Genomic DNA, 72,089 nt, shown 5'->3' with positions numbered 1-72,089 from the left:
AATAAACCTGAATATTTATCGTTTAGTCGGCTCTGATTATAGTTTTGAGTTGTAAATATTTCTAAATGGTATTTTGGGATCCCAAATGTTAAACACTTTATAATTTTCAGTAAATGGTTTATTTTCAAAGTTTATGACTCTGATTATGGTTTAATTACACTTTTGTTTTAAAATCTCAATTAGTGAGTTAATTGCACGTTTTAAACTCACTGAGTAACGACTCTAAGGCAGTAGGGCGTTACAATTTTTGTCATAAACAGATAATCTTTACTAAAATAATTATTTAGTACATGGGATCCCAAAAACAGGGTTTAAAAAAAACGTGTTTACAAAAATTCCAGAAGTTATAAACAATCATGGCCACTCTAATGGCAAAATATACAATTTTAGGTCCGTCCCTGTGCAAACCCTCGACTGTGGCGGTCGAGCAGCACACAATGTACATCTCGCCCCCAGAGCTCTCCAACTCATGGCCAAACCACCAAATCCTTGCCTTTACCTGCACCACGAAGCACCCGTGAGCTAAGGCCCAGCAAGAATACATAATATCATAGCATGGTCAATATCAATAACCAAATATTCCACAAAGAATAACCAAGTATTCAGCAATTCATAACATTCACCTATCCAGTGACAACAATCAACAAGTTAACAATTTGTCATCCAGATAATCAACATATCATATTCATCAGATTAACAACGATAATCACATTCATAATCAATAGTTATTGCAACCATTACACAATATTCAGGGTTGGCACCCTCTGTTTAACCCACTGTCTTCGGCTCACTTAGGCCGCCCCCAGTGTTATACCCACTGACTCCGGCCAGCTTAACCGAGCTCAGTGATAAATAAGATGTCCTCAGCTACCAGTGGCTAAGCCGCGCCCTGTGCGTAAATATTGATTTCGGCACTCTTAGGCCGTTTATCACCTATCCCCATGGCATAATACCATCTCATGACATTATACAAATATAGGGAGCTCTTAGTCCCAACATATTCACATGGTTTATCACAATCATATGACAGTGCATACAAATATAAGGAACACTTAGTCCCAACCTATCCACATAAACGGGTGCAATTTTCTTACCTTTGATCCCAATAGCTTGATTAGTGAAATCGAACCTCAAGCACGATCCCGTCCTAGCCCTTGTGTACACCTTCAATGGTGAATTTCGACCTTAGGTTATCTCTAGTATCCTTCCAGCCTCAAGTCCTTCAACTCCTCAAGCTTATTTCCCTCAGTTAAGCTTAATTTCAGTGGAACCTCCTAGCTTCACCAAGGATCCAAGTGCTAAGCTTTGGCCTAATCCTCCTCTGAGCCACAGCTCCAGAAGCCCCCAAGAAATGGTGCAAAGAGAAGGAACCGAGTCAGAGAAAAAGAAGTTAACTTAGGAGTTCTGTTTTTTTTTTCTTTCTTTCCTTTTGTCTCTTTCCTTTTTTCTTCCAGATTCTACTACTCTCTAAACAATCCACTAAGTGTATAAAGTCAGATTAATACTTATCTCTGTTTTAAATCAAATGACCATATTGCCCTCCCATTAAAATCTAAACCTTAAAACATTCTAAGGGCATTTTGGTCATTGCTCCCAATTCCTGCTAATTCCTCGAGTGTTTCTAATAATTACCGCTTACTTCCCGACACCTAAATAATCACTAATTATTTTCCTCAATATCAAATAGTCTCCAATATATATCCTAAATTGCCAGAAATACCCCCAGGCTCACCCCGAGCCGGGTATAAATCCCTACTGTGACTTTTTCGCTAAATTGCTCACTAGGATCGCCTCGAGCCACAAGATGCAAATATATCCCCATAATAATGTGGTCTCAACAATTTATCACAATTAATTACATTTATGCCCTCAACGGGCCAAAATTACAAACATGCCCTTAAGAACAAAACAAGACCCACATGCATATTTAATACTCATAAACATCTAATCATATCTATATACTTATTTAATCATGCATGCTATATAATCATTCATTCACATAAATACCAATTATGCCCTCCTGGGACACTAATCAAGGCCCTTAAGCCTTATTAGCAAGTTTTGGGTTGTTACACAAACAAAATAAATTACCAAATGATGGAATAAATCAAAGAAATGAAATGTAAATTCTCAAAATTGATTGAATCCTTCGCCATTCTAGAAAAATGCAAACTTCCTTCCCAACCTAAATTCAATGTGCAAGGCCAACACATGGCCCAGTCCTCAAATTACAATGATCCAAATGTTAAGGAAGTAAAATCCATCACAACTAGAAGTGGTAAAACTTTGCAAGACCCACCCATAAAAGCCACCTCTCCAAGCATTCCAAAAGTTAATCCCGAGAATGCACCACTCAATGCTTCTCCAAAAGTACTATTTCCCTAGGCTAACTTGTTGGGAAACTTCCTGATAACCAAGTTGAAATCCTTGAGCACTTGACACAAGTGAAGATTAATCTTCATTTGCTTCACCTCATAAAACAAGTGTCGGCTTATGCCAAAATCATCAAGGATCTATGCACTGCAAAAAGGAAGCACCGTGTCAAGAAGACTGCTTTCTTGACTGAGCAAGTGAGTGCGATGATTGAACAAAAGACACCACCAAAATACAAAGATCCCGATTGTCCCACCATTTCTTGCCAAATATGGACTCATGAAGTCACCCAAGCTTTACTTGATCTTGGCGCGAGTGTAAATCTCATGCCTTACTCTGTGTACTCGCAACTCAGTCTTGGAGAAATGAAGCCAACATCTGTTGTGCTGCAGCTTGCTGACCGCTCCACCAAAAAGCCTAGGGGTATTGTTGAGGATGTTTTAGTTCAAATTGAAAAATTCTATCACCCCATGGACTTTCATATTCTTGATACTCAATTTGTGGTAAATATGGAGTCAAAAATTCCTATTATCCTTGGAAGACCATTCCTTGCTGCTGCAAATGCTTTAATCAATTGTCATAATGGCCTAATGAAGATATCATTTGGAAATATGACTCTTGAAGTCAATATCTTCCACATCGGGAAACAACCCCGAGAAGATGATGAATGTTATCAAACATTCATGATTGACACTTTAATTCTCAAGGAGGTTCAACTGCGAAGCAACTTCGATAATCTTGATGAGCTCCTCCTTCTATCTGATAATGAAAGTCTCGATTCTATTGAGTCTACTCTTGCAATATCAGATCACATAGACTCACACAATAGAAGGACTAAGTTTTGGCAACCTCAATTTGAAGAGCTACCTCGTGAGAGGGCACAACCAAAAACTTTAGCTGAAGAGGTTCCAATTGTTCAATTGACCCAACTACCCGAGGGTTTGAAACATGTCTTCTTGGGAGACGGTAAAACCTTTCCAGTTATCATCTCGTCCAACCTTCAAAATTATCAAGAATTGCAGTTACTCAAGCTACTGCGAACGCATAAATCAGTGATAGGTTGGACGCTTGCTGATATCAAAAGTATTAGCCCTTTAATTTGCTCCCATTGAATCAATATAGAGGATGAGGCTATCCCTTGAAGAGACCCTCAAAGGCGACTTAACCCCACAATGAAAGAAGTCATGAAAAAATGAGGTTCTAAAATTGGTAGTTGCTGATATTATCTATCCAATGGTAGATAGCAAATGGGTCAGTTCTACTCAAGTCGTGCCCAAGAAATATGGTGTCATTGTGGTCCAAAACGAAAAAGTGGTCCTTGTCCCCACAAAAATTGTGACAGGGTGGAGCATGTGCATTGATTATCGAAAACTAAATGCCGCCTCCCTCAAAGATCATTTTCCACTCCCATTCATAGATCAAATCCTTGAACGTGTAGCTGGTCATCCATTCTCTTGCTTTCTTAATGGCTATTCTGGCTATTATCAAATCGAGATTGCAGTAGAGGATCAAGATAAGGCCACTTTCACTTTCCCTTTGGCACCTTTGTATTCTGGCATATGCCATTTGGCCAGTTTAATGCACCGGCTACATTCCAAAGATGCATGATAAGCATCTTTAGTGACATGATTGAAAATCAATGGAAGTATTCATGGATGTCCTGACCATTTTTGGAAATTCCTTTGACACATGCCTTCTTCATCTTAAAGTTATTTTAAAATGATGTATTGAGAAAGGACTTGTGCTCAATTGGGAGAAATGCCACTTCATGGTATCTTCTAGCATAGTCTTAGGCCACATTGTTTCTGAAAGAGGAATTGAGGTTGATCAATCAAAAATCGACCTTATCACCAGCCTACCTACTCCTAAGACTGTCAAAGATGTTAGGTCATTCCTTGGTCATGTTGGTTTCTATAGGAGGTTCATACAAAAAATTTCAATGATTGCTCGTCCACTAAGCAACCTCCTAGCCAAAGATATTACCTTTGAGTGGACACCTAAGCGTGAGGAATCATTCTGAACGCTTGTAAATTCACTCACCTCTGCTCTCATCATTTAGTCACCCTATTGGAGTCTTCCTTTTGAGATCATGTGTGACGTCAGCAACTTTGTTGTGGGAGCTGTGTTAGGACAACGAAGGGAGGGGATACCCTTTGTTGTCTACTATGCAAGCCAAACCATCAATAGTGCTCATATGAAATATTCCACTACTAAAAAAGAGTTGCTTGCTGTCATCTTTACCCTTGACAAATTTTGATCTTATTTGATTGGATCACCTATTACGATCTTCACAAATCACTCTGCCCTTAAGTATCTCTTTTCCAAAAAGGATGCTAAGGCGCGATTAATACGGTGGATCCTTCTCTTGCAAGAATTTGATATAACAATCGAAGACATGAAAGGTGTTGAAAATATCATCGTGGACCACTTGTCCTGACTCGAATTCAGCGATCCTGCTGATGGTCCACCTATTCATGATGATTTCCCTGATGAACAATTGTTTTCTGTTACTAAGTTACCGTGGTATGCTCACACTGTGAACTATTTAGTAATAGGTGAACATCCATCTGAATGGAGTTCACAAGACAAACACAAATTTCTGATCGAGGTACGCAATTTATTTTGGGATGACCCATAATTATTCAAGTATTTTCCCGACCAAATCATGCGAAGATGCATCCACGACGATGAGGTGTCTAGTGTGCTGAATTTTTGCCATAATGATGCTTGTGGTGGTCACTTTTCTGTGAAGAAAACTGCTACAAAAATCTTACAATGTGGTCTTTACTGGCCCACTCAATTCAAAGACACCAATGATTTCTGTCGTTCTTGTATAAGGTGCCAAAAGTTAGGTTCCTTGTCCCGTCGGCACATGATGCCCTTGAACCAATTCTTGTTATCGAAATATTTGAATGTGGGGGGATAGACTTTATGGGACCATGTCCACCTTCTTTTGCCTACCTTTACATTCTTCTCGTTGTGGATTATGTTTCAAAATGGGTGGAGCCCATACCCTATCGAACAAATGATAACACTACAGTTATCAAATTCTTGGAAGAAAATGTGTTATCAAGGTTTGGTACGCCTCGCGCTATCATCAGTGATCAAGGCACTCATTCTTGCAGCAAATCTATTGAGGCTCTTATGCGTAAGTACGGTATACTTCATAAAGTTGCAAATGTCTATCATCCACAGACTAATGGCCAAGCTAAGTTAGCCAATAGGGAGATAAAACACATGCTGGGAAAGACGGTAAATCCCGACCACAAAGATTGGTCTACACGTCTTGTGGACGCTCTTTGGGCATATCGCACTGCTTTCAAATCCCTTTTTGGGATGTCTCCCTATCGGCTTGTCTTTGTAAAAGCCTATCATTTACTTGTCGAGCTCGAGCATAAAGCTTATTGGGCTATCAAAGCCCTCAACTTTGATCTGAATGATGCACGTATCAAGCGCAAACTCCAATTTTCTGAAATTGAGTAGTTGAGAAACGATGCATATGAAAATTCCAGGATTTATAAAGAAAAGTTGAAAATCGTTCATGATAAACAAATCCTACGAAAACACTTTAAGCCAAATCAGAAATTGCATCTGTATGATTCTCACTTGCACTTACACCCCGGTAAACTGAGATCACAATGGACTGCTCCATTTGTAGTGAAGCAAGTATCTCCCCATGGTTCTTTTGAGGTCGAGGACCCTACCGACGGGAGAATTTTTTGAGTTAATGGCCAAAGATTGAAGCATTACATTGAGAGTGTGAGTCACGTTGAAGAGGTCCTTCTTAAGGACCCAATTTATACACTCTGAATTCTGAACGGTTTGTTTTTTTTCCTTTATTTTTATGTATTTCTTTTTGTGTGTTTTTCATTTTTGTCTTTTGTATGTTTTGGGGTATTGTTATCAGGCTATTTCAACTCTTGCCTCATAGACATGATCATCATTCAGGTGTTCTCTTTCCCTATCCTTTTCATTGAGTATTCATTTTGACATTGAGGACCATGTCTGGTTTTTGGTTGGGAGTGGTGAGCATTCATTAGCATTCATTTGGAGAATCTTATTGTCTTGTTGAATTTTAAAGTCAAATTTTCTCAAAATTATCCGAGCATGAGTATAACTTGTTGGTTTAAGTTAGTTTTTACTATGTTTAGCTATTAAGAAGTGATTTTCAGAGTTCTTTTGTGCACTTTCCAAACATGTGATAAATTGGTTGTTAACACAAATAGTTGAGAGAAGTTTCAAGTTTAAAGTTTTTCATTTCTTGGTGAGTTGTGAGAGTTGACAAAACAAATTTTTGAACCTTTTATTGATCATTTGAGTTGGTAAAGTCACATCTTTGGAATTTAAAACATGACATTTACTAGAGGAGTGTTTTTAATATAAGAATGAGTCTTTGTAATAATTTTTTGTTCTATTTATTTTATTTCCTTTAATTTTTGTGTTGCCTCTTGTAAAAAAAAAATATAAATAAATAAATGAAAAAAAAAACATAGAAAAAAAATTATGAAAAAAATGAAAATAAAAAGAGAACAAGAGCAACACTTTCCTTTATTATTTTGTAGTTGTTAAAAAAACTTTCTATTATTATTTTATGTTTTGTGTAATTATATTAAAAATATTATTATTAATAGTTTCATTTTCTTATTTATCATTTCTAGTTAGTTGTCATTTTACTATTTGAAGTTCTCTCATGTAAATCTCAAATGTTGTTTGTCATTTGAATTCCAATAAGTTGATATGCCTATCTTGTGATCAATACTTGTTCAAATTGTTTGTCCTAAAAAGTTTATTTTTTCTCATTTGAGCATAAACTATTACATTTCCTAAAAAGCTACACGGTGGAGCATTATTATAAGGCCAACCTGAAGGACTTGAGGGAGATCGAGGCGAGGAGCCTTGAGAATGTCATAGAGTCCGCATTGGGGATGAACCTCACGGTAAGCTTACTTAAGTTCCTTCGATTTCTTCCCAGCACGTGCCTTACTCTCTTTACTTCTTTGCAGGCGGCTTTGGCTCTACACCGCAGCATAGCTCGGTCCAGGGCCAGGACTGACGAGCTTAGGGGCGAGCTCTAAACGGCTCAGGCCACTCTCGCATCTACTCAACAACAAGAGCAAAGTGCCAAGGCTGCCTTGACGACTGCCAAAGAAGGTGAAAAGGTAGTTCAGGCTGCCTTGACCGCTGCGAAGGCCGAGCTCGAGGAGGCTAGGGCTAAGCAGCTGGAGGCCGAGGCCGCCACCGTGGCAGAGAGGGCGTCCTCCATGGAGGCCATGCTCTGCCATTGCTGGGCCTTCAACTAGGACGGCAAATTCTCTTTTCTGGCCCCCGAGGTGTGGGAGCCATTCCTCGAGAAGTTCAAGGTCTGTCTTCAACAGGAGCCACCTTCTGAGACTGGGGAGACCTCCGCCGCCGGCGAGCAAGAAACTGAGGGGGTGACCTCTTCGGAACGTCCTGGGGGGTCCTAATTTATTATTTTTGCTTACAGAACCTTTTTCTCTTCTTTTTTTTTTTGTAACCTGCCATTTTTGGCTTGACACGAGGTTATTTTCCTCGAGACCATTCGTCTGTATTCTTAAATATCTACTTTTCACTTAGTCCTTGATCTCGACTATATTTATATTTTATATATATATATATATGTCTATAACTCGCTCATCCAAAACTAAGGGAAGAGACTTTTAGGCCGAGATAGACATTTAGACTTTGGTCGCGACCAGAATTGATGTTGATTTACATCTTACTTGTTAAACGTCAGGCCCAAGATCTGGTTGTATCCAGGGTTTTAATTTAAAACTTAGTTCGCATTAGTATGATTGATACCTCGTTCTTTTTAGAAAAAATACTGGTTAATCAATTTAACCAACTTCTAAGTTTTAGGACCTGGTTGTGTCCAGGATATTTAATTTTAAAACTTAGTTCGCATTAGTTTTATCGATACCTCGTGCTTTTTAGAAAAAACATTGGTTAATCAATTTAACCAACTTCTAATTTTTAGGACTTGGTTGTGTCCAGGATATTTAATTTTAAAACTTAGTTCGCGTTAGTTTTATCGATACCTCGTGCTTTTTAGAAAAAACACAGGTTAATCAATTTAACCAACTTCTAAGTTTTAGGACCTGGTTGTGTCTAGGTTAATCAATTTAAAACTTAGTTCGCGTTAGTTTTATCGATACCTCGTGCTTTTTAGAAAAAACATTGGTTAATCAATTTAACCAACTTCTAAGTTTTAGGACCTGGTTGCTTGGGGTATACGCCCCCCAAGTAATCAGAAAGAGAACTTTCTCGGTTACTTTGGACATGCTCTTTCAAATCTACACGCACATAGAAACATACAACGATACAACAAAATATACTTCTCATTTTATAATAAAAAAAAGGTGGCTTTTATAATTAAGCCTTACAAAAGTACGACTATTGATAATATTTCTTTAGGTGTATAGCGTTCCATGTCCGTGGGACTATTTCTCCATTAAGCCGAGCTAGTTTAAAGGTCCCTTCCTTCACAAACTCTATTATTTGATAGGGTCCTTCCCAGTTTGGTCCCAAAGCTCCGTCCTTGGGATCCTTACCGGCTAAAAAGAGTCTTCGGAGCACCAAGTCTCCTAAGTTAAAGATGCGTCTCTTGACCCTTGAGTTAAAATAACGAGTGATTTTTTGTTGATAGTGCGCGAGCTGCAGCTGTGAAGCTTCTCGTTTTTCATCAATTAGGTCGAGGGACGCGCTAAGTAATTTATCGTTCTGCTCTTGGATGAATGCCCGGACTCTGTGCGTAGCTATTTTTGTTTCGACAGGAAGGACGACCTCACTTCTGAAAGTCAGGGAGAAAGGATTATGCCTTGTCGAAGTTCGGTGTGAGGTCCGGTATGCCCATAGCACCTGAGGGATCTGTTCAGGCCAAACTCCCTTAGCTTCGTCTAGCCTCTTCTTAAGGCTTGCCTTGAGCGTCTTATTTACAGCGTCGACCTGTCCATTGGCCTGTGGGTAGGCCACTGAAGAGAAACTCTTAATTATGTCGTGTCTTCCACAGAATTCAGTGAAGAGGTCGCTATCGAACTGGGTTCCGTTATCCAACACGATCTTCTTTGGCAGCCCGAACCGGCAGACAATATTCTTCACCACAAAATCGAGGACTTTCTTTGATGTTATTGTCGCCAGGGGCTCCGCTTCTACCCACTTCGTGAAGTAGTCGATAGCTACTACCGCATAGTGAACTCCTCCTTTTCCCGTGGGTAGGGCACCAACTAAGTCAATCCCCCAGACCGCAAACGGTCACGGGGACGAGATCATCTTCAGCTCGACTAGTGGAGCTCGGGCGACCATGGCGAACGGCTGGCACTTTTCACACCTTTTGACGTAAGAAATCGATTCCTTTGATAGAGTGAGCCAATAATCCTTGCCTCAATATCTTCAAGGCTAGGCTTTTCCCCCCAGCGTGATCCCCACAAAAGCCTTCATGCACCTCCTGTAGAATAGTCTTGGCCTCATCTGGTAGAACACATCGCAGAAGAGGCAAAGAAAGACCACATTGGTACAACATCCCATCTATGATTGTATACCTCAGAGCTTGGTAAAGTATCCTCCTCGCGTCATTTTGCTCTTCAGGTAACTTTCCTGTCGTAAGGTATTCGACTATGGGAGTCATCCAGGTTGCCCTGGCATCGATCATCTCGACCTCTCTCGTAGTCTCCTCTACGCTTGACCTTTCCAAGAATTCCACCGGTATTAGGCTCAAGGTTTCGGCCTCCCTGGAGGTGGTGAATTTTGCAAGAGCGTTCGCATTAGAGTTCTGCTCCCGAGGGATCTGTTCGACTAGGCTGTACTCAAATGCGGACAGCTCCTTTACCTTGGCCAGGTAGGCTGCCATCTTGGTTCCCCACGCTTGGTATTCCCCTGACACCTAGTTTACCACAAGTTGGAAGTCGCTATAGCACTGGATGGCCCTGGCCTTCAGCTCCCAGGCCACACTTAGCCCAACCAATAGAGCTTCGTACTCGGCCTCATTGTTGGACGCTTTGAATCCGAATCGTAACGCGGAGTGGAAACGATGTCCTTTTGGGGATATCAAAATGATTCCAGCTCCGGACCCGTTCTCATTAGATGAACCATCCACAAAGACCTTCCACAAGGCCTGCACCGGTTCTTCCACCGGTTCCTCTTGGAATCCAGTGCACTCTGCCACGAAATCAGCTAGAGCTTGGCTTTTGATCGCAGTTGTGGTACGTATAGTATCTTGAATTGGTTGAGCTCGATAGCCCACTTCACAAGACGTCCCGACGCCTTAGGTTTCTGCAGTACCTGCCTTAAAGGTTGATCGGTTATGACGTGAATTGTATGGGATTGGAAATACGACCTAAGCTTTCTGGAGGCCGTCACAAGGCAGAACGCCATTTTTTCCATCAACGGATATCGAGATTCGGCTCCGAGGAGTCTTTTGCTAATGTAATAGACTATCTTCTGAGACCGGTCCTCTTCCCGAACCAACACGGCGCTAGCCGCATCTTCCATGACAGCTAGGTAAAGAAAAAGAGGCTCTCCTGCTGTTGGTTTAGACAACATGGGCAGCTCAGCTAAATGTTCTTTTAGGTCGAGGAAGGCACGCTCGCACTCATCAGTCCATTCAAACTTTTTATTTCCCCGGAGCAGGTTATAGAATGGCAAACACTTGTCGGTTGATTTAGAAATGAACCGATTAAGGGCTGCCATCCTTCCTGACAGACTTTGAACGTCTTTTCGCGACCGGGGTGATGGCATTTCGAGTAGCGATCTGATTTTATCGAGGTTCACCTCTATTCCTCTGGAGTTGACTATGAAACCCATAAATTTTCCTGACGCAACCCCGAAGGTACATTTTTGGGGATTCAGCCTCATACCATACTTCCTCAAGATCTTAAAACATTCCTTCAGATCGGGAACATGGTTATCGGCAGTTTTTGACTTGACCAACATGTCTTCAACATACACTTCCATGTTTTTCCCAATCTGATTAGCGAACATTCTATTGACCAATCTCTGATATGTAGCTCCCGCATTCTTCAGTCCGAAGGGCATGACCTTGTAACAATAAACGTTGGTTGGGGTCATGAAGCTAGTATGCTCCTGGTCTGCAGGATTCATAGCGATCTGGTTATAACCCGAGTATGCATCCATGAAGGACATGAGCTTGTGCCCTGCAGTGGCATCCACCAATTGGTCAATCCTTGGAAGGGGGAAGCAATCCTTGGGACACGCTTTATTCAGGTCGAAAAAGTCGATGCAGGTCCACCATTTTCCGTTGGGCTTTGGGACCAGAACAGGATTGGCGACCCAGATCGGGTATTTTGCCTCACGGATAAAGCCACATTTTAAAAGTCAAGCTACTTCCTCTTCTAGGGCCTCAACTCGGGTCGTGCCCAGGCGCCTCTGTTTTTGGGACTTCACAGGCATGTTTTTGTCCAAGCTAAGGGTATGCATGATGACGCTTGGGCTGATTCCTATCATGTCTTCATTAGACCAGGTGAACACGTCTAGATTTTCTTGTAGAAATTTCAGCAGCTCCGCCTTTCTCTTATTATTAAGGTTTTTCCCGAGCCTCACCACCCTTGAAGGGTCTTTAGAATCGATGTTCACTTCTTCGAGCTCTTCGATGGCCTGGAACTCGGATCTATCTTCGCCTATTCTTGGTTCGATATCATCACTCAAGGTGGTACCTACGCCATCAGCTTTCTGAGGTTTTTCTATCCCAGGATTAGCTCTTACTTCCTGAGATTCCTCGCTTCCGCCCTGAATGGTCATCGTCTGCTGCCCGGGTTATGATTTTTCCTTCATGGAAATGTTATAGCATTCCCTGGCAGCGATCTGATCACCTCGGATTGTACATACCCCCGTAGAGGAGGGGAATTTGACTGCGAGGTGGCAGATAGAAGTTATGTCTTCAAATGCCATCAACGTAGGCCGGCCCAGAATTGCGTTGTACGCGGTAGGACAGTCGATAACTACGAACTCGAGGAGTTTGGAGACAGTTCGGGGTCCCTCTCCCAAGGTTATTACTAATTCGATCGTCCCTATCGCTGCCGACCCTTCGCCAGAAAACCCATACAACATCACGGAGGTGGCCTTCAGCTCGGCTACTGACAACCCCATTTTTTCTAGCGTGGATCGGAACAGCAGGTTCACCAAACTCCCATTATCAACTAGTATTCTCCTAACTCTCTGATTGGCGAGCTGAGCAATAATGACTAGAGGATCGTTATGTGGGAACTGGACATGACTAGCGTCCTCTTTGGTAAAACTGATTGGTTGCCTCTCCAATCGCTGATGTTTAGGTAGATGCTGCTCTGGGATAAACTCAATTTTTCTATGAGACCTCAGCTCATTGACGTATCTCTTCTGGGCACCTCTGCTCGTCCTTGCCAGATGAGGGCCTCCATATATGGTGGTTATCTCTCCCCCTATTATGGGAGGAGGGGTATCCTGATTCACCCGGGCCCCGGGCTGGTTTATGGGAGCCTCCGGAGCTTGCTGACTGGTAGGGACTCGATTTCGCGCATACTAAGCCAAAGGTCCGACTCTGATGAGTGGCTCGATCTCATCCTTCAAATGCCTACAATCATCTGTGTTGTGACCGATGTCGTTGTGGAATTGACAAAATTTGGAAGGGACTCTCTTGGCCTTTTGATTTTTCAAGGGTTCTAGCTTTTTCCAGGGAAGGCGGGCAGAATTTTCTAGGAAAATGTGCTCCATAGTGTTGGTGAGTTCGGCATAAACTGCGTAGACCGGCTTGAACTTTTCCACGGGCTTGTTCTTCTTTGGACCATGCTAGCCACCCTCGCCGTTCCCCTTTCTCTTGCTTCCACCCCCTTGGTTATTCTAGGCAACGGTCTGAGTCGTTTTCACGACGTCCGTTTCCACTCCAACGGGTTGGTCAGGGATTTGGTTGGTCCCCGCGACCGAAGCTCGTGCTTCTTCCAAGTTTATCCATTCCTGGGCCTTGTTCAAGAATTCATCCACCGTGCTAACACCTCTCCTCTGGATTTCTTTCCACAGCCCGCCCCCAACAAGGATTCCAGTTCTCATAGCCATGATTTTGGAACTATCGTCCGCGTCCCTAGCTCGGGTCGCAACGTTTGCAAACCTGCTCAGATAAGCTTTTAGGGGTTCCCCGGGCTGTTGCTTCACGTTTTCCAGGGTGTTCGCTTTGATGCGAGCCGCTTGAGAGGCTCGGAATGCCCTCTTGAAATCGGCAGAGAAATTCTTCCATGAGCTGATCGACTATTTCTTACATTGCTTGAACCACTGCCTAGCTGGTCTGATCAAAGTCGAAGGGAATATCAGGCATCTTAGCTCGAGGCCAATATTATGGGCCATCATTAGGGTATTGAACATCCCTAAGTGATTTGACGGGTCCCCGTCCCCATCGAATTTGGATAGATGGGACATCCAGAAACCCGGCGAGTATGTCATGGCTGCGATGTTGGGGGCAAAAAGCTCGAGCTCGTCTCCCGAGTCATATTCGTCTTTGCCCTTTTCTGATAAGAGTTTCTTCATTAGCTCCTCCATCTGAGCTAACCTTTCGAGGGTCTGGTCCTTGATCCCCTGGTTGTTCGGGGACTATTCAACAGCTCCCGTTCCATTGTACGCGTTAGGCGGGTTATTATCCCTCCAAGCTTGAGCTTGGTTTGGTGGGATATTCCCATTGTCACGTATTTAAGAAGGACCATCCTCTCGGCGAGTATGGCTTTCATTTCTGGTCGGATCCCCCCTTTGCAAGTTGAGGCGATCTCGAAGGTCGGTCCTCGAGGCGACCCGAGGGTTTTGCGCCGAACTTAGATGATTGCGCAGGTCTCCACCGGATCTGCCACTTCGGTGGCTCTCGGTCCAATAGCTCCCATTGGAAAAGCTTAGAGCCTGCTGCCGGGGGAGAGGATCCGGGACATTTCCGCGCGCTCCGGGTGATGAGTAGGAACGGTGGGAGGAGGATTCCTTCTGCTGCTCCCGCGTGCAGGAATATCTCGAGCAGGACGAGGAGGGGATGGGTATCTTATCGGCAAAGGGGGATGCCTAACTGGTGAAGCGATCCTAGTCCCGTCTGGCCGGATCAAACTAGCTCGCGGTCGCTCTATCCCACCGCCTCCAGCTTTCTGCGCCTAGCGGCCTGACTGCGGCACGGGAGGGCTGGCCGGAGCAGGTTGTCTGTGCGAGCTTTCCCTAGACCTCCTTCGCGAGCTACCACAAGCCCTTCTGGGTGCGTTCGATGGTGGAGCCGAACTTGGAGTTGAAGTTCTGACTGATCGGCTGACTTGCTGATTGGCCCTGGGAAACTCCTCAAACATAGTTTCCTGGTTATGGTGCGACATGGGCATAGAACTCGGAGTTGAGGTTCTAACCGACCGATTGGGTCTGGGCCGACTATCCCTGCGGGACTTGTGAGTCCTGCTTTGCCTCTTTCCGACATTAACGTCGGTTGCAAGAGGGGTAGTCGGGCCAAGACCTCCTTGATTTGCTTATTCGCTTTGGATAGATGACTCCTCAACTGCATGTTCTCCATTTCTATCGCCGTCAGGTAACCTGGGTTCGAATTTGGCGGTAGGGACGCCAAACTTCCGGTGTCGTCATGGCCCATCGGCTGCTTTCCTGATCGCTGCTGGACCTCTGGGTTTGGTTCGTTGGATACGGTGGCATGGTGGGCCTCCTGCCCACCATGTTGATCCGCCTCGTTACCATGCCTCGAACGAGTAACCACCATAATCAAGTTTTCGCGATAGCACTAATCTGAACCCTCTCAATGAAAGCACCAAACTGTCGATGCGGTTTTTCGCCAACAGTAAATTATACGAATAAATAGGTTGGATTAGTACTGATTGATAAACCGTAATATGAAAATGTAATAATCGAGAATGTGGACGATAATTGCAAAGAAAAGATGGTCACTCTTTTTTTAGGTGGTTTGGAGGTTAAAATCCTCCTAGTCCACCAGTCAATATTATTGATCTCTCCTTACTATTTCTTACAAAGTATTTACTTTACAAGGAGAAGCCAACCCTTTGCACTATCCAGGGTTTTGGTATTTATAGGAGGTTGATCTCTGGTTAAGGGTTGGGGTCATCTCGTGACCCTTTTGATCCCTCAAATCATATTTGTTACATCAATGATTTATAATTACATTTATATTACAGTGAAGTGAGGTCTACTCAATAGGTAATGATGAGTAATGGGTCGTATGGCCCAAATCAGGCGTGGGATGTCTGAACATGCACGTTTATACTGCGTATCCGAGAATTCAAGAATATAACAAACACGTGATGTCTGGTATACGAACGTTTATATTGCGTGGTTTACTTTATAAGGATCTGTGGGTATATCAGACCTCTGACGCACCACGAGCTCAATGTGGCGCTAGCTCGTGGCTTCTATTATGTCGACACAATGGCTCCAAGCAAGGAGCAGTTAAATGATCCATCCGCTCGGGTTAGTTGTTTAGGGGACCGTAATAAATACCCCCGGGTGGACGGTTGACACGTGGCAGATCGATTTAGGCCCTTTTGTAATTTGCCAAAGTGCGTGCGGATATTCAGGGCGTACACTTGTGATAAAAAAAAATGAACGTGGTTTGGTGCACACACACACAACTCTGAAATTGCAACTAAAGTAGATTCGATAGTAATGTCCAATTTCTTCCTAATACTTTGAAAATGCTTAGATGATTTTGATTTGTTTGACTTTATTATTCAACTTGATAATTTTCTTTTTCGCTTGAATTGCTAGGGACTAGCAATAAGCTAGTTGGAGGTTGTGATTAGTGCTCAAAAATGTCATTTTATCAAGCTTAAAGTTCAAATTAAATTAAGTTTTGATTAATATTTTCTTGAATTTATTGTGATATATTCTTCAAATGGAAAATATTACTTTTAATTTAATTTACAAATATTTTATATGAATGATAATGCACTTGAGCCTAATTAAAAGAAAGAAAAAAAAAAGAAAAGAAAAGAATTAAACTTGAAAAGAAAAAAAAAAAGAGTTGAAAATTGATATAATTGTAAGTTAATTCTTTTGTTTTGTTTTCAGCAACCAGCCCATTTATGCGGCCCAAGTGTGAGCCCAGGAGAAGCCCAGCGCACCACTTGTCCGCCTCCCAGCTCCAGCAACCCACGAACCCGTGACCCAACCAGTTGCCGTGACTCGCACCTGTCCGCCTGGAGCCCCAACCCCCACCCGCGTTGACCCAGTCAACCAAGGCATTTTCCTCATCTTTACGCATCCACGTGGCCTCCTCTCATTTGTCGTGGCTGGGTCAAACCCACCCGCTGCCACCAGCCACCTTCAAGCTCATTGTTTTTTTGCTCTTTGGGCCTTGGACCTTCTATTTTGATATTATTACCGAAGAATCTTTTGGGTAGAAGTTTGACTGTCCTAGTGAAGTACTCATCAAAGAAAGAAGAGCATGATGATGGATTAATAAAACAAAGACATGGAATACTATGATATATGTGTATTGCAATACTGATGATATATGTGTATCGAAAAATCATATGTAATGATATATATATATATAGATGACTTGAAAATTTAGATGATATAATCACATTATTATAAGCAGAACAAGCCTTACTGGATCATTCCTCTTATATGAATATTACACTCTCCAAGCCAAAGATCAAGTTAAAATGTATATATGTACATGTAATGAATATTCAATAAGATGTATATATCAAGAGAACAACATATATGCATATATATGCACACACACATATTTTCACTTATCACACAATAATTTATTTTACGAAACTGTAAATAACTTCTACTATTATTTATGACAAAGTTTGGATGATAAAACTAGCATGAAATCAGTCGCATGATTGTTTAATATATATATATATATGAATAAATAATTTATAAAACTCACACAAAAAAAAATTGTAAAATAATTCATTGACGTACTAAAATATAATAGATGTATTAAAATTTTGAGAAAAAATAATTAATCAATGAAAAAATGAACCTTAGTAGACTGCAGCTTTTGTAGTTACTGAATTTAATATCTAACTTTTTGAATTTGATTTGTGTAGCATGGTGGGATGAGGACATACACTTAAGAAATCAACGAGACCCAAAATCAAGTATGCAAATGTGACGAGCTCGGGGAGACTGCTTGGAGCGTCGGGCTTGGTATGTTTTCCCCCATCTTTGTTGATGAAGAAGTATATAGCGGTATTAATCTGACTTTTGTATATTATATTTGTACAATGTATTATTTATATATATATATATGTAAATTTGTACAGATATGAGTATTTTATATTTATATTTGTATATATATTATCAGATTATAAATTTGTTGATATATATTGATGATATTAAGTGTATTTTTTTTATTAGGGACTTTTGTAATTTTGATATTGGTTGTATTCAATTTGGTGCTGAATTTCAATAGCATGTGATCTAACTTAGTAAAAGCATTACACTTTGTGAAATCAAGTTAATCTAGGCAACAAATTCATTAAACATTTAATTCATTCAACCTAGGTTCTATTTTTCATCACAGTCAAAATCTCGTCACAATACGCTAATTGCAATTTATCACTCTACTTAAAATCCTAAACTATTAGGTTAATAGAAATCATAAGATGATAGTAGAACAATGAAAAATCCTAATTAGTTGGCCACCTAACAAGATTCATAACGTTCAATTAGAAAAATAGAAGCAATTTAATACAAGAGAATAAAAGGAATAAAATTCATCAATGCATTCAAGATCTCATGTCTAGGGTTTTGAAATAACCCTCAACTATAAAGAAAACTACTTCATAATCATATTCATATTCATAAACATAAATATTCAATGAAAATAAAATAGTTTTGAGAATAAAGGAAAACTAGATTGAAGAATGTAGATGATGATGCATTTTCTCCTCCTCTGCTACTCTAGCCTCTAAAATTCGCAATCCAAAGTTATAATAAAAGTTAACCCTAGCCCATCAAAAATTACATTTAAAATTTGAATTTTAAAGAAAAAAATTGTCGCACGGCCACGACCAGTGATTCCTGGTGGCCACAGCCACGGGAGGTTTCTGGGCCATAATCACATGGAAGCCGCAGCCAAGAGATCGTGGTGGCCGTGGGCACTACTCCCTGACTCCCAGGCTACGGTCAGTAAATGTTGGCGGCCGCGGCCACATGCCATTTTCTGCTCGCGTGCGTTTTCTTCATAATCTTCAACTTTAAGTTCGAACATCGGGTTTAGGGACTTCTAAAACACTTCAAACTCATTCCAAACTTCATTTTCTTGAGTCTTATCATTGCACATTCATTCCTAACCACAAAAAAGTATCAAATTCATCAATAATATCTTATAAAATATTTTATGGCTTAAAAATCAAAAACTCATAAAACAAAGCTAAGAACACTTTAAAATACTCGAAAGGAACATTATCTAAATGTGAAAGGATAAAAAATATAATATCCAAAATACCCTTATCAAATTCCCCCACACTTAAACTTTGCTAGTCCCTTTGCAAAATCACTAATAAAAACTAAACAAATAAACATAAGCAATGATTTTGTCGAAAGTGTTAGTTATCTCAAAGATTGATCGACCAATATGAGTTATAAGAAAATTTTGAATTCCACATTCCTCATAATTTCAACTCAATGTCTAGTCACCACTTAAAACTTGATCTTATTTATGATTATGCACAATTAAACAAATCAAAATACAAACATTTGAATCAATTTTATACATGCCATAATATGTTTTAAAGTCTCATAGATAATAATATTTTCATGAAAAACATCAACTTCATAGACATTAACCAATTGTTCTCCACTAATGTAAATACACATAATCAAGAATCATAAGGTCTTTAAAAGCTTGCAATGTAAGGCTAAGGTTGAAGGTAGATGAAAAAGGAAAGAATCACACCATAGCCTATGATTTTTTTTTTCTATTATCTAGATCTTCCCACAAATTCCCCATACAATTCAATAAAATACATAATCTTTCTATTTTTTTTTCTTTCCACATTGATCTTAGTACTTCCCCCACACTTGTACTTTTGCAATACTTTTTTTTTCATATTTTTCAGTGCAGATTTTTTTTTCTGTTTTTTTTTTCTTTCCAATTCAACTCATTGGAAGAAATAGTAGATCATATAATTTCACATTATAATCCAACAAACCAATACAACTTCTCCTTCTTACAATCCATAACCTAACCCACCAAATCAAACAATCATATAAAACTATGATGTAATGGGTCACAGAAAAAATATCAAAATTTTAGGCTACAAAGGTTTAGATATTGGCTTATAAAATAAAAAGATTAGTCATTATGGCTCAAAAATGGGAAACTAGGATATTCAACATAGGTAAGCTTGAAAGGCTCAAACGATCCAAGGAACATGCCTTAATCATCTTCCTAATCATGTGTACTTAGGATTTTGCCTAAAACAATTAATCAAGTGTTCAAGACTATATATAAGTAATAACATGCATAAATATCTCCAAATACAAGTGAAAAAGTAAATTTAATTATACACATTATGTTTAAAAAATTAAAGATCAAGCTTAAGTAACAACCACACAAGAGTTAAGCACACAATTCATGCAGAATTCATCAATTTCCTAGGAAACTAGTCTCATCTCAATCAGAATTTTTATCATTGACAAACAACTTCCAACATAATCATGTCATGCTTATGACAACCTAAAAAAAATTCTTACGGTGAATTCTATGATGGGTTTGGATAGTGCTTTGGCTGAGCTTAGCTCTAGCTTTGATTCTGAGTTGGATTAGGATTTGTTATAGATTCCAGGATGTTTGTACTGTCTATGATGTGGTGTTGAGAGTTTTAGGCTTGATTCTAGCTTCGGCACACATTTGGGATGATTTCTGTTGAGTTTGGTTGGGAGAAATGTTAGAGAAACCCAGGGATTTATGGGTTCACGGGGGCGCGCTGCGACCCTAGGGGGTGAGTCGCGACCCGCCTCTCCCCAGAGAGGTTGCACCTCTGACTTAAGGCCCACCAAGACCCTCAGGGCCAGGTCGTGGCCCGCCTAGGGAGTTTTAGCTTAGGTTTGTCTTAAGACTCGGAATGGCTCGAGGATCTAAACTTAACTGTTCGGGACGATTTCGACTACCTGGTTTAGTAGAAAATGAGGTCCCAGAGGCTAGTATTTGAATCCAAAGCTTTTAATTGGTTTAGGATCTTAATGGCTATCCATTATCGTTGTGTGACTAGGTTTTACTGCAAGGGCTCAAGGATCAGGGATCGTGCTCGGGGCTATCTGCTCGGGATCTGAGGTAAGAAAATTGCACCCGAATTGTGATTGGAGCTTAAACCCCTTGTATGAATATATTATGAACATGATCATATCTGTAGCTAAGAATATATGATTGGGCATGCTTGTATACGCTACCAATGATTACTTGTTATGCATTGTGCATCTGTGATTTTATTTGTTTATAGGCCCACCTAAGGGTGCCGAGGGCCAATAGCAAGCGTGCGAAACGCAGCCCAGCCTAAGGGTGCCGGGGTTGGCTATAAAGCCAGTGGACTCGGCCTAAGGGCACCAGGCCTAGACATTATGCAATAAACAAAAGCGTGGTTCATGCTTAACTATTTGTATTGATTGATGAGATTGATTTATACGCTTGATTAAGCTGAGTACTTATATTGAGTTTGTTGCGTATATTCTATTGTTAGTTGAATTTGGTGAATTATATTACTGCTTTTATACTATTTCCCAGTTGTGCATGTTGTTTTAAGTTTTCTTGCTGGGCCTTGGTTCACGGGTGCTACGTGGTGCAAGTAAGGGAGTTGATAGTTGGACCAGGCATGAGTTGGAGAGCTTCAGGAGCGATGTGTACATATGCATCCCGCTCGATCACCATGGTCGGGATAGCTTGGGAGGAACTAGGGTTAAACCATATTTTGCCGCTTAGGATGGCTAAATTGTATCTGATTATCTTTTACAAGTCTGTAAACTGATTTTTGGGATCCTGTGTACAAACATAATATTTTAATGAAAAATAATCATTTTGTTGATCAAATCTTTTATTACTTGACCTTAACTTAGTCCTTAATTACACATTTCAATTCAAACGACTTGCTTAGCAATTTAAGCACTATTTTAAACATACAGTGTAACGGTCTTGATTATCCAGGACATTACAGTTCTCAAGCACATAACATGTAAAACTACAATTATACCCTCAACAGGTAAAAATTATGAAAATGTCAATTTTTAACAAAAGCGAATCTTTACGCATATTTAATACACATAATCATGCATACTCAATTATATGCTAATATAATTCACATATTTATCCCACGTGCCCTCCCAGCACGCTAATCCAAGCTCTTAATCTTATTAGGAGTTTTGAGACGTTACATTTACTTTCCAAATTATTAATATTTTTCAAATTATAATATTCTTGTATTTTATTTCTTCCAGTTAAAATGTCTCAAAAACGATTGTAATGTCATCATTAAACTTAATGATGAAAATATAGTATTTTGGAGACATGATGTTAAAATATTATTACTAAGAGAAAATTTGATAGAAGCTGTTAAAATAACACCCATGCAAGAACTATCATTAAAGGCTTCAGTGAATGATCAGTTCAAGTATGTCAAGTGGGTAAGGATAAACCACATGGCAAGGTATTATTTACTTCATACTGTTGGGAATATATGTCTTAACGCTTTACAAATCAACAATGAATAATAATAATAATGCAATATTCCAAACCCTAGATGTTGATCAAGATTCAAATTCAAAGTATGAATGTAATTCTTGATAATCAGATAAACATGTTCACGATATGAATATTAATCTTGAATATAAAGAACTAAATTATTAAATAATGATAAGATGAATTTAGTATATTTAATGATCAATACAAATAATGAAAAACATAATAGAATGATAAAATACAAAATTAGGATTAGAGAGATACAACCTTTGTATTGATAAACTTGAATTTCAAACTTGGGGAACTTCTAAGGCATAACACAATCTCAATTGCTTGAAGCTTCGACTAAGTAAAATGAAATTTTGGATTGAACAAGCCTTAAAACTCATGCAAATCAAACAATGCTTGATGAGTTTCTTGGAGAAAACTTTGGTCTTACATAAGTTTAGAGACCTACAATACACATAACCTGATTTGGTAATTACTCTATTATGAGACATATTTTATGGAGTTCCCCTTTTCGATTATCTTCTTGTTTAGAAATCCATTAAATATGAGTATGACCGTGGGTACTTGGTTCGAATCATCGCTATTAGAGATTTTACTATCGCAGGAGAAGTTAATATTGTCGTTCAAGTCCTTGCATGTCGCTGAAGCTCTGTTACGAGTTGTTCCTTAACTTTGAATTCAAGTTAGACCACTTCCACATTTTGATGGCCTACTTTGTAGAACATTGAAGATCTCCTTTGATTGGATGCAAAACATATTTACAACACCATCCGCATGAGCAAAACACAATCAATATCAACTTCTTAATCAGGAAAGAAAATTACTACACCATCTATCTAAGCAAGGAACTAGGAGTACCAACACACCAAGTGATCTAACAAGACTGAGCTTGAACAAATGTTTCAAGTGCAATCAGCCTGTCACCATCTTCCATTGAGTGTCCTAGGCCAAGCCTAGGACTTTCAAATGTGATGGACGAAGAAGATTATACCAATTCAAGAAATAACATGTTTACACATTATAAGGTTACACAATCCAAAATACAGTTACACATTATATATATATATATATATATAAATTGCCAAACAATCACTTATGATCCATCTCTATAGCTGTTCAAAAAATAATGAACTACCAAAATGTATAGAACACATCAATCAATCCTATTAGAATGCAGCATTATAAGTTAATTAGCCGGATCTATCAAGATAGGAGATATCAAAATTGCCATTGGATTGCTACTCTGCCCCCATCATCTGCAAAATAACAATCCATTTGTCATGTAAGAACCATGTTCGACTCAAACAATTTAGAAAAAAAATGACCTTTTTCTACCATTGAAACAGACGGTTCAATATCATATTAGCAGCATTTCTCCATTCGAATGGCGGAATATATTACTTTACTCCCCTGTGATTTTCTTAACTACCTTGTTATACCCTTGTGTTAATTAACACCAAAACAACCCCCAATGTTTTACAAATCAGTTCAAAATCATCTCCTATCCTCAATTTTGATACTGAAAACATGCACTTAATCATTATAAGAAAGTGATGATTAGACCCAATGGTGCATAAATTTGCTTACATAAAACATAGATTCCATATGAACGACAACTAGAATATAAAGTAAGAATGAACAAGGGAAACACATACACATACAATTTGATTGGATGTACCAAAAAATTCCTCTTTTGTCACCTTTCATTTCTTTATAGACTTTCATTTTTTTTTACTGAGTTCTAGAAATCCCCTCAAGGGGCCTCAGTCTAAAACTCAATCTGCCAGACTGCCACTATACTAATCTTTGGGAAACATTAAAAGTCGCGGCTATTAACCCACTTGGTGGCACTGAGGGATTAAACCATAGGGCTAATGGTTTGACAAACCCTGAGTTCTGCAATAGGCTTTTAGTACTCAGATCTCATTGTCTATAGAATGGGTGGTGACATTCAAAGAATTCTAGCATAGAATAGGTGGTAATGTACCACGTCACTCACTCACCTTAAAAATATCACCGAACATTCCTTGCAGGGGATTTCTACGTCGTACTCCATAGAACTTTTCTGCAATATCATCCAGCAACTGAAACATAATCCACATATTAGAATCAACCTTGCACAGGGCCAAGAGGGAAATAAAAGTACAGTAAAACCTCTATAAGAATAATTTTGGGACCAAACTAATTTTATTCTAATTGAAAGGTTATAACTGAATAAAAATATTGGGACAAAAAATTTCCGATCACCCAAAAGTATCAACTCTAACAACAATAACAGTAAAACTCTCTAAGAACTTATTTAAAAGTATCTTAAGTAATTCAAATGTAGAATAGATCCTTGATTTTCTTATTTATGTACAAAATGACATAATATATATATATATATATTAGATTATATATATATATAATTATTCCTATATAAAGATATATTTTTTTAATGCAGGACTTAAAAAAACGTATAATTAATTACATTTTAGAGATTATTCTTATTTATAACTGGTCCAAATTAGGACCAATTTTTTTTATAATAAAATTGAGGTTATTCTTATAGAGTATTCTTATATAGAGGTTTTGCTGTATAGATTACAAGTTGGTAGGAGGGTACTCGCCACATTACCGAAACGCATACCTCTTTAAATGAAGGATCTCTGTCTACACATGATTTATATTTCACTTTTAGCATATTAAAAAGAGGCAAAGCATCTCTCTGCAACCTGTATTGAGAAAAGATTTCAGGAACAAAGTTACATTTCAAGTTTGAGCCGTTACAAGCACAATGCATACTATCATCCCTATAGAAAATGAAATGAATGGTTATATTAAGCTACTAACTACCTAAACTGAAATGAAAAACAAAAACCAAGGGCGTCAGATTAGATCATAACTCACGTTTGTAGCAGAAAAGTAATGAATTGGATCAAATCAGAATGGGGAAGGTCAAGCTGCCGATCTTCAACTTGAATCTTTATTTCATCCATGAGTTGATTAGCATCTCTAAGATTACCTGAAGACAAATACCTACAATAACATAATGATAGTAGCAGGCAAGAGTCAGGGCAATAATGCTGATCAGGGAGTTTGAAATTGGAGATGTAGTTAGTCTTTAAATAAAGGATGGAAAGAGTAACCTTACATTAGAATTGCCCGTGAAATGGCCAAATCATCTTCTCCTGGATAACACTGCATGATCAATATGAATGAGCCTTTAACACATGATGCAACAAATAAATAAACAGACTTTGTCATGTTAATAAGTAAATAAACATAGACTTTGTCATGTTAATAAGTGTATTATTAAGAACTTGAGTAGCTTAGGTATAAGTCCTAAAACGTCATTAAATGATTTTGAAAAATGTGATTTTTGTAGCCAAGCAAAAATAACTAAGACCCCACATAAATCTGTTGTTACAGAATCTGAGCTTTCAGATTTAAATTCATTTTGATATATGTGAGCTTGATGGGGTATTGACCAAAAATGGTAAACGCTACTTTATTACATGTATTGATGACTGTTCTGATTTTACCAATGTGTATCTTATAAATAACAAAAAAAATGTGCTTGACACGTTTAAATTATTTGCGACTGAAATTGAAAATCAGTTCAATAAGAAAATTAAGATATTTTGTAGTGATAGAGGAATTGGATATGATTCAAGCATGTTTATTGATTTTATAATTCATGTGGCATTATTCATGAAAAAACTTGCACCATATTCTCCCAAAACGAACAATAACGCTGAAAGAAAAAATAGGATTTTCTCTGAATCTATTGTTGCTATTTTATTGAACTTTAGTGCTTCATCTCATTAGTAGGGTAAAATTTTGTTAACTGTTTGCTATGTGCTAAATAGAGTTCCCAAGTCTGAGGGCGAATTTTCACCGTATGAGATCTTGAAAAATATCTTACTTTAGGACCTGTAGTTGTTTAGCTTATGTTCGTATTCTTGATCCTAAGACAATTAAGCTAGCAAGTAGAGTCTATGAATATGTATTTATTGGTTACGCGATTAATAGCAAAGCATGCAGGTTTTATGATCTGAATGCACATATCATTGTGGAATCAAATGATGTTGATTTTTATGAACATAGATTCTCATTTAAATTGGAAAATAGTAGGGGTGCATCATCAAGCAACATTTAGCATCATCAAGCGACATTATGTGATTAGGAGTAGTGAAAACGACATGGTCCGTGACTCAACCCAGTAAAATCATCAGGTAAATTCGTTCCTTTTTAATTTCTGCAGCAACAAAAATACATGTCACGTAATTGTGTAATATTTTGGTGCATAGTTTGTTGAGTAATGATATGCACACAAAATACACACCAAAACATTACACACATTGATATGACAAAAAAAAATTTCAAATGACTTATGAGGATTGGATCGAGTGGTTAGGTCCAAGGTTTGCTCCCATGTGGCCTAGGGTTTGACTCCTCATGGGGAACTAACTAGCAATTTATTAAAGTTTACAACCTCGCAAAAAATTTAGGGTTCAGCAAGAGGACAAGAATTAATAGTATCTTTTAAATAACAAAGTATCTACCTTCGACAACAGAGAGAACACAGGACACCTCGTAGCATATCTATGATCTTGAATAAATGCACCACACCAAGGTAGAGTGAGAAAAGAGAATCACTAACCTTGCCCATAAAATTTACTAAAACAGAAGCAAACTTTTTTGGATTGTTTCCTCTAATGAAATGATTTGATACTCGAGCCATATCCTGTGATAGAATTAAAATTAATTGACTTTTCAAGATGGAAGTTATGCATATTGAATATCAAAAAAAAAAAATCCTAAAATCAACAATCTACAATACATATGCTTTGCAGCACTTCAACATAAAACAATGTTGCGTTATCCCCCACCTAATCTAAATTATTCAAAAATGAGAAGGAAAAGATACAGGAGTTTGTCAGAATAATAACACCAAACCTAAAGCACATGACATGTGTATAAATCACAAAGCTCACGTTTTCCCTATTTTAAATTTTTAGGGCAAATCACAAAGCTCGCGTTACAGAAGTACTGTATCAACAAAATATTTGAAGCCAAAAACTTTGCTGCACCTACCACCTCAGGAGATTCAGAATATATATATTCCGCTAGCATAACATGCAGTTCAGGAGAACCATTTCTGGGTGCTCCAAACTCTGCAGACCATCTAGGAAACCAAAAAAAAATAATTAGCACACAAGTAGATAGTAGGATCCGATTAGGCAGAAATCACATGTAATAATTTAGTTGCACAAATAAATAATGTATATGCATGTGGCCGTGCTGAATGTGTGTTAAATTAAATATATCTGATAGAATATTTCTTAGACAAAAATAGTTCTAACAATTAGGAGCCAAAAATAACAATGAAAATTCCATAAATCTTTATTGCAGTAGCCAAAACTGTACAAAAGATCAGCACTTCGAGTGGCTGGTCACTCCTATCAACCTCTTCAAGAGGGTTGAGCTCTCCCCAAAAGTCCACAGACTCAAAAATGAATATCCCTCTTAGAATAGAACTCCCCCTCCTATTTATAGTTTTCCTGTTAACTATATATATTAGTTGTTCATGTTAACTGTAAATTAGCTATAAATTAGGACTAATTAGTTTCTTATTCCCTCATAGTTTCCTAGAATAACTTCCCTAGTTTGTATATAAATATATGTTTATTTCTCATTGAAATACAAGTGAATACAATTCTCTTCACCTCTTATTATATGGTATCAGAGCATTAGTCTATAAAATTCGAATTTTGCTACAAAATTAGGGTTTTTTCTTTTGGGGTTTTCCATAAACACAAATTAGGGTTTAGTCTATTTTATGGTTTATTTCGGAAACCCTAGTTCTGTTGGTCTACTATTCTCACCGCCCACACCAAAGGATTCCCCAGCCGCCGATCTCCATTCCCCATAAGTCCAGCCGCCAGATCCCCTACACGTGGACCTCACGAGCCGTCGCAAGTCGCAACACCAACTCCCACGCGCCGGCGTGTGAGAGCGCGTGGCATCATCTCCGACGGCCCTTTTTGTTCCGTTTGGTCTCCATTGCGTTTCTGGTTGATCAGTGCTTCATTTTTGCACACCTAGTTTCCGTAGTTGCAACTGTCAAGGTTTGTTCTAGGATCTTTGTTGTGATTCTACATTGGTTTTTTGTGTTTTCTGTTGTTTCTTTAAGGAGTTATGGCTGAGAATAAATCAGAGACGAACTCATGGTTTCATCTAATGTGGTTCCTGTGATATCTAAAATCACGGACCATAAACTGATTGGTTCGAATTATTTGGAGTGGTGTAAGACTGTTCGACTTTATCTATGAAGTATTGACAAAGATGACCACTTGATTGATGATCCTCCTAAAGAAAAAGATGGTTCAAGACAGACGTGGCTCAGGGAGGATGCTCGGTTATTCCTTCAAATCTGGAATTCTATTGACAGTGAGGTAATTGGTTTGATCAATCATTGTGAGTTTGTTAAAAGAACTAATGGATTATTTGGAATATTTGTATTCTGGAAAAAGCAATCTCTCCCGTATGCATGAGGTGTGCAGAGCATTCTACCATGTGGAGAACAAGAACAGTCCCTTATGAACTACTTTATGTCCTTTAAGAAGACGTATGAGGAGCTTAATATGTTGCTGTCATTTAGCACTGATGCGAAGGTTCAACAACGCCAGCGAGAGCAGATGGCTATTATGAGCTTTCTAGTAGGGCTCTCACCTGAATTTGATTCTGCGAAAGCACAGGTTCTTTCTGGTTCTGATGTTTCCTCTTTACAAGATGTCTTTAGTCGTATTCTTCGCACGAAAATTACTCCTGTTCCTCTTAATAGTGCTTTGGTAAGTCGTAATAATTATGCGCCTAGGAAATCTTCTATTCCAACTGGGCATAAAGGAGGTCGTTCACAAGGAGTTGAAACTCAAACACCAGATTCTGGAGGCATTATTTGCAACTACTGTAAAAAGTCAGGTCACACCAAGTTTGAGTGTAGAAAGCTACAGTTTAAAAATCAGCAACAACACTCTGTTAATGTTGCAAATACTATTGATGCCACTGATAAATCCGTCCTTATTTCTGCTGATGAATTTTTCAAGTTCTCACGATATCAGGAATCACTCAAGTTGTCATCTCCTTCTGTCACTGCTATTGCCAATTCAAGTAAATCTAATACGTGTCTTCTCTCTTCATCCTCCAAATGGGTCATTGATTCTAGTGCCACAAATTACATGACAGGTAATTCCCATCTCTTTTCCACTTGTCATTCTCACACTTCAACTTCCACTGTTACCTTAGCTGATGGGTCACCATCTTGTGTTCGTGGGTCTGGCACTATTACTCCTACACCCTGCTTACTTTGTCATCTATCTTACATTTACCTAATTTATCCTTCAATTTGCTCTCTATTAGTCAACTCACTCATAATTTTAATTGTTGCATCTCATTATTTCCCGATTATTGTTTATTTCAAGATCTTATGACGAAGAAGATTATTGGTAAAGGACATGAATCTAGAGGCCTCTATGTTCTTGACATACTGCCACCAACTTCTTTTGCTTGTTCGAGTGTCACTTCCGCTTTTGAGGCTCATTGTCGATTGGGTCATCCGTCTCTTTCTTTGCTCAAGAAACTTTGTCTGCAATATAGTAAGATGTCTTCATTAGATTGTGAGTCGTGTCAATTTGCCAAACACCATCGTCTTAGTTTGAGTCTACGAGTCGATAAACGTGTTAGTGTTCCTTTTGAATTAGTTCATTCTGATGTTTGAGGTCCTTCTCCTATTTTGTCTAAACCTGGATTTAAGTATTTTGTTACTTTTGTTGATGATTATTCTTGTGTAACATGGTTATATTTAATGAAAAATTATTCTGAATTGTTTTCTATATTTTGTGCATTTTGTGCTGAGATTAAGAATCAATTTAATGTTTCTTTTCGTACTTTGCGAAATGATAATGCCAATGAATATACATTCGCTTTATTTCATTCTTATATGGTCTCTAATGGCATGCTTCATGAAATCTCGTGTTGATACTGCATCCCAAAATGGTGTAGCAGAACGTAAACATAGACATCTTCTTGAAACTGCACGAGCCCTCTTATTTCAAATGCATGTTCCCAAACATTTTTGGGCCGATGCCGTTTCTACAACATGTTTTCTTATCAATCGCATGTCATCTTCTGTTCTTAATGGTGAAATTTAGTTTTCTAGAATAACTTCTGTAGTTGTGTATAAATAGATGTTATATTTTCAATACAATATACAATTCTCTTCACATATCATTACATGGTATTAGAGCATAGTCAGGTTCTGGGTTTGAGATTCGAAATTCGAAATTAGAGTTCATCACAAATTGAGGTTTGCAATTAGGGTTTAATTTTCTTTCATTTTTTGGGTTCCTATTTCGGAAACCCTATTTAGAGTGTTCTTTTGTTCTCACCACCGGCACAGAAGGACTGCCCAGCCACCGACCAACCAGACCCCGCCGTCTGAGGTCCAGAAACGCCGCGAGTGGAGCCCACGCGCCGCCGTAACCCGCTACCCAGTCCCCCAAGCGACAACGCGTGCGCCGTTCAGCCGCCGTGCTTTCGACTCCGGTTGGTCCCCAAGTCCTTCTCGTCACTTTTCTGCCCAGTTTGTGTTCTTCTCCGGTCATTTTCATATCTGTTTTTGTTCAAGTCTTGTATTTAGAAAGTTCCTTTTCTTGGCTTTGTTTACTTGTTTTTTACATATTTGCTTTTGAGGTTATGGCTGAGGCAAAATTCGTGGTATCTGATATGGTTCCTGTGATATCTAAAATCACGGACCATAAACTGAATGGTTCGAATTATTTGGACTGAAGTAAGATATTCGACTTTATTTACAAAGTATCAACAAAGATGACCATTTGACTGATGATCCTCCTAAAGACAAAGGTGATTCAAGACAGGCATGGCTCAGGGAGGATGCTCGCTTATTCCTTCAGATTCGAAATTCCATTGATAGTGAGGTAATTGGCTTGATCAATCATTGTGAGTTTGTTAAAGAACTAATAGATTATTTGGAATTTTTGTATTCGGGAAAAGGGAATCTCTCTCGTATGTATGAGGTTTGCAAAGCATTTTACCGTGGAAAAACAAGATCAGTCACTTATAAACTACTTTATGGCATTTAAAAAGATGTATAAGGAGCTTAATGTGTTGCTGCCATTTAGTACCGACGTGAAGGTTCAACAAAAACAACGAGAGCAAATGGCTATTATGAGCTTTCTATCTGGGCTCTCCTCTGAGTTTGATTCTGCTAAGGCACAAGTTCTTTCTGGGACTGATATATCCTCTTTACAAGATGTCTTTAGTCATATCCTCCGCACAGAAATAACACCACCCGTTTCACTTAATGGTGTCTTGGTAAGTCGCAATAATAATTAAGCGCTTGGGAGATCCTCTAATCCAAGTGGAAACAAATGAGGTAGTTCACAAGGATTTGACACTCGAGCGTTGGATTCTGGAGGCATTATTTGCAACTATTGTAAAAAACCGAGCCACACCAAGTTTGAGTGTAGAAAGTTACAGTTTAAAAACTAGCATAAACACTCAGCTAATGTTGCATCTAATAGTGATACCTCTAACAAATCAATCCTTATCTCTGCTGATGAGTTTGCCAAGTTCTCCAAGTATCAGGAATCACTTAAATCTTCATCTCCTTCTATCACTGCTATTGTTGATTCAGGTAAAATCTAATGTGTGCCTTCTTTCCTCATCCTCAAAATAGGTCATTGATTCTGGTGCCACAGATCATATGACAGGTAATTCTAGTCTCTTTACTTCATTTCAGTCTTCTGCTTCTACTTCTACAGTTACTTTAGCCGATGGGTCACCATCGTGTGTTCGTGGGTCTGGCAGCATCACTCCTACCCCTTTGTTGTCTGTCTTCTGTTTTACATTTACCTAATTTATTCTTTAATTTACTCTCTGTCAATCAACTCACTCGTAATCTCAATTGTTGTGTCTCATTTTTTCCTGATCATTGCCTATTTCAGGATCTTATGACGAAGAAGATTATTGGCAAAGGACATGAATCTGGAGGCCTCTACACTCTTGATACATCGCCACCCAGCTCTATTGCTTGCTCGAGTGTTCCTTCTCCCTTTGAGGCTCATTGTCGATTGGGTCATCCATCTCTCCCTTTACTAAAGAAGCTTTGTCCTCAATATAGTACGGTGTCTTCCTTAAATTGTGAGTCGTGTCAGTTTGCAAAACATCATCGTCCTAGTTCGAGCCCTAGAGTCAATAAACGTGCTAGTGTTCCTTTTGAATTAGTTAATTCTGATGTTTGGGATCCTTCTCCTAATTTGTCTAAACCTGAATTTAGGTATTTTGTTACATTTGTAGATGATTATTCTCGTGTAACTTGGTTATTTTTAATGAAAAGTCGTTCAGAGCTATTTTCCCTGTTTTGTGCGTTTTGTGCTGAAATTAAAACTCAATTTAATGTTTCAATTCGTACTTTGCGAAGTGATAACACCAAAAAATATACATCTGCTTTATTTCAATCTTATATGACTCAGAATGGCTTCATGAAACTTCCTGTGTTGATACCCCATCCCAAAATGGTGTGGCGGAACGTAAAAACAGACACTTTCTTGAAACTGCACGAGCTCTCTCTCTTATTTCAAATGCATGTTCCTAAACCGTTTTGGGCTGATGCAGTTTGCACAGCATGTTTTCTCATTAATCGAATGTCGTCCTCTGTTCTTCAAGGTGAGATACCTTACAAAATTCTTTTTCCACAAAAGTCTTTGTTTCCTGTTGACCCTAAGATATTTGGTAGCATTTGTTTTGTTCGGGATGTTCGTTCGCATGTCACTAAATTAGATCCCAAGTCTTTGAAATGTATTTTCCTTGGTTATTCCCGTCTTCAAAAAGGCTACCGGTGTTATTGTCCCAGTCTTAACAAATATTTAGTCTCCATTGATGTCACTTTCCTCGAAGATACACCTTATTTCCCTTCTCTGCCCATTCCCACTCGTCAGGGGGAGGCCGATGATTAGTTGGACTATTCAATCACATCTTCTTCTCCTGACACGAACCTATCACCAATCTCGCCACCTGTTCTTGTGAAGCCTCCTATTCTTCAAGTTTACTCCAGGCGACAACCTCTTGATTCAAGTCCTGCACTTGCTCATTCATCATCAGATCTGGACCCAAGTGATGATCTTCCAATTGCATTACACAAAGGTAAACGTTAGTGTACTTATCCCATTTCTTCTTTTGTTTCTCATAATAACTTGTCTTCCTCTTGCTCTTTCATTGCTTCCCTTGATTCTATTTCTATTCCTAAGACTGTTCGTGAAGCCATATCTCATCCTGGTTGGCATACTGCAATGCTAGAGGAGATGAATGCTTAAGATGATAATGGTACTTGGGACTTGGTCGATTTACCTTCAGGAAAACAGGCTATCGGCTGCAAATGGGTCTTCACAGTTAAGGTCAATCCGAATGGGTCAGTTGCTCGATTGAAAGCTCGTCTTGTCGCCAAGGGCTATGCTCAAACTTATGGAGTAGATTATTCTGAAACTTTATCTCCTGTTGCAAAGTTTACATCTATTCGGTTGGTTATTTCAATGGCAGCTACTCATCATTGGCCTTTACATCAACTTGATATCAAAAATGTTTTTCTTCATGGTGATCTTTAGGAGGAGGTGTATATGGAGCAACCTCCTGGGTTTGTTGCTCAGGGGGAGTCGCGACGAGTTTGTCGTCTTCAAAAATTTTTATATGGTTTGAAACAAAGTCCTCGTGCTTGGCTTGGAAAGTTTAATCAGGCTATTGAGAAATTTTGTATGATGAAAAGCAAGTCTGATCATTCGGTGTTCTACAAACGATCAGAAGTTGGCATCATTTTGTTAGTTGTATATGTGGATGACATTGGTATTACCGGAAATGATACTAGCAGAATCTCCTCTTAAATCTTTCCTTCATACTCAATTTCACACAAAAAATTTGGGTGTGATAAGCCTCCAGTCAAGTTAGTTTACACTAGGAGGCCACGTGACACATAAGCCCAGAACTACTCTATATCTTAGCCATACTTTAGTTTGTATTAGTATTTTTTCAATTTGTTTATTTTATTTTCATCCAGCTGTATTTTATAATATAAAGGGGCTGAGTTGTATTTAGTCTTTTTTAGATCATAGCTGGCAGTTTCTTTAGCCAGACCAGTTCCTATAAGTAAGGGTGGAGATTCATTTGTAAAGGAGGAGAGAACATTAGAAGAGAATAGGTCCTTTGGAGAGAACAGCCCTCTCGAAAGGTTGTGGTGGGAGATACTAGTTGATTGTAATTCTTTTCTTTTATTTTATCAATAAAGAGGTTTTCTAGGAGGGATTTCATATACTTGTGTTCAAGAATAGATAGTCTACTTCTCAACTAAGAAGATTCTATCAAATTGGTGCGATGATTGCGGACATGGGCCCAAAGAAAACAAGGGAAAGGAGCCACTCTACTGTAGAGCTCGGACAAGAAATGGAGACCTTGAAGACAGAAGTTTCAGTCATCAAGAATTCCATGGAGAGCATGGCCAACCGAATTCAGCAGCAGTTACAAGAAACCCTTCAACAATCTCAATGTGAGATTCAAGAATCTCTGCAGCAACAATTCAAAACGCTTTTGGAAATTCAAGAAAGATCAAAGAATCATCAAGAGTCCAGGGAAGATGGCAATGGTGCTAGCGGCAGCCAGGAGAAGGGTCAGCCCAGAGAATCAGCAGCACAAGGTGACCCTCAACAGAGAGAACCACCTTCAAGAAGCAAGTGCTAGTCTATTGGTGCATCTCCCCCTGTTTAGGGGTAGTCGGAATTCGGGAGGCAGCTTTTTCGACCGGGGACAGCAGGAAATTCGATGTCGCCATGAGAATCGACTCAAAAGGTTGAAGATGCCATCCTTTAATGGTGAGAATCCAGATTGTTGGATAATGCAAGCAGAGAGATTTTTTGTTTGCCATGAATATGATGAAGAAGAGAAGGTTGAGGAAGCCTTCATTTCATTTTCTAGTGATGCTTTATTATGGTACCAATACGAAAGCAACAAAAGGAACATTCACAGCTGGGAGGAATTGAAAAAGTTGCTGCTTCGACATTTCCGAGATCAACAAGAAGGGTCCCTGTATGACCAATTTTTGACTGTCAAACACATAGGACCTGCCCCAGTAATTCAATAAACCAGAATAGACAATAATAAGCAATAAAACAGTAACCAAAGAGTGAATAATTCTGAAGCTTTATTGAAAGAAAATATGAGTTTCATACAAACACAGAGAAAAAGATCTCCATGATGCCTAGAATTCTCTTAATTCTTGCATAACTAATTACTAGCTTCCTTTTCCCACTAATAGGCTACTTAGTACCCAATTTGCCCCTCTAACAAACTACCCTCCACGTCAACCATCAAATGACCCAGCCTACCCTTGGCCTTTGTGTCCCGACCCCCTCCTAGTGTATGTGAACCGAATCATAGGCTTATCAAGCCTATCATTACTTCCCCCGAATTTGTGAACCTTGCCCTCAAGGTTGAAAGCTGGAAACTGAGTTTGGATAGCTTCAAATTTCTCCCAAGTAACTTCGAAAACAGGCAAATCCTTCCAGCGAATAAGCACCTCAACAACTTGATCTGAAGAAGCTGGATTCTGCCTGACATTCAGCACTTTAGCAGGTTCCACAATAAGCTCCAGATCTGACGTTAGAGTAGGTGGAAGCGTGGTGGACGGATGAGCGGTTCCGATAGCAGCTCGGAGTTGCGACACATGAAAAACCGGATGGATAGCTGACGAAGGAGGCAAGTCTAGATGGTATGCCACTTTGCCAATGCGTTTCAGAACTGCGAAAGGTCCATAATACCTTGCTGCCAGCTTCTCATTTTTTCTAGTGGCCAGTGATTTCTGTTGGTAGGGTCACAATTTAACGAATACCTTGTCTCCCACCACAAACTCCACCTTCCTATGCGACCCATCAGCTCCTTCCTTCATCTTTTGTTGTGCTCGCAGCAGGTGCATCTTCAAGTCGTCCAAGAATGAGTCTCGCTCCTCAAGCAGCTGGTCGACAGCCAGTACATGTGTGGTACCTGCTGCATAACGAATCAACGGTGGGGGGTCACGCCCGTATAAAACCTTGAACGGAGTGCAGCCCAAGGATGAGTGATAAGTGGTATTGTACCAATACTCAGCCCATGCTAACCACTTAGCCCAAGCTTTTGGACGGTTCGAAGCGAAGCAACGGAGATATGTCTCAAGGCATCGATTTACTACCTCCGATTGCCCATCTGTTTGGGGGTGATAGGAAGTACTGTGGCGAAGTTCCGTCCCTTGCAGTTTGAACAATTCAGACCAAAAATGGCTGAGAAAAATCATGTCACGGTCAGACACAATAGACAGCGGAACCCCATGCAAATTTACCACATGTGTAACAAATGCAATGCTTCAGCCACCGTTTTGGCAGTAAATGGGTGTCGAAGGCCTATGAAGTGGCTGTATTTACTAAGCCAGTCCACCACCACTAATATAGTATCTATACCCTCCGATTTAGGCAGCCCTTCTATGAAATTCATAGTTAACTCCTCCCAAACTTGTGCTGGCAGCGATAGTGGCTGCAGCAAACACCCTGGAGACATTGCCAAATATTTGTTCCGCTGGCAAATATCACAAGAACGAACAAACTCCAAGACCTTAGCCTTCATGCCGACCCAATACACATCTCATTTCAGCCGTTGATAAGTCCGCAGCTCCCCCGAATGGCCGCCGATGAGCGAGCAGTGATACATACGTAAGAAATGGGGCAGCAAAGCCGAAGTGGTGGATAAAACTAAACGACCCCTGTACAATAGCCGTTGTTGGTTTAACGAAAACCCAGCAATGATTTTACCTTGCGCCACATCCGCTTTAACCCGAGACAGGAATGTGTCCGCTGCCACCTCACGATTAACAAGCTCTCAATCCATCCATGTAGTAGACGTCAACAAGGAACACTCCACTTGGCCGACCCTAGATAAAGCATCAGCCGCCCGATTTGTTTCCCCGGAGCGGTACTGAATATCAAAATCAAATCCCAACAATTTTACCAACCATTTCTGATGTTCAGGAGTAACCAGCCGCTGTTCTAACAAAAACTTGAGACTCTTCTGGTCTGTTCGGACAATAAATCGTCTTCCAAGGAGGTAAGGTCGCCACTTGAGTACCGCAAGGACAATGGCCATGAGTTCCTTTTCATAGATGGATTTCAGTCGAGCTTTGGGCTTCAGCACTTGACTGAAATACGCCAGTGGGCGTCCCTCCTGCATCAAAACAGCCCCTACCCCAAACCCCGAAGCATCAGTCTCTACTACAAACGGCTTAGTGAAATCTGGGAGTGCTAAAACAGGAACTGTGGTCAGTGTTCTCTTCAGTTATTCAAAGGCAGCAATAGCTTCTTCAATCCACCCATACTGATCCTTTTTTAGTTGATCAATAAGAGGTCTAGCGATGGCCCCATAATTCTTGACGAATTTCCTGTAATATCCAGTCCAGTGAGACCAAGAAACCCCCTCAGCTCCTTAATCGTTCTTGGCAGCGGCCAATCGAGCATAGATTGAATCTTAGAAGGGTCCACAGCCACTCCCTCACCTGAAATAATATGTCCCAAATATTCGACTTGTCGCTGTCCAAAACAACACTTCTTTAAGTTGGCAAAAAACTGATGGTCTGACAAGGTTTGTAACACTATCTCAAGGTCCTTGACATGAGTTTCCTCATCCGGGCTATAGACGAGGATGTCGTCGAAGAAGACCAATACTCTTTTACGAAGATGCGGCTGGAAAATATCGTTCATCTGAGAATGAAAGGTGGCGGGGGCGTTGGTCAGCCCAAAGGGCATCACTACAAACTCGTAGTGGCCTTCATGAGTTCGAAAGGCAGTTTTATGGATGTCCTCCGGCCTCACCCTAATCTGATGGTACCCCGAACGTAAATCTAACTTCGAAAATACATGAGCCCCGTGCAACTCGTCTATCAACTCGTCAATAACTGGTATGGGAAATTTGTCGGGTACCGTGGCTCGATTAAGAGCTCTATAATCCACACAAAATCGCCATCCGCCATCCTTCTTCTTAACCAAGAGAATTGGGCTCGAATAGGGACTGTTACTCGGCTGGATCACCCCGGATTGCAGCATCTCTCGAACAATTTTCTCTACCTCATCTTTGATACCATGGGGGTATCGATATGGTCGGATACTCACGGGGGTGGTGCCGGGCTGAAGAACAATGGCATGATCATGTTGTCCTTGCGGCGGCAGCGAAGTCGGTGTAGCAAACACAGTGTCGTACCGCTGTAATACTTCGTGTATCCCGTCTGAATAGGCAGCCCGATCCTGAGAAACCGATGCACAACCCAGCTCTACCCAAACTCCTTGTCTCTCATTTTGTAACAGCCGTATCATCTGCTTCAACGATATACACGTCTTGTGAAGCAAAGGATCGCCATGTAAAACAACAGGCTGACCTTGGATTCGTAGTTTCATCGTGTGATCCTTCCAATGATGCGTGGTTTCCCCTAAAGTTTGCAGCCATTGGACGCCCAAGATAACATCAGTACTGCCGAGTTGCAACGGCAGAAAGTCTTCGATAATTTCCATTCCTTGCAAGTGTAACGGCACCGAGTGACAAATACCCTCCCCCTTCACCGCCTGACCACTGCCCATCTGTACTTCGTAAGCTTCAGTCGTGGACAGAGGCAGCGCTAGTTTCTGGGCTAATTCCGTCGTAATAAAGTTGTGTGTCGCCCCGCTATCCACCTAAACTACCACTTCGTGACCCATGATAGAGCCCAGAATTTTCATGGTCTTTGGGGAAGTCAAACCAACCACGGCATTCAGAGATACTTCCACCATATGAGCCTCCGCCGCGCTTATAGCATCGGCAATGCCAAGAACCTCCCCAATCGGGTCAGTGGCCGGCTCATCCACGGCCTCTTCTTGGATAATAATGACCTGAACTTCCGCTTGAGAGCACTCGTGCCCTCTAGTCCAACGCCCGTCACATTTGAAGCAAACCCCACGGCATTTCTTCTCTTGAATCTCGGACTCAAAAAGGCGGTGGTACACCACTGACGTTGCCGGAGCCGAGGCTGTCTTAGGGCTAGCACTAGTCGGGGTCGATGATGAAGAAGAAGAAGGGGAAAGGACAAATGTGCCCTTACCGTGTTCAAGGAGAGACAGGCTGCTCAAAGGGGGTCTTGGATTGGCCCTAATGGGCCCACTCAGCCCAGCCCGATATCCTTTAGTGAAGGCCTGATTGGCTTCAATCTGCTCAGCCAACTCCATCATGTGTAACAGCCCATTTGGCTCCAAAATCCTCAAGGGGGCCTGGATCTCCACTTTGAGGCCCTTCAAGAAAGCAGCCCGTAAGGCAGCCTCCCCCATCATCTCCACCGAAGCAGCGAGAGCTTCAAACCTCTTGCGATAGTCCTGGACCGAAGTGACCTGTTGGAGGACAAAGAAATGATCATACACCGAGCCTTCGTGAGTGGGACGAAATCGCCGGAGAAGCAACAGCTTCAATTCTTCCCACGTGGTGATGATGCGCCTCTGATTTTCCCAGCGAAACCAACTGAGAGCCGCCCCTTCCAAACACAAGACAGCGGCCTCTAATTGCTCGCCCGGAGACAACCGCTGTAAGTTAAAGTAGCGCTCAGCACGGTAAGTCCAATCATCCGGGTCATCTCCTGTGTAAACGGGCAATTCGATCTTCCGAGCTCGAAATTCAGATCGCCGGTCCCCACCCTCAGCGACACGGCCCGTGGAGGCACCCCCGCCAGTCGCCGCAGACCCCTCGCCAGGAAGACGACGACCCGAGCCCGGAATTCCAGTAGACCCCTCACGAAGAGAGGCAAGTTCATCAGCCACCCGGCCCTGAGCAGTAACCAATCGATCTAGCACCTCCTTCATAGAACCCAGCTCTAGTGCATGATCCTTAAGCAACGCACCGTGATCGTTGAGCTGAGTTTGGACACTGGATAAGGCAGATTCAACGCCAACAACACGATTGTCCATCCTCGTCGACACCGGCATACACAGAGCGCCAGGTACTGGTTCTGATACCAATTAATAGGACCTGCCCCAGTAATTCAATAAACCAGAATAGACAATAACAAGCAATAAAACAGTAACCAAAGAGTGAATAATTCTGAAGCTTTATTGAAAGAAAATATGAGTTTCATACAAACACAGAGAAAAAGATCTCCATGATGCCTAGAATTCTCTTAATTCTTGCATAACTAATTACTAGCTTCCTTTTCCCACTAATAGGCTACTCAGTACCCAATTTGCCCCTCTAACAAACTACCCTCCATGTCAACCATCAAATGACCCAGCCTACCCTTGGCCTTTGTGTCCCGACCCCCTCCTAGTGTATGTGAACCGAATCATAGGCTTATCAAGCCTATCACAAACAAGAAGGTTCTGTTTCAGAATATAAGAGAAAGTTCATAAGGCTCCTATTACTCACCCTGTCTCAGCCACAGCTCCTGACATGCCTCCACCTCCTATTAAAGTGTACATCAGGCGTCTGCCTCCTGTTTTATGTCCTGCACTTGCTTCTTCGTTATCAGATCCGGTCTCAAGCGATGATCTTCCCATTGCGCTACGCAAAGATAAACGCCAATACACTTATCCTATTTCTTCTTTTGTTTCTTATAATCATTTGTCATCTTCTTCTTGTTCTTTTATTGCTTCCCTTTATTCTATTTCGATTCCTAATACTGTTCGTGAAGCCATATCGCATCCTGGTTGGCATGATGCAATGATAGAAGAGATGAATGCTTTAGATGACAATGGTACTTGGGACTTGGTCGATTTACCTTCAGGAAAACGGGCCATAAGGTGCAAATGGGTATTCACTGTTAAGGTCAATCCAGATGGATCAATTGCTCGATTAAAGGCCCGTCTTGTTGCTAAGGGTTATGCTCAAACCTCTAGAGTAGACTGTTGTGATACTTTTTCTCCTGTTGCTAAGTTGACATCTGTTCGATTATTTATTTCAATAGCAACTTCTCATCATTGGCCTTTACATCAGTTAGATATCAAGAATGTTTTTCTTCATGGAGATCTTCAGGAGGAGATGTATATGGAGCAACCTCCTGGTTTTGTTGCTCAGGGGGAATCAGGGCGAGTCTGTCGTCTTCGAAAATCTTTATATGGTTTGAAGCAAAGTCCTCGTGCTTGGTTTGGTAAATTTAGTCAGGCTGTTGAGAAATTCAGTATGCTGAAAAGTAAGTCCGATCATTCTATGTTTTATAAACGATCAACTGCCGGTATCATTTTATTGGTTGTGTATGTGGATGATATTGTTACTACTAGAAATGATACTAGAAGAATCTCATCTCTTAAGTCCTTCATTCATACTCAGTTTCACACGAAGGATTTGGGAGTGCTCAAGTATTTTTTGGGAGTTGAGGTAACTCGGAGTAAACAAGGTATTTTTCTATCTCAAAGAAAGTATGTCGTTGATTTGTTGACTGAGACAGGAAAATTGGGAGCAAAGCCTTGTAGTACTCCAATGAGTCCTAATGTGCACCTTACAAAAGATGGGGAACCATTTGAAGATCCTGAAAGATATCACAGGTTGGTTGGAAAGTTGAATTATCTTACCGTGACTCGTCCAGACATTGCATTCTCAGTTAGTGTTGTCAGTCAGTTCATGTCATCTCCAACAATTCATCATTGGGCAGCGTTAGAGCAAATTTTGTGTTACTTGAAAGGAACACCAGGACGAGGTATCGTGTACGTAGATCATGGGTACACTTATATTGAGTGTTTCTCAGATGCATATTGGGCAGGTTCTAAAGTGGATAGAAGATCCACTTCAGGTATTTGTATTTTTGTTGGAGGGAATTTGGTCTCTTAGAAGAGTAAGAAGCAAAATGTTGTGTCACAATCAAGTACAGAATCAGAATATAGGGCTATGGCACAGTCTGAGTGTGAGGTAATGTGGATCTATCAGCTATTGACTGAAGTAGGACTTAAGACTTCAGTACCAGCAAAATTATGGTGTGATAACCAAGCTGCTCTTCATATTGCATCTAATCCCGTGTTCCATGAGTGGACTAAGCACATCAAAATTGATTGTCATTTTGTTCGTGAGAAAATTCAGCAAGGCTTGATCTCCACAGGATATATGAAGACCGGCGAACAACTAGGGGATATCTTTACAAAAGCATTAAATGGGGTGCAGGTTGATTATTTTTATAACAAGCTGGGCATGATTAACATATATGCTCCAGCTTAAGGGGGAGTGTTAGCTATATATATTAGTTGTTCATATTAACTGTAAATTAGCTATAAATTAGGACTAATTAGTTTCTTATTCTCTCATAGTTTCCTAGAATAGCTTCCCTAGTTTGTATATAAATATTTGTTTATTTCTCATTGAAATACAAGTGAATACAATTCTTTTCACCTCTTATTACACCATCCTTACGTCTAGGCTAATAAAAGACTCACAGCTGGTCTAATTCCTAAACCACTAAAAAATACAATTAATGACTTAGCATTATTGGCCAATAAAATACAACTCTATGACAAACAATTATAAAAGAATAACCACATACAACTCAACTGAATATCTACTTTCTAATCCTCCTTTGATAGGTGATTCGTACCAAAGGCTTATCAATATCAATTTGTATGCTAACAAATCATATAAGATAAAGATGACAACCACTGTCTGCATAGCATAAAAAATGTATCACTGCTGGACTTCATTCAAGAACGACTATCCTAAAACAACACTTAGAATGATATACTGCCATATAAGGATGTTAGCATTTCTTAATACACTACAAATAAAGTATTAAATTCTCACCTAATAGCAGCTTTTAAAAATGATGAGCATCCATCTACACGTGTTTTTGCTGCCCCAAGTTCTTCAGAAAGCTGTTGTACATCATCATCATCAGCTAAGTGTTGTGGCACAGAAATCTGAGGAAACTTATTGTAAATTTGTCTGACACGGTCTGAGATAAATTATCATATTACAAACACCGACAAGATCAGAAATAATAAAGAGGCTAACAATAGAAAAAGAAAAAAAAAACGAAATGAAGAAACCAAAGGAAAAACCAAGAGACAAATTAACCAAATGAAGGCAGAAAATACTTGAAAACGAAGAAACCAAATGAAAATTGATATGCATTGAATTGTTACATTAAAAAGCAAGAACTTACTGAGGGTTTCATCATCATAAGGAACTCTTGCTTTGACAAGTGTATCCACAAACATCACAGCTAGCTCTGCTCCACATGTTACCTGAGATGGATTCTAGAATATCAAATGAATAGATTTAACAACAGATAATAATCTAAAGAATTTCACTACATTTTTTCTTTACAAATGTTATCAAGCTCAGAGATTCAATTTTCTTTAATTCATTTTCTCTTTCTTCTTCTGCTTCTTTTTTAATTATTTTATTACACAGTAGGATGATAAAGCTTCAGCCAGAGCTTTTACATCCAAAACTATGATCTTGTCAAACGCAATAAAGTAAGATTAACTAATGACAAGTCAGGTCATCACTTAAAGTTTGGACCACGGAAGATAGGGTTTAAGGCATGGGCATCCAAATTTAACACAACGTAAGCCCTGTCCCACCTCCAGCTCTATTGTATTCACCATATATTACAGATAAATTTCAAGTTTCAACTAAGGGAAACAAATTATGCACTTGAGTATAAAAAGAGTATAACCTGCCCATGTTCCAATTGGATGCAAGCACCTGAATGAATGATATCCAAAGCTTCAGAATACCTTTGAGCAGATACATATCTGCAATAAAGCATGCATACTTCGTCAGTGACCTGAATAGATAATAAAGAGTAACTAGTTACATGCTAGCCGAAAATGACAAAAGAGGGAAACCAAATGGGCAGAGTTTGAGTTAATACGGTAGAAAGTTCATGACAATCACGATGTTTTATTCCTCCCTCGTAAGACAGATATAAACACCAAGAGTGCATTAAAGTATGCAACAAAGCGTTTACTGTGAATCTCTGGTCTAGATTACTAAAAGAAATCAGTGTTTTCGGAGTTTCAAAAAAAAAAAAAAAAGCCAGGGAGGTTGAAGGAAGAAGAAATTATGGGTAGTGACAGAATATTTGAAAATGGTGGTAGCTCTTTAAACGTTTAATACTTTTAAAGATGTATTGCTTTCTGACTTAGCTAGGAATTGAAGTAATTGTTTGAACTTTTTAAGATGATCCCTTTACTTATACACACAAAAACAAACATATAATATAAGTATATATATATAAAATATATATTTATATATCGGAATCTCCATTGCACCCTACAATATTTGAGAGGCAGTAAATTCTAAATCGCCGGGTATCCCCATTAAATGTCGAATCCCAAAACTCATGGTGGAAATTATAGACCTGACTAGTAATACTACAACCAATCCCTCAAGGGTTATGTTTATGAATAAAGTGTATAATAATTTCCATAATTATGTTGGTAATCACCTGTAGTAACAAAACTTAACTACTAAAAGCTCATGCATATAGATACATCATCTATGTTGAACATAAGAGAATATCCGTACCTTGCACTTATTGACTTGTACATCTGTTGAGCTCCATAGTAATTACCCTCTTCAACAACTTTCTTTAATTTCTCAACATTCTGCATTTTAAAGCAAAAACAATTAGCCAGGTTGGAAATACATTCAACTTAACTAATAAATTAAGACCCCACAAACAAAAACAGTTCAACTGCACCAAATTCTAATAAGAACTCTTTTCTATCACTATTACTAACAAAATTTTCAGCATTTAACAAAATAATGAATCTAAGTTTGTACGTGAAATTGAAATCAGAAGAAAAATAGGCATGCTCCAATTCAGAAACAAAGCAATGCTGATCAGAGTTTAATCCAATGAGACTTGACATTTTCCAAAAGGAACATGCACCAGTAGGCAACGATTAAGTGATCAATTTTTTTTAACAACCAAGAATAAATAACGAATAGAAATTCAAATATTTGGATCCTAAAAACAAACACACACAATCCCCTCCACCCCTCTTTTTCTCTTCCACTCCCTTTTCCGGGAAACCAATCACAAAATAAAAAGAATGGTTTCTCAGGAAAACCAAAAAAACAAAGAGGTAGAAAGAAGCAATGGAAGAAGCTGGAATACCTCTTGAGCCGGAGGCAGAACGCCTCTTTTGGGTCTCTCCCCGGACATGACCTTGCTTCTTAGGTTTGAGGTGTTTCAATGGCAGAGATCTGAGTCTGGCTCGATGAAGCAGCTGTGTTGAATGTTCTGGTCTCAACGAGTTCAGTCTGTTAACGAGTGACTTGTGGGGTGCACCTGAGGGCGAATTCCTCTCTATTTTGGGTATTTGTAGATTTTTTTTTATACTTCCTTCTCTTATAATGATATTTATAACGAGTCAAATGTGCTCTACCGTACTTTAAAACCTCACTCCAAAATATTTTTTATTTTAGCACTAAGTTTTACATTATACCATACATACATTAGTTTTTCTGTATATTTCTCGACATCATTTAAATATTATATCTTTAAAAATATTTTATTAATTAAAGTAAAATAAAATAATTAAAAAAGAAAAAAAATATATATACTAAAGGAGAAATAAAAGAAAAATAATAATATTAAAATATTATATAAATGATATATAAATGTAGATATGGATTAATTAGAGTTTGTACATAATTGTACGCCCTGATTTTCCCACGGGCTGATTAGCAAGTCGAGCTGCGGCCTAACCATGATTACCTCATGATCATCCCCAGGGGTCGGAGCTTCGGTCGTAGTGTCGTGCCTTCCTAGCTCGAGGAAGCCCCAAGAGCTCGCCTTCACTGCCCCAGGCCGGAGCAGGGTTTCCAAAGGTTGAAGACCGAGCTAAGTATGAAGCTCGTGATACGAGCTTCATATGGAGGCTATGACCCTTTGCGAAGTCAACACACGCAAGGTAAACGTGCACATATCAGGCATCACGTGTCTGATATCCCCCTGACTTCTCGGACATGCAGCAGGAACGTGCGTATTCAGACACCCACGACTGGGTTGGGCCGTGCGGCCCATTACCTCCTTACCTATTGATTTGACCACACTTATGTGTCAGATTTAGGAATTAATCATGAATGTCACAGAATTGATACGACAAGTAAGAAGGTCACGGGATGACCTTCTTACCAACTTACAGGTGCCTTCTCCTATAAATATGGAGACCCTGGGAGTTGATGAGGGTTGGGAAAAAATAATCTCTTGTAAGAAATACTCTGCAATCAAATACTCAGTATAGATCAATAATATTGACTAGTGGAGTAGAAGGATTTTAACCTTCGAACCACTTAAAAAACGTGGCTTGAGTCATCTACATTTGGCACTAATCCCTTTCTCTTCTTCTCTTAATTACCTGTTGGCGAAGAACCGCGTCAACAATAACTATTATAAATATATGCATAAATGAGCTGATAAAAAATGTTTTTGTGAGTTTTAGCTAAATATTATAAAGAAAAATATATCACTAAAACATAAAAAAAAATTATAATTTACCTCAAACTTTTACATTATACCATACATCAATTTCTCTATTTTTTCTCTACATCATTTAAATATTATATTTTTTGAAAATATTTTATTCATTTTAAGAAATAAAATAATTAAATATAATATTATCACACTCATATATATACAAAAGTTTATAAAAAAAATAATAAAATATTTATAACTTGATGAATAGTATTTCACTACATATAAAGAAATATTATTCATTTAGGTAAAAAAATTATTAGTTTACATCACTCATTGGAAGACTATTTGTTATCAGGTAAATTAGCATTTGTGACGTGGCAAATAAATTCTTGATACGTGGCTGACACCTGGAAGCATCTGCTAGAGTATCGACCAGGAGACACACCAGAAGCATGACAAGCCTATCTATGCCACGACCAGTCTGGTCGGTGGTTCCGCTAGCAGAACAACATTTATGGGAAGATCTTTGTGAATCCCGAATTTATCTCATGCAATCTTTTGAATATCCCGCCATTTAGGGTATAATATCTGCAACAATAATCTGTAACCCTCCTTGAACCTATAAATAGCAAGATATAGCTCAAGGGAAAGGGACCCTTTTTTCTTTTGGAACAAAAAACTATAGAGGGAGATAGAATTTCTTGAAGTGAAGTGCTGAAACTCATTGAACCCAAGTTCTCTGATCACACTTCTGATTTCATATCAATATAATTCTAAGTGGACGTAGGTCATTACCAGATCCTGGGGCCGAACCACTATAAATTGCTGTGTTTTCTTTACTTTCGTCATTATACTATTTTCTTTATATTTGTCCATATCATTCATATTTTGACTCCGTGTCAGTTGGCCAAATCGTGGGTCAACATTCTAGTGCTTTCATTGAGAGGACAATTCATTGCTGTTAAGAAAACCGATGGCGAAAGCAGGAAGGAAAGCTGGCCAAACTGCCGCCACTGCACCATCGAATCCACCACCTCCTCCTCCACCTGCAAGCATGGCGGAAGATGAGCCGCAACTAGATTTTGAAGAGGAGGAAATGGACGACGCGACGCTGAAGAGCACCCTGGGCGCGTTGCAAGAAGAATTGGCTAGTCTAAGGGCCAATCAAGAGACTGCCGCAGAAGCCATGGCAAGGCAGCAGCAGGAACTTGACCGTCAGCGGGCGGAGTTGAGCGAGAGACAGGCAGAGGTGGATCGCCGCCAGACTGAGGCTGTAACGACCCAAATTCAGTGTTTAGGCTTAAGGGCCTGGGGAAGTGTGCCTGGAGGGCATGATGGGATTTTGCGTGTGACTTTAATGAGCTTAATGCATGATTACGATTTATTGCACGTTATGTGATTAGTTAATTAATTGAGATGCACGACTATGTGAATTAGTATGCATGTAGACCTGATTGTCTTAGAATGAGCATGATTGTAATCTGGCCATGTTTGGGCATATCTGTGATAATTGTACTATGTGAATGGTGCCATGTGAGTGCGATGTTTTTATCAGGATGCACGCATCGAGACGGTCCTAGTGAGCCATTTAGTCTAAAAGTCACAACGGGATGTTGTACCCGGCTCAGGTAAAGCCTAGGGGTACTTTGGGAATCTTATAAGTTGAGTTGAGAATGAGTGGTTGGTTATTGGTTATTGGGTAACTTGGGTAACCATTTGTAACTGTGGTGGGTAACAAGTTTTAAGATGGAAAGTGATAGAATTGAAATAGAAGTGTAAAGACTTAAGTGCCCTTGAAGGTTTAGTTAGGAAGGATTATTAAGAAGGGGTAAAATGGTCTTTTGGCAAGGGTAATAGAAAAAAGGCAGCTGGGATATAGGGGGGCACGGTTTGGAGTATTGGGCATTTGAGTGTCTTGATAAAATTAGAAGAGAAGGAAAAGAAGAGGAGAGAAAGGCTAGGGCAAGCAAGAAGAAGAAGAAGAAGAGAAGGAGAAGTGGGAGTCTAGGAGGGGATCAAGGACTTGTGTGGATTCTTCATTTGAGGTAAAGGTTTTATACATATCTAAGTATGGATTTTTGTTTTGATTTAAGGAATTTAAATGCCTAAGCTAAACATTGTGGGGTTTTGGGGTTAGTTGCTGAAATTTGAAATCATAGGAGTGGATCTTGGGTGTGTTGATGTTTTGAATTGATTCTAGTGTTTATGGGTGTTAGATTGTTCATGTAAAGTTTGGAATGGAGTTTTGTGGTTGAGATATGTGTTTGGGATGGTTTAAGGTGAGGATTAGAGAGTAAAATGGTGGGTTTTTCTGGGTTCGAAGGGTCGAGCCGTGGCATGGTTCTTGGTGAGCCGCGGCCCTTCGAAGAAGTGGTATGCTGATGGAGAAGGGCGGGCCGCGGCATGGCCCAAGCAATGCCGCGGCCCTTACCTGTTTTTGGGCCTTTGAGGGTTCTGTTTGGGGGCCATGCCGTGGCATGGGTGGCCTATGCCGCGGCGCTTAAGGGATTTTGGGATTTTAGGATTTTAGGCTTGGGAATTTAACCTAGGGTGCTCGGGGTTGAGCCTTTTACCATGTTTGGTGAATTTCAGCGTTCCGAGTACTAGAACTTGGCCTGGAAGCTCATTTAAGGTTGTTAAAAGTGTCTTTTGTGTGTTGTGACTAGGATTTTGGGAGAGGCTCGTGCTTGTGGACCGTGCTCGTGACCGTGGTACTTTGGAAAGCACGGGATACAGGTAAGAAAACCGTAACACCCGAGTTTAGGGCATGGCCCCACTGTGTGATTGTAGGGCGTGGCCCCGGATTGTATTACGTGCAAATGCTTAACCTTAAATGAACCGTGATGTGTGTGAATGTTTATTTTGAATGTACTATATGTGTGATTATGATGAAACGAACGGCAGAGGCCGGGTACGGCATAGGCCGGGGCGGCCGTGGGCCGAAAGTAACACACAGCACATGGGATGCTTATATTTAGGGTGGGACCCAAGGGATACATGAGTTATCCTCGCGGTGAGAACCGAAACTCCAGGCTTTGGTAAGGCCTTGGGAGCGGCATGGCCGTACTTGTTTATTATGATGGTTTTCCTATGTGTCAGTGAATTATTGCCAGCTATTTGTTTTGCATATGTTATGTGTTATTTGGGTTTTCTTGCTGGGCTTCGGCTCACGGGTGCTCCGTGTGGCAGGTAAAAGCAAGGAGTTAGTCAACCGGCCATGAGTATGGAGAGCGTGGGGGCGGCGCGTACATGTTCGGCCTGCCCGACTGCTTTGGTTGGGGGCATTTTGTATATGGCTGTATTTAACCATTCTTTTGATAGCTGATCAAGTGTAAATCTATTTTGGTGTTGTAAACATTTTGTAAACCTTATTTTGGGATCCCAGATGTTTTATATTTAACGTTTTCAATGAAGTTGACCATTTTAAAAGAATACAGCCTTAAACTTTGGTTTAATCACACTTTTGGTTTTAGAAACCACTTTGAGTCAATTAAATGCACAATTTCTGTTTTAAACTCACTTAGTAACGGCTCTAAGGTAGTAGGGCGTTACAGAGGCCATGGCAGCCCTCGAAGCAGCCCTGCTGTTGACAAGAAATCAGGTCGCACCTGCCTCGCAGCCTAACCAACCTGAGAATGGGCCACCTCAGAAGGGTCCCAATCCTAGCCCACCGATCCATCCTTCAAGTCCGCAAAGGCCCAAGCAGCCTCAAATGCCCCAGGACGACGTCCCACTGGACCCCGAGGCAAATCCACCATCCCAAGCTGCTCGAGGTAATCCCCCGCAGTAAAGGCAGAATAGGGCCGAGCGACAGCCTCGTAGTCCTAGACGCCGTGAGAATGATGGGCCACACCAAGCGAACAGAGGCCACTACCCTCCTGGTAACAGGAGGGACTCGGAGTTAGGCTCTGCGGTCCGTGGACCCCCACGGCATGATAGTGCACGGGGACATCGCGACCAGCGCAGGCCACCCTCTAACGCTCGGGGCGTTTCTGCCAGAGACGGAAATAGAGGAAACAGCCAATCTTACCACAGCCAATCAAGGTTCAAAGATGGTCACGGATACAACGAAGCTGACTCAGGCAAGGGCAATGCTGATGGGAGGAACAGAAATAGAGGGAAAAGCAGGAGCCAAATACCTCAAGGTGACCAACCAAATAGGCAAGATGCTGGAGGGCAACCCAGGCAAAATAATGTCTTCAACCGGCTCGGAGGTAGCGAGCAACGGAGAAGGGAGGAAGACCTAAGGGACATACTCAATGATCGTCGAGAGAAGCATGGTGAGAACATCCCTCCAGCAGCAGAAACCGGAGCTATTCCTACTGCATTACAAGCCCAGATAGACGCACTGAATCAGGCTGTGCAACAGCTGGTCGGGGGAAGGACCTCTTACATCGACCATGATAGAAGAAAGGGCACTCCTTTTGTCCAAAGGATAGCCAACGCAGAGACTCCCAGCAAGTTCAAGATGCCTACGCTCCCGAACTTTGATGGATACGGGGATCCCGTCTCGCATGTGAATAAGTTTGAAATCTAGATGGACATTCAGAAAGTGTTTGAAGACGCTCGATGCAGGATCTTTCCTGCAACACTTTCTGAAGTCGCGCAGGAGTGGTTTTTTAAGTTCCCACCTGCAAGCATAGTTTCCTGGGAAATGTTCGTAAGGGAATTCTACGGACAGTTCTACGCGGGTCGTGTCCACCCAACCGAAGCAAACCAACTGGTCGAGATCCGCCAGCAGGACGGAGAGTCAGTGAAGGACTACGTCCAACGATTTATGAGGGCGGCGGCTGGAGCAAAAACAGTAGGGGACGAAGGCAAGATGATGGCCATTACCGCAGGGGTAAAGCATTGCTCTCCCCTCTGGAAAAGTCTTCGAAAGGAAGGAGTTAAAACGACCCAAGAGTTCTTGGATCGAGCCGATCGTTACATAAAGCTCGAGGAAGCCATTGCTGACGATGGGAAACCCTCGAACAAGGGTAAAAAGGCCTCCGAACCTCCCAAAGCCGCCAATGGGTCCAAACCTGATAACAATGGCAAAGGCCATAAAAACGGCAACGGTAATGGCAAAAATGGTGGGAAACGGCCATATAACGAACCTTCCACCTCCGACAATAAACGAGCAAAGGGTAATCGTTATGAACCTAGGTTCACTAACTACACTGCCCTCATCGAGTCTCGGGGAGAGGTTTACCAGGCCACGAGCTCCAGTGTGCCTTACAAGAAACCCGGGCCCATTCGAAAAGACATTTCGAAAAGAGACACCACCAAGTTCTGTCGTTACCATAACGACTACGGACATGACACTAATGAATGCAACCAGTTAAAAGACGAAATCGAGTTCCTTATAAGACAAGGACACTTGAGAAGGTATGTGCGGGCCTCGGGAACTTCCCAACGAGAAGCTCCAGGTGGCAACGAGCAGACGTCTACACGCCAGCGCTCGCCACCATTACAGCCTGCCCCCGTAGCCGGAATGCTCTTAACCATCTATGGAGGCCCGCACCTCGCGGGAAATAGCGGAAAGGCCAGAGAACGATATGCTCGAACTCTACGCCATGACCAGGACATCGAGATGATGACTGTGGAGGATCGCGCGCCAAAAAAGGCTCGCTCAGAGGAGTACGGGATAACCTTCTCTGAGGACGATGCCCAGCACGTCCGGTTCCCACATTCCGATCCGCTGGTCGTGGATATCCAGATGGCCAATATGATGGTAAAAAGAGTACTGGTCGATACAGGAAGTTCAGTGAACATCCTGTATAAATCAACGCTGGAACGCATGAAATTGTCCGTAAAGGACTTGGAGCCCTGCAATCAAACCATATACGGCTTCTTTGGAGAAGGACTCGCACCAGCCGGAATGATCAAACTCCCAATAACAACGGGTACAACGCCTGCCTCAAGGACGTTACTCGCCACTTTTGTAGTGGTTGATTGTCCTTCAGCGTATAACGCCGTTATTGGAAGACCCATACTGGTTGAGCTAAAGGCCATCATCTCCATGTGGCACCTAGCCATGAAGTTCCCAACGGACACAGGTGTAGGATGCATTTTGGGAAACCAAAGGGAAGCCCGGGAGTGCTATAATGCCTCGATCACAAAGGCAAAAGGTGGAGCATCGAGGAGCGCTACCCCAGAACGATTGCAGATGACAGAAGACAGGCAAACCCAATCAGGTGATAAAGTCACCAAATAGGGCGTTGCCCAAAGTGAGGATATAGATTTGGATCCTCGCTTTGGGGATTTTGAAGAAAATATAGGACCCATCGAGGACCTGGAAGAGGTCCAACTCGATGAAAAAGACCCAACCAGAGTCGTAAGGGTTGGGAAGAAATTAGAACCCGCCACAAAACAGGCATTGGTGAAATTCTTGCAAAATAACCAGGAAGTTTTCGCCTGGTCGCATAAAGACATGGTTGGGATAGACCCTGCAGTAATTAGCCATGTCCTGAACATAAACAAAGCCTTTCCACCGGTGCAACAGAAAAGAAGGCTGCTCGATAAAGATAGGTCAAAGGCCTTGAAAGAAGAAGTCGAAAGACTTACAGAAAACGGGTTCATCAGAGTAGCGTTTTATCCGTCGTGGGTCTCAAATCCGGTGCTGGTCCCCAAGCCTAACGGCAAGTGGAGGACCTGTGTGGATTTTACAGACCTCAATAAGGCCTGCCCAAAAGACTGCTTCCCACTCTCGAGGATCGACCAGCTAGTCGATGCAACTGCAGGACATGAGATCCTCTCGTTCATGGATGCATATTCGGGTTACAACCAAATCAGCATGCACCCCCCTAACGAGGATCACACCAGCTTTCGGACCGATACGGGCTTGTATTGTTACAGAGTAATGCCCTTCGGACTGAAAAACACAGGTGCGACTTACCAAGGACTAGTCAACCACATGTTCAAAGAATTAATTGGGATAAGCATGGAGGTATATGTGGATGACATGCTCGTAAAGTCCAAAAGGGCAGAAGGACATGTGAGGGATTTGCAGAAATGCTTTGACGTGCTGAACAAGTATCAGATGAAATTAAACCCCCTCAAATGTTCCTTTGGAGTCGGATCAGGGAAATTTTTGGGGTTTATAGTAAATTCAAGAGGAATCGAGGCCAACCCCGACAAGATAAAAGCCCTGATCGACATGAAGTCGCCGAAGAAAATCAAGGATGTACAAAGCCTGACCGGAAGGATCGCTGCCCTGAGTAGATTCATCTCAAAATCAACTGACAAGTGCGTTCCATTCTTCAATCTACTCAGGGGAAATAAGAAGTTTGAATGGACGGAAGACTGCGAGCAAGCATTCCAGACCTTAAAGACTCATATGTCGCAACCTCCCATCCTATCAAAGCCAATCGAAGGAGAGACTTTGTATATTTATTTGGCGATTACCGAAGTTGCTGCTAGTGCGGTACTAATACGGGAGGAAGAAGGCGTACAGAAAGCTGTTTATTACGTCAGCAAAAGGCTCATCGGTGCAGAGTTGAAATATCCACCGATCGAAAGATTGGCATATTGCCTAATCCTAGCCTCCAGAAAGTTGCGTCCGTACTTCCAAGCCCATCCTATCACAGTTCTGACCGACCAGCTCCTTCGGCAAGTCCTCCAAAAACCTGAGGCGGCTGAACGACTATTAAAATGGGCGGTCGAATTAGGACAGTTTGATGTAACTTATTCACCACGAACAGCAATAAAAGGGCAAGCCTTGGCCGATTTTATTGCGGAGTTCACTGAACTCCCCAATAGTGAGCTGTGCAAACAACCTGACACGCCCATGCCTCAAGACGAGACTCCTTCGTGGAAGCTATTCACGGATGGATCATCCAATGAATCCCACGCAGGAGCAGGAGTGATATTGATAACGCCCGAAGGGCATCGATTTCACTGCGCAATCAGGTTTGACTTCGCAGCGTCAAACAATGAAGCAGAATACGAAGCACTCCTCGCTGGGCTGAGAATGGCCAGGGATATGAGTATAAAAGTGCTCGATGTTTACAGCGACTCTCAGCTGGTCGTGAATCAGGTCCTGGGAGAATATCAAGCGCGAGGATTAAAGATGATGGCCTACCTTAACAAAACAAAAGATTTGCTAGCCCAGTTTACAAAGTACACCCTTCAGCAGATTCCGCGAGACCAAAATTCGAATGCAGACGCCTTGGCCAAACTTGCAAGTGCTAAAGATGCTGACACCTTGAACATAGTCCCAGTAGAGAGATTAAGTAAACCAAGCATAGATGTGGTCGAAGCCAACATGGAAATTCGTGCAGAAGATACATGGATGGGCCCTTACCTGGAGTATCTGACAAATGGGACATTGCCAGCAGATAGAAACAAGCCCAGAACTCTGCAAAGGCGGGCTGCTAGATACATACTACTCGACGGTGTTATGTACCGAAGAGGATATTCAATGCCACTGCTCAGGTGCATCACACCAGAGAAAGCTAAGGAACTCATGAAAGAGGTGCATGAAGGCTTCTGCGGGGATCATGCTGGGGGGCAGAGCTTGGCGAAAAAAGTTCTTAGACAGGGCTATTTCTGGCCAACAATGAACGAGGATTCAATGGAGTACGTACGAAGGTGTGATAAATGTCAAAGGTTCTCCAAAATCCCACGAGCAGCACCAAACGAGCTAAAACAGATGCAGAGCCCGTGGCCTTTCGCAATATGGGGAATAGACTTGATTGGGTCACTTCCAACAGGAAAAGGAGGAGTAAAGTACGCGGTCGTGGCAGTCGATTACTTCACGAAATGGGTAGAAGCTGAACCACTCGCAACTATCACGACCAAGAAAGTTCTCGACTTTGTCATCAAGAACCTTGTATGCCGGTATGGTTTGCCCAGAAAGATAGTGTCAGACAACGGGACCCAATTTGACAGCGACCTGTTCACCGATTTCTGCGAGAGGCACGGAGTTATTAAGAGTTTTTCTTCAGTCGCGCACCCCCAAGCGAATGGGCAAGTCGAAGCTGTAAACAAAACCCTCAAGGACACTCTGAAGAAAAGGCTTGAAGAAGCTAAGGGAGCGTGGCCGGAACAGCTACCTGAAGTCCTCTGGTCGTATAGAACATCTCATCGAACAGCGACGGGGCATACCCCATTTTCTCTAGCCTACGGATATGAGGCAATGTTACCTGTCGAGCTGGATCCCCCCTCACATCGGCGTTTGACTTACGACCAGGACGCGAACAGCCAGTTGATGATGGAGTCCTTAGACTCGATCGATGAGATAAGAGAAAAATCTCAACTCCGAGTTGCTGCTTACCAGCAAAAAGTCGCCCGGTACTTTAACTCCAAAGTTAAAGAAAGAAAATTCAACGTCGGAGATCTGGTGCTACGACGAGTTTTCTTAAATACCCGCGACCCCACTGCTGGTGTGCTCGGATCTAACTGGGAAGGACCTTACCAAATTGAAGAAGTCCTTCACCCAGGCACCTACAAACTTGCACGCTTAAACGGAGATCTCGTTCCACGCTATTGGAATGGAGAACACCTGCGCAAGTATTATCAATAAACAACCCTTCTTAAAGGACTGGCTTGTTTAGATTTTTCTATTAATTTTTACAAGTTTTGCAAAGAGGGTTAGCCACGATGTATGGCTAACTGCTCATATATGTAAGATTCTGTTTCAGAATCACTCGTAAAGACATGTTAGTCCATTTTTAATACGAGATTATAAGGGACTGTGCTCAGCCAGTCACTCTTGCCAACCTGTTGTGAATTTACATTTGCAAGTATTTGTTCATTACGTGTGTTGTTTTGCTGTATCACAAGTATCATTTTTTCCGCACGAACAGGAATGTTCGAACAGGCCATAGTCAAGGCAAGTGACCAAGGACCTAAAGCTCCTCGATCACTTGGGGGGCATATAAGGCACATCGATAGCAAAGCATACTCTCAAGGTATGTAAACACATGAACAAAATGAGTGAAAGCATGCTACAGTACTTAGTGTATTTTTCAAAATTTATGTTTTGTTAAATCATGCCAAAGTACTATGCTAAGTTCGGTCATACGGACAAATGTTATAATAAATAAAAATATTATAGCACCAAGAGTTAAGCTTTTACACCGCAAGCATTGCTGCTTGGATGTAACTGTTCAAATAAAAAAAAAGATTTACTGCCCGTGCAGCAAAATTTAAAAAGAAACTATTGTCTTTACATCACGACCCGTGGGTCGCATGTTCAAAAAGAAAGAAAAATAGTTAATAAAAGTTAAGAGGCCTGGGGGGCAGGAGGATCTTGGGCAGCATCCTGGTCAGTCACTTCCTCGATGGTTCCTTCTTCCAAACCAACGACACTTGGGGTTGCAGGAGTCGCAGCTCTTGCCTCCTCTTCAGCCAGTTGAGCAGCACACCGAGCCAACTCCGCAGCTCTGACTTCCTCTGAAAGGTAGCTAAAGTCAGCACCCTAATTGTGTTTCCAGAAGTTATAGAAACATCGGAGTGTGGTCCTTTTGTACTTTTCAAGATTCTTGGAGTTGTCAAGCTCCAACTGCTGCACCTTGCCCTCAAGAGAGGCAATAGTATCATCCTTAGTCTTGACTACCCCCTCCAGATGCTTGATCTCGCGGAGATGAGTTTTGTTGTACGACCGGTACTCTTCCCTCAGCTTAACCGCTGCATCTTTTGCAGCTTCGGCCGCGGACAGTTTGGTCACCGCTGCATCCCTCTCTCGGACCATCGCTTCCAACTCCGTAGCATGCCTGGCCTCAGCAGCCGAAAGCTCCTCGGCTGCCTTCACCTGATATTTCTCGATAGCTTTTGCCTCGACCTGCTCGACAAGAACCTGAGCTCGGGTACGAGCAGTAGTGGCAGAAAGCAAGGCCTGTGCACAAAGAAAAAGGAGTTAGGACTTATCACAAGGTCTAAAAAACTACAAGACTTGAAGAATAAAGAAACACTTACGCTGGAGATCTCGTTCAGAGCCCTGTTCAAGATCTGGTCGACCGGTAACTCTTCAGCTTGGAGCATGGCAGTCCCAATTTTCTCGCCTTTGCCTATGCGGTCAAGACGATCCTTGGCAGATCTGATGGCACGGCTCACGAGCTTAGCCCCATGGGCCTCTTCACGAGAGAGATGCTCCCTAGCAGGCGCAATTGGAGGATTGAGCCGAACTGGAGTATTTTGCTGTTCGGAGGGAGCAGGAGGAGGAGTAGGAGTTCGCCCAGTTGGCGCAGGATTCTGCCCAGTTGGTGTGCCCTGAGGAGGGTCTTCTGGTCGACTCTTTTTGGCCGAAGGGCCCCGACTGGATTCACCAGCCCTCTTTCTCGATCTCCGAGAGAGTTGGGGGACTTTTTCTTCTTCCTCGGCCTGGTACATGTCGAAGATGTTGGGAGTCGACATATCTGCATGAAGGTAAACGCAAGGGGCTAATAAGGAAGAGAAAGGTGAAAGTAAGTAGTACAACAGAAAGAAGATTGCAAAGTAAATACCCGAGCTATAACTACTGGTCGTTACATTATCGACTCTATTAATCATAAACTCATTTTCGGGCATGAAGAAGTCTGGCCCTAAATTTGGAGCATATGTAAAGTTACCGTCCCCGACAAACATATGACAGGGAATTGGCAAACCATTTAAAAGCTAAAGAAAGTTACCATTGCCATCAGAGGACTCTCCCAAGTCAACAACAGGATCTGTGGCCTTTTCTTTCCCCTTGTCTTGGGGAGCAGAAGGCCTTTTGGCAGAAGGGCTACTCGTGGGTTCCCTAATCATAACTCCTGTAGGCCTCTTCCTGGGAGAAGGAACAGGAGATTGCTGCTCGGGAACCCCCTCGGCAGTGGCTTCGTCCACCACAGACCCTCTATTTTCATGGCGAGGAGCCAGGAGGCCAGACGACCTCAAATTCTTTTCAATGATCAGGGCCTTGACGCTTTTCGCTGCGTCAGACATCCTGGCCAGAGCATTGGACCTCAACACCATGTCTGGTGTTGGAGTCGGACGTAGCCAGGGGCCTGAAAAACAGGTCAAAATTGAAAAAAAAAATGAAAGAATATACTCTGGGAAAAGTATCGACCAGCGAAAGGCAAGCTCTTACCTCCTCTCGCGAAGGCCAAGTTGCTACTGGCTATGTTCGGAGTAAAGAAGTACTCCTTATTATAATGCCCCATGTTCGAGACATGAGTAGTACCACTCAGGAACGACCGGCCGGTTTCCTGGTGACAGAAGTGGAAAAAGCCCGTCCCGTTGTGTTGAGGATTGGACTTGAGGTCGAAGAGGTAGTTGACCTCATGAGGTGAGGGTTCTGGCCATTTGTTAAGTTTGTATAGGACATAGAGTGCAGCCAACATCCTATATCCGTTGGGGGTTATTTGGAATGGGTCGACGCCGAAATAATTGGCCACCCCTACAAAGAAAGGATGAAGAGGAAGATAAGCCCCCACTTCAATGTGATACCGGGACCAGGCACTATTCGCTCCTCCTGGACGGTTAGCCCTTTGGTCCGCAGTAGGACGTGTAATGGTTACCCCCGTAAGGGGGAATTTTCTGAAGCAATTGGCGACCATCCGAGGGGTCATCGAACTGGCCGGGGGAGTGTACCACTCGACATCAGGCGGATTCCTATGACAAGGACAAGCCCTAGTTTGGATATTAGGGTCAGGAACAAGATTCTCTCGACCACTGGTCGAGGGAGCCCCCGCCTGCAAGCCAGGCTGAGCATGAGAAGTATTGTTACTTTCAGACTCGGGCCTTTTCTTGCCAGAAGATTTTGAACGGGCCATTAGAGGAGAAGGATGTGGTCTGGAAGAGGCTCGTGAGAAAGGTATCTGGTGAATGCGATCGTTTGGTTGTTCTTCTCCCTCGAGCAGCTGGGCGAGAAGGTCGTCGTCGATGGGTCTCTCACCTCCCCACAAATCTGGCATTAAAATCTGCAAACAGAAGAATAGGGAGGTGAGGTCAGAAGAGTCTAGAAAGCTTTTAGAATAGCGCTGGTCGAGTATAAAGGTTATGCCTTTATACAACAGCATTCTAACAAGAAACGAAGTCTTTCTGTGCAAACGGTTAAAAAAGTGGATCAAAGGGTGGAAGTGAAATTTTTTCCTGAAAAGCTTTTTCGACTCCCCTTAGGGCGAAAAAAAAAAATTATTTTCAACTGGCTTAAAAATCGAAATGCTACTTCGATTCTACGTCCTAAAAAGCACTGATCCTGGGTTTTAGACCAACTCATAAGCCTACTCTGCCTACAAAAATATTCTATCTATGGGCGCTTAAAAAACCAGAGGCCAAAAAACTCAAACAGTACGCCATCAGAAAACATGCACCACGAGAAATTAGAAGCATGAGGTTTCAAGAAACTTACCAGGGAAAATGGTCGTGAAGGTGGAAGTGAGAGCTTCGGGAGTCAAGAAGCCCACCGTTTGAGTCTTGAAAGCACAGGAGAACGTTCGCCGGAGAAGGTAAAGCTCTGGTTTTTAGGGTTTTCGGCAGAGTAGTGGCGTGCGTGAAAAGGAAAGAAATGGCTCTGGTGATCTTATATAAGTTTGTCTCTGATATTCAAAAGGCGTGATCATTAATTTTCCCTTTTCGAAGTATGGGGAAACGTGATGGCCGTCAAAAGTGTTTCTGGGGAACTGAAAAGCCATGATTAGACAGGAGTAGTTTGCTTTTTTCAAGAATGCACGAAGGGCCCTGACACGTCAGGAGGGGTTACCGAAGAGTCATACGTTCAAAGTTTATTCACTGTTCGTAGTAAATAAACTTTGGGGGGCAAATGTTATCAGGTAAATTAGCATTTGTGATGTGGCAAATAAATTCTTGATACGTGGCTGACACCTGGAAGCATCTGCTAGAGTATCGACCAGGAGACACACCAGAAGCATGACAAGCCTATCTATGCCGCGACCAGTCTGGTCGGTGGTTCCGCTAGCAGAACAACATTTATGGGAAGATCTTTGTGAATCCCGAATTTATCTCATGCAATCTTTTGAATATCCCGCCATTTAGGGTATAATATCTGCAACAATAATCTGTAACCCTCCTTGAGCCTATAAATAGCAAGATATAGCTCAAGGGAAAGGGACCCTTTTTTCTTTTGGAACAAAAAACTATAGAGGGAGATAGAATTTCTTGAAGTGAAGTGCTGAAACTCATTGAACCCAAGTTCTCTGATCACACTTCTGATTTCATATCAATATAATTCTAAGTGGACGTAGGTCATTACCAGATCCTGGGGCCGAACCACTATAAATTGCTGTGTTTTCTTTACTTTCGTCATTATACTATTTTCTTTATATTTGTCCATATCATTCATATTTTGACTCCGTGTCAGTTGGCCAAATCGTGGGTCAACACTATTTAATCATTTTTTCTCTACATTATAAATAATAAGACATTTTACCTCCTCCATTGTGAATGCTCTAAAGTTTCACTTTTTATTTATAAAATTTATTAATTTATTTTATTATAAATTTATATACTTGTCATATAAATTTTAAATAAATAAACAATATTATACATAAAAAAAATATAAACATATTAAATTAAAAATTAAACTAATTTTTTTTTAAAAAAAATGGATTATATTATTTTGGACATATGTTTTGTCTTAATACCTGTGTTGAATCTTCTGTTTTGATAAATTACTTTTTGAATATTGTGTTTTGTAAAATTGTTCAAACCCCTAAATCCAATTTTGATTAGAGTTTTTTAAGCTAAAATTACAAATAATTCACCAAACTAATAACTCAGAACAAAAGTTTCACTATTATGCCAAACAAGTGTATTGTTATACTCAATTTTTTATTCATCAAAATTAGTTTTAGGGTTCGATTTAAACCATTTTACGAAACACATGGTCTAAAAGGTAATTTGTTAAAACATAGGGTTCACACAAATAATGAAACAAAATACACGATTGAAAATGGTATAAATCTAATAAAAATATATAATATGATAACATTTTTAAATATAAATAATAATTTTTTAATAAAAATTAAGATTATGTATTATATATTATTATTATGATATTTTATAATATTTAAATTTATATTAATATAAGTTTTAAATATCTAGTCTTGTTTTAAATATTATTATAGTAATAATATTTTATAATATTTGAATTCAATAAAAAAATTAGGATTATATATTATTATCATAATAATATTTTATAACATTTAAATTTATATTAATATAATTATTAAATATCTAGTCTTATATTATTTATTATTATAATAATAATATTTTACAACATTTGAATTTGAATTTGTATTTATATTAATATAATTATTATATATATAATATTATATTAAATATTATTATAATAATAATATTTTATAATATTTATATTTATATTAATATAATTAATAAATATATATTTTTAATTACTTTTAAAGGTATATTTCGTTAAATATTTAGAATATTATGTTAAAGTTAACAAAACAAACCGTTAAAATAAAAAAAATTTGTTTTCTACACACTTTTTATATAGAAGAGATTTGCATCAAAAATCAAAACAACCAAAAAATAAAAATATATTGGGAACTTCTTTTCTTGTATAGTCAATTGTAAAGGAATATGGGTGCACATTTTGTGGTAATCACTTGGATAGTTATAAAAACATCACATCAGGTTTCAAGAAATTTCAAATAATTTATGGTGATTCAAATAGTTTGTAACACATGCGTATAAAAGAAAGGCACACATACAGATTTTTTGAACCCTGATTTTGGCATGGTAAATTATTAAGAATTTATTAAGAACTAATAAGATGCATGCTATAATTACAATCTAAATCGTCATAGAAAAAAAAAACTAGAATTATAATTATCTAGGTACCGACAATACAAAGGGTACACTGATGTTTCCTTATAGTTAATCCTCTTCACATTTCGATCAAAATTTTCAATTAAAAAAACTAATGGTTTGTGGCAAATTTCTCCAACCAATAAATTCCCTTAGGTCCCAAACTTTAAATTTTGGTATTAATTTTTTTCCTCTAAACAAAATCCTATTTAATTTTTACGTGCTCTATAAGCCAATTTCTCGAAAGCTTGTGTTTTTCTAGAGGGACATTTATGGAGTCAAGCTACTCGGATTGCTTATTTGAATGTAAGTTTTTTCAAGCTTTATTATTTAAATTTTAAATTTCCAGAGGCAATTCTATCTCTTATTAGTTGCTTTAATTTTTAGTGGCTCATATTTTAATTTTGTATGCCATTTGGTTAGACAATAGGTTTGGCCTAAAACATTTTAAAGAAGGCAACATGTCGTCTCAAGATCTAGTCTAACTCATCAAAAGTGACCTGAAGCATTTCAAAATGTTCTTAAACTTTTTGAGCATGCTTAGATACCTCATTGTACAACTTTAGACCTAGAAAGATAAATTTTAAATGCCTACAACTCAAAATCAAATTTCACACCTCCATTATGCAAAAGATTTTTACACCTTAATGTGTTAGACCACCTTAGGCTTTGTAATCAATCAATCCTAACACCTTGTCCACCTCTTCTTCACTTAAGAAGAATTCAAGATTGATGGACATATGCCACCCCAACTCTAGCCAAGGTATGTGTGTGGTAGTTTCAGTCGTATGCTTATTCACATCAACTAATGTAACGTCCCAAATTTGCTAATAAGACTAATGCCTTGATTAGTGTGCCAGGAGGACATTATTGGATTTATATGTGAAATTATTTGAATATATGTGTGATTTTGTGACATGTATGCTTTATATGGTAATATGAATATTTATGCATGTGTTATGTGTATTAAATATGCATGTGGGCCCGTTTTTGTTAATTGGGGCATATTTGTAACTTTGACCTGTTGAGGGTATAAATGTAATTATATGTGTTATGTGATTGAGACCACATTATTATGTGAATATATTTGTGATATTCGGCTCGAGGCGATCCTAGTGAGTGGGTTGGCAAAAAAGTCACAACGGGGTCAAATACCCCGTTCGGGGTGAGCCTAGGGGTATTTGGGGAACTTAGTGCGTAGTTGAGATTTATCAGGTGATGGGTAGTTATTTGGTGATTATTTGGGTATGTCGAGACTAACTGGGAATCTTAAGTGTAATTTGAGAATTAGCAAGAAATGTGGCTGATGACCGTTTTGCCCTTGAGGACATTGAAGGGAAACTCTTGGATGAGGGGCATTATGGTCTTTTTCTAGCCTTGGTTGGACTTATTTAGACTAGAAGCCCTCAGAAACTAAGGGAAACAGAACAACACTCTCAGCTCCATCCATTCTCTCTCTCTCTCTCTCTCTCTCTCTCTCTCTTGAGCCCTTGGAAAGCATTTGAATTTTTTGGAGAATTAGCCTAGGAATCTAAGGAGTTGAAGCAATACTTGGAGGGATTAGAGGCTGCTTAGTGTGGGGAGGCAGCTAGGAATTTCGTGGTGGTTGAGGTGAGCTCTCCTCTGTCCATTTCTGTATGTTTTGACACTACAACAAATTCTACTTTCAATGACTCCTTACAATGGTGTAAGACATTAAAAATTAGGAGGGGTTTTTAATGTCTTATATTGGGAGACATTGAAATTTTTTATTAATGACTAAAATTGTAAGACATTAAAAGGGTGGGAATACGTTGAGAAACCCTTGCCTAACACGTGTCCAATGAGGACTTCCAGCGTCTCCCACTAGGAGACGAGGGATATGTGGCACGTATCTCAGTGGGAGACGTTGGAAGTCCTCACTGCATATATACCCGAGACCTGGTTTGTTTCTTTCATTCTTTGTGCGCAATTACACAAAGGCAAATTTTTGGCGACTTTAGGGCTTGAAAAGTTACAAAATTCTCTCAATTTTCAAGCTTTTTAGGTAAATTTTCTTGAAAAAAAATTATGGGTTTAGTATTTAGATGATATATATGCGATTTTGTGTTTGTTTTTTATGATTATGAGTTTTTTCAATGAATTTGTAGGATTTTCTTGGAGAATATAAGAGGTGTGGGAACTTAAGATTTTGACTCAAAATTTCTATTTCAAGCACACATTTGAGGTAAGTTTTCAAAATTATAAGTATAAATCATTGTTAAAATGATATTTAGTGAGATTTTTCTTTATTAGTAGATTTTGAGTGGGTTTCTAAGAAAATAACTTTGTTGACAATGTAGAAATCATTTTAATTTTAATTTTACATATCACATTATATAGATTTGATTCAAGTATATATGTTTATAATTTTTATTATGATTTAATTCGAAAATTATGTATTTGTATATATATATTTTAAATTTTTTATTAACATTCTAGCTAGGTTGATTGAATATAGATTTGTTAAAATACATTTTTTAAATAATTTTAAAAATTAGAGATATATGAAAAGTTATATGTTTTTGTTGATTATATTTTATGTTTAGGTTAATTAGTGGTCATTGGAATTTTTTTTATTTGTTTAGTAATCATTTATTTATTAATTAATTCTAATTTTGTAGTTTGAGGTTTGTTGGAGTGAGATTTTATTGTGATGTTTGCCTCAAAATTTATATTTCAAATACATATTTGAGGTAATCAATATTCTAAATTACAAAAATAAGTTATATATTGTTAGATATTTAGTGATATTTTATTTATTATTTATTATTTTAATTTTGTTGGCTATGGATTTAATAGCAAAGTGGATTGCTAAGTGAAGTAATTTTGCTAGCTTGGATTATTAATTGCAAGAGGTACATATATATTCTCTCACTTCTACTTTTAATATTGTTAAACAAATGTTAGAGGAGTTTGAATATCTTAAATATTCATCCATAGTGAAGTAGGTTCCAAGATTAAATGTAGCGCCCCATGTCACTATGGTTGCTTCCTGGAATGACGACTGGCTCTACAAACCAACACAAGTCTTTCCAGCGTGCTTTGTCCTCACTCGCACGCTTCCTGGGAAAACTTCCCAGGAGGTCACCCATCTTTAGATTGCTCCAGGTCAAGCACGCTTAACTTTTGAGTTCTCAAGTGATGGGCTACCAAAAAGAAGATGCATCTTGTTAGGATAGGTAGTACCCATCAATCCATTTAAGTCATCTTCAACTGTGTAGTCACATACCTACACAGTCTTAGAATCATCACACTTAACATTCCCCAGACAGTGTGGGATTGCATAGCTTTACCTGGTCTTTCCCCTTACAAATCACGGGATTCTGACTGTCACAATCACCCCCCCTTACGGGCCTAACGTCCCCGTCGATCACACTTCTGGCAGGGTCAAGGCTCTGATACCATTTGTAATGCCCCACGTCACTATAGTTGCTTCCTGGAATGACGACTGGCCCTACAAACCAACACGAGTCTTTCCATCGTGCTTTGTCCTCACTCGTACACTTCCTGGGAAAACTTCCCAGGAGGTCACCCATCTTCAGATTGCTCCAGGTCAAGCACGCTTAACTTTGGAATTCTCAAGTGATGGGCAACCGAAAAGAAAATGCATCTTGTTAGCATAGGTAGTACCCATCAATCCATTTAAGCCATCTTCAACTGTGTAATCCCATACCTACACAGTCTTAGAATCATCACACTTAACCTTCCCTAGGTGGTGTGGGATTACACAACTTTACCCGGTCTTTCCCCTTACGGATCACAAGATTCTGACTGTCACATTAAATTTGTGTGCTGCAGTGATAACAGAATGTTCAAACTTGTGTGTTTTAGTGAAGTAGGTTATGGAAAATTTGATTGTGTGCTGTGAAGCTATAAGGAAGACACTTATTGTATGTTGTTTGAATTGTTTATTTTGCTATTCACATGTAGATGATTAGGCCACTATTATAGGGGAAATGTTGCCCGATTTTATCTAGGATTATATATTTTTTCTTGTATTTAAATTATATTGTGCTTGCTTGATTGATTTTATTAAATCGATGGATGATTAGGTTAATAATATAGAGGGAATGCTGCTCAAATTTACTACATGATGAGGATGTTGAAGGATTTGATTGAACATGCAAGTTTAAGACATTACATGAGAACAATATTATTAATTAAAGTTTACAAATTATTTTTGAAACCATATATGTAATTGTAATCAAATAATTAATTAATATATATTACTTTATATTTTTAGCAGCTAACAAGTACGCCATAGACAGAGGCACAAATTGATGAGTTGCGACAAGAATAGGCGACAGATGTGTTACCGATAATCCAAAGTTACCAACTTCGTTATTAGGTTTTATTACTTTTACCGATTTCTGCATATATAGTGTAATATTTGTTAATTTTTCATATGTCTAACAAATATTGCTTATCTTGTAAAACAATATTCTAAATTTTCATTAATGAAGATTTGTAATTTCATTTTAATTAAGTATATCAATTTCAATTTAATTAATTATATTAATTTCAATTTAATTAATTATTAAATCAAATTCATTTTAATTCATTATTAAATTAATATTAAATAAATTTTAATTTAATTAATTAATTATTTTTAAATTAGGAGACTTTTCAATGTCTCCCACTGGGAAACGTGGGATGTCTCTCTCGTCTCCCATTGGGAGACATTGAAAAGTCTCCCAGGGACTTTCAATGTCTCCCATTGGGAGAGGTGAGAGACATCCTACGTCTCCAAGTGGGAGACATTGAAAGTCCACGTTTTTGGACACCTTTCAATGAATCCTACTGGGAGATGTAGGATGTCTCTCACCTTTCCCAATGGGAGACGTGAGATGTGCATCTACAGTGACCCTACTTACGATGTCTCCCAAATAAAGTCATAAAACCCTTATATTGTTGTAGTTTTTTTTTTTAAGTTCTTGAGGAGTTCTTGAATTTTTGTGTATGGGGATGTTTAGAGGCTATGGGTCATTATTCATTATGTATCTGAATTACCGAAATAGTTTAGGTGATTAATTTGGGGTAATAACTAAGTTTGGGGAGGTTTTGGCTTAGGAAAAACCCATAAAATCTAGATTCGTGGGGTTGCACCGCGGTGCTGTTCTTGGAGCGTCGCAGCCTGCATGAACTTGGAGGCTAAGGGTGGTTCTCTAAACTGCCTTAGCGCTGCGACGCTGGATGGGTTGCGTTGCAGCGCATGTCCATGGTAGCAAGGGGGAGGCTCTCTGACTTGTAGAGGGCCGCGGTGCCTTTAAGGGGCGGTGCGACTCAAATGGAGAATTTTCGCCAAATAGGGTTTTTAAGCTCGGGAACTCAAACCTAAAGGTTCGGGAAGGAATCTACTATCTGGTTTAGTAGAATTCGAGGTCCTGGAGGCTAGTGAGCAATTTCGAAGGTTTTAATTAGTTTAGATCTTGATGATTGTCGTTATTGCGCTGTGATTAGGTTATACCTCTAGGGCTCAAGAGTAGAGATCGTGCTCGGGATTGCCATACACTATCTACTCGAGACTCGAGGTAAGAAAGCTGCACCATGGTTGTAATAGGGGCTCGACCACTATTAATGAATATGAGTATGACTGTACTTGTGATTATCTGGTTAGGCATGCTTGTATATGTTGCATCTGATTGTGTGTTATCCAATCTATATGTTAGATCATATCTAATCTGAAAGCTTGACCTAAGGGCGTCAGGGACGGCAATAAGCATGCGGAACACATGCCATTTGGCTAGGGCAACCTGGGAGTGAGATACACGCTTGGCTAGCTCGAACACCACCTAAATAAGTAGAAGTATTGTCTGCACTTGTTTAATTCGTTGATTGTTTAAGTTGAGCTATGTGTTTGTTTGAGCAGTGTTGCTACTGCTAAGCATGTTGTTTATATTCTGTTGCTTATTTGAATATGTTGATTTAAGTTCTCTTGTTGAGCCTTGGCTCACGAGTGCTATGTAGTGCAAGTAAGGGAAAAGGGAAGTTGGACCGACCATGAGTTGGAGAGCTTTAGGGGCGGCATGTACATTTGTAGCTGCTCGACCGCCACAGCCAAGGATTCAACAAGGACTAGAGGCAAACTTTAATTTTTCCGCTTAGGTCGGCTTATGTTGTAATTACTTTTGGAGTTGTAAATTCCTTGTAAACACTTATTTTGGGATCCCATGTACAAACTTAAACTTTTAAATGAAAATCACTATTCCTATGATAAAAAAATTTAAACCCTAATCCGTCAATTTCCCTTACGTACATGTTTATATCCAAATGACTTAATTAACAATTTCAACACTATTTATAATACACAGTGCAATGGTCTTGGCTATCCAGGGCGTTACAACTTGGCATCTGAGCAGTTTAGGTTTAAGGATTCCTGAAGACTGGTTGGGCATGTACACTCACTGCTAAAGACAAACTCGACTCAGGGTTTGGTAATTATTTATGTGGTTGTGTGTGTTTAAATGCTTAAATAAGATATAAATGCCTTATCTGCCTGTTTATTAAGGAGCATGAGATATATTGATAGGGCCTGGTCCTTGACTGCTATGTGTACATGAAAAGGCATGCTTATTAGCATTTCTACTGTATGTTAGTACTATTGGAATGCCAGTTAGCATTGTGGTTGCATGTAATTGATTAATTATTGATGTTAGATCATGGGGTGACTTCTAGAAACATGTTATCATTGCCTGATCTGCTGAGTCGTTGATTGTAGATATACTTGGAGAATTATGCCTCCAAGGTGATTAGTTCGACTAGTCAGCGGTGAGATCGAGACTAGAGATGATAACCAGGGTTAGAATCCTCCGCCAGTCCCTAAGAACTGGCAACAAATGCTTGCTGATATGCAAGCCAGACTTCAGAGTCAAGAGGAAGAGATTCGTTTATTGAGACAATAGGTTCCGCCAAGGAACACTACACCAGTATGCCACCTGTCGTGGCACCACCTGTACATTAGCCTGAGATTGAAAACAGGTGGGAGCCGCTGTATGAAAGATTCAAGAAGCAACATCCTCCAACCTTTGAGGGAGGACTAGATTCGCTCAAGACTGAGCAGTGGAATAGTCTAACTACCTCCATTATCGATTTTATGAGGGTGGTAGGTAATGACAAAGTGGCTTGTGCCACCTTTATGTTCCTGAATGATGCCCGTATTTGGTGGGAGGTGGCATCCCAAACTCGAGATGTTTCTACCATGAGTTGGGATGAGTTCAGAGATCTGTTCAACCAAAAGTATTACAATAATGCCGTTAGAGCGGTGAATGTGAACGAGTTTACCAGTTTGGTGCAAGGCAGTATCACAGTCACTAAGTATGCTTTGAAATTTGACACGTTCGCTATGTTTGCACCTGACCTAGTGCCTACAAACGTAGCCAGGCAAGACAGATTTGTTTGGGGGCTGAATGCTATGATAGCTTGGGATATGCACATTACATTAGTACCTGAGGAAACTACTTATGCCCATGTGGTTGAGAAATCCCTCACAGCTGAGGAGGCAGAGAACAAGATATGGAGGGAGAGTGTTTCACGACATGATGTTTAGAGGGCAGTGCCTCCATTTGTAGGATCTGGTAGGGGTGGAGGCCCTAGTGACCAGAAGAGGAAGACCCCTAAAACCTCGACCACTGCAGGTCCTGATATGAGGGGCTGGGGTGTTCAGGGTGGCCGCTAGAGTGACCGTGAGACTTGGAGGAGTTACCTAGAGTGTTTTAGGTGTAGGAAGTGCCATATGTGCGAATGTAAGGCGAAGGCATGCTATTTGTGTGGGTTGGTTGGACTTCTCAAGAAAGACTGCCCAAGCGTGAAGAAGGAATATGTGTGTATTAAATGATCAAATCAAAGGTACGCAGTGGAATATATAAACCCATTTTAATAAATATTAATACCAGTCAGGATCATACACATCTATAAATATTAAATCACATACAAATAGATTATGGATTACCTCTTGTAGCCTATCAAGTGTCCTTGAGTCTTTTTGTATAAATCAACGATCTTCCTCTCCAATGTTTGAGATCTCACACCCCAATCTTCCAGACCAATCCTCAAACACACAAGGACATGTCTGGGCACGTAGGATTCAAAAGGTTGATTTATGTGACTCCCTAGATGTACTCAACACATGAGATCTAGAGAATTTTTGATAGAGAGAAGGTTAAGAGAAAACTATCGCTTTAGAAAGAGAGTCTGATCATTAACATACATCTGAAAAAATCATGTATATAAGATTTACAAAGATATTTAATCTAATTAAATAATATTTATTTAATTAAAATATGATTCAAATAAAAATCTGGTTAGATATTTTCATTTAATTACTTAGTTAAATCATATTTAAAAGAATAATTAAATAACTGATTAAACAAACTTATTTGAAATTCAAAATTTAATTCCCAGGGATAAAAATCTCTGATGCTAGGCGCCACACACTGTACTGTACAGTGTGTGTCTCCCAACCCTATTAGGGTTGCCCTAATTTTCTCATTTGTTTATTAAGACAAGATATTTATCTCAATATAAATATCCGTCAATTCAAAATTAACTTTATCTTAAAATATCAGTTTAAAATTAAATAAATAAATATCATATTATAAATAAGATATTTATTATTCTCTCTCTTTATATTAATCAAAACAAGATTATTATTTATTTTAACGTATAGTTTTTCAAAATAAAAACTATATAGTTAAATAATTATTTAATTCACAATTAATCAATTACCCATTGTTGACCCTTGATTTGGTCAACGACACGAAGTCAAGTAAAACGATAGAAATGAGATGAATTCAAGACAAAAAGATAAATGACACAAAGATTTATAGTGGTTTGGCCACAGGTGATGGTAATGACCTACGTCCACTTAGTGTTCTTATTAATGTAATGAAAACCCGCGATCATCAAACTAGAGTTTACTGAGTTTCACAAGCTCAACAAAAGATACAAGGTATTATGTAAAAACAATCATTATCTCTCTCCAGATCCCAAAAGCCTCCCAAAAGTCTCTCTCATGAACCCTTTGAGTCTTATTTATAGGCTCAAGGATCTCCTTATGGGTTGGTGAGCCTTGATTACATTTAATACAAGTGTATCTCAAATAATAACAGAAATTACAATTATTACATAAGTGCGAGATCACATATCAATAGAAAGTATCTGATATACTGCGACCAGCTTAGTCGCCCATGAAATATGCCTTTTGCCGAGTGAATTCTCCTCTGGTCAATGGTCGACCTGGAACATAACTGCTTAAATGGTCACGCGCATCCCACGTGCGTACTGATCTTGCCACGTCATTAGATGAATATTTTTTGGGTAAACATTTGCCCCCCAAGTCTTTTTGTATAAATCAACGATCTTCCTATCCAACGTTTGAGATCTCACACCCCGATCTTCCAGACCAATCCTCAAACACACAAGGATGTGTGTGGGCACGTAAAATTCGAAAGGTTGCTTTATGTGACTCCCTAGATATACTCAACACATGAGATCTAGAGAGTTTCTGACAGAGAGAAGGTTTAGAGTAGTTTTCAGGTTTAGAGAAAACTATCGCTTTAGAAAGTCTGATCATTAACATACATCTGAAAAAATCATGTATATAAGATTTACAAAGATATTTAATCTAATTAAATAATATTTATTTAATTAAAATATGATTCAAATAAAAATCTGGTTAGATATTTTCATTTAATTACTTATTTAAATCATATTTAAAAGAATAATTAAATAACTGATTAAACAAACTTATTTGAAATTCAAAATTTAATTCCCAGGGATAAAAATCTC

At 40.0% G+C, this 72,089-nt stretch overlaps 1 protein-coding gene across 1 annotated transcript; it reads right to left on the bottom strand.

Moving 5' to 3' along the window:
• Positions 1-22,924: 22,924 nt before the first annotated feature.
• Positions 22,925-45,457, bottom strand: LOC133798539 (protein GET4). Its single transcript, XM_062236871.1, has 12 exons — positions 45,240-45,457; positions 44,645-44,724; positions 43,791-43,869; positions 43,272-43,353; positions 42,911-43,061; positions 27,134-27,224; positions 26,700-26,783; positions 25,188-25,234; positions 24,944-25,072; positions 24,684-24,768; positions 24,058-24,138; positions 22,925-23,310 (listed from the first exon to the last, which is right to left on the bottom strand). Exons 1-12 carry the CDS (start codon positions 45,285-45,287, stop codon positions 23,293-23,295), a joined length of 975 nt encoding a protein of 324 aa, XP_062092855.1. The 5' UTR covers positions 45,288-45,457; the 3' UTR covers positions 22,925-23,292.
• Positions 45,458-72,089: the final 26,632 nt, after the last annotated feature.

The sequence above is a fragment of the Humulus lupulus genome, chromosome 8 (assembly GCF_963169125.1).
Source record: "Humulus lupulus chromosome 8, drHumLupu1.1, whole genome shotgun sequence".
Lineage (NCBI taxonomy): Eukaryota > Viridiplantae > Streptophyta > Magnoliopsida > Rosales > Cannabaceae > Humulus > Humulus lupulus.
This window is presented reverse-complemented; position numbering and strand designations above follow the sequence as displayed.

What these genes read in the sequence shown, in the direction of transcription:
- LOC133798539 (XM_062236871.1), bottom strand. Translation starts at nt 45,287, where the DNA reads ATGTCCGGGGAGAGACCCAAAAGAGGCGTTCTGCCTCCGGCTCAAGAG. An exon ending in TTATGATGATGAAACCCTCA is followed by an intron (nt 43,062 to 43,271) that starts GTAAGTTCTTGC and finishes AATTTATCTCAG; the next exon opens with ACCGTGTCAGACAAATTTAC. An exon ending in ATTTCACGGGCAATTCTAAT is followed by an intron (nt 25,073 to 25,187) that starts GTAAGGTTACTC and finishes ATGTTATTGTAG; the next exon opens with GTATTTGTCTTCAGGTAATC.